The following is a 72,089-nucleotide window of genomic DNA, read 5'->3' on the forward strand; positions in this document are numbered from 1 at the left end:
GAAAAAACCTTGTATGAGTAGGTGTGTCCAAACTTTTGACTGTTACTGTATATATATATTTCAGAGAATTACGATTAAAATAGCACAACAGGGTTGTAGTGGTGGGCTTTTAAAGATTTTTTAAAAGCACATTGACTCTCAGGTCCTCTATACAAAAATGTGTTCACATGCAATTTTCAGTTCTCAAATAATCAATGTATCAAAAGGCACAGCAAATCTTAAGTAGGCACGGAAAACTTCACACACAATTCTACAGGTAGGGATGAATATCAAGTCTCATAGACTAAAGTGCTCACACAATAAATAAGGCCTTTCTTTGTACTAGGTCCAGGACTACTAGTATCACATGGCAAAAATGTAAACACAAAGCAGACCAAACTCTTTGGTCCTTTAAAAACCTGCTGTATGTAAAAAAAAGTGTGCTATAGCTTGGAAAGTAAATAAATGTGACTCTGGATGACATAATATTGTTTGTTTCTAACATTACTGCTGTTTCCTGAAGAAGTTCCATCCTCTGTGTGTTTTCCTGTATCGCAATTCTGGCATCATCCCGGCCCTACTTTATACATATATACAGTAAAACACAATAAATACTTTTTGTGACTGTCTTCAAGTCCCCCACACAACCACAAGCCAAGCTGTACTCAGAATACTCACAATGAACGCTTTCAAATGCACAGACTGAAATAGGATTGTCAAATGCAAACTAGAAATTATTTGACTATGGTTGATGCAGGGACTTTGAGACAGCAGCAGTTCTGTCTCTGTCCTTTCCCGGCTCCAGGAAATGCAGCCATTTTAAAGGTCAACTGCACTTCCTGATTTGGCCTGGTTTTTAATCAATGCTCATTTAGAAATGCTAGCGGCCATGACAGAGGGCCAACAAGAGTTGTCTTGGGGTGGATGTGGGTGTTTCTTGGGTGTATCTTTGCCATTCACAACAAACAACGGCAGTAGCTATCCAGTTCAAGTTTATTGATAGCTACAGTAGCTTATAACAAGCAACAAACATGTCATCAGGTTTGATTGATTATGTTAGCTAGCAAGGATCAAACACATCTTCAGGTGCAATGACAGCGATGTTAATGTCCCTCTCACGTTACACGTCAGGTAGAGGCTATGCATCTAGCTAGTTATCATAGCGGCATAGCCTATCAAATAATGACATATAACTAGCTAGCTATAAACAAAATGTAGCTACTTACCAACAACACACCAGTAGCAGGTTTAACGGTTGACAGCCCAAGTAGAAGCTATTCGGATGTAATCCATATTTTGAGGGGTTTACTACAAAGCGGGATCAATGAGTTAGGCAGCAAACTTTGATAAAAAACTGAACTATTGATTTTCCGGTTCATTAAGAAAGCTAAACTTATGTGTTTTTTGAGTCAATTAGCCCATTTCAAGCCAACTCATATATCCTCATTTTTTTATACCCCTCTGGCATCTGCCCAGGATTGTTGAATAACTTTATGGAAGTCCATTTTCACTAGAGTATCTATTTCATGAGCAAGGGCAAGTACTAACCACTGTCTGGGGAAGACATTCCAGTGGGTGAGTTTGTTTTGCGTGAACCTGTGCCCCGGGTGGGTGGGTTTACTAGTTTTTGACCAAAAGAGAGGTCTCTGCCTGCCCGGGGCAACGGGAAATGCAAAAAGAACTCACCCAGTCTTTTGCCAGAAAACATGGTGCCACTAGGTGTTAATAGGTATAAGTGGACAGGAATTGTTTACATTTTTTAATCCAAACCCAACCTTAATTTACTCGTTGTGACACACACTTCCAAATGCCGTTCAAGATGAGACTGACTTTATGACCAAAATAATCTTATTTACACTTTGTTTTCAATTTTGACACTAGAATTAATGTTCTTGACTAATATTGATGCGAAATAAGCTGCTTACAAAGGATTTTTTTTTAGGGACAGTCATTCTTTAAGATACCAGTTGGATGTGCTCATCACAATCACACCTGCAATCAATTAACACAAACAGACCAATAGCAAGCTTACAGTTCACAATCTCATGATTACCATAATGATGCTAATAGAGGCACCTCCCTATACATGGTCCATGTCCACGGCATTTCTATTTTTGTCACTTTTATAAAAAGCAGTGGAGACTCAAGTTTGTGCTAGGACACAAGATATTGTTAACTAACGAGAATTCAATGTGAAATAAATAAAACGTTCAGACATGTCACAGCCAGATGGGGCCGACAGAGATGGTTGCCTTGCGTCGAGTCCTCACGAAACTATGCAGTATTTTGTTTTTTATGCATTATTTCTTACATTGTTAGCCCAGAAAACTGGATATAAGAGCGATGTCAACTTACCAACATTACGACCAGGAATACGACTTTCCCGAAACGGATCCTTTGTTCGGACCACCACCCAGGACATTGGATCTAATCCCAGAGACCGAACCAAAACAACGTTGCCACAGAAGAGGTAGACCGAGCAGCCTCCTGGTCAGACTTCGAAGGCATACACACCACCCACCACTTCTGAGTATATTATTCGCCAATGTCCAGTCTAGACAACAAGGTGGACAAAATTAGGGTAAGGGTTTGCCTTCCAGAGAGACATCAGAGATTGTAACATTCTCTGTTTTACAGAAACATAGCTCTCTCTGAATGTTGTTGGAGTAGTTACAGGCACCGGGTTTCTTCATTCTTGGTGCAGACAGAAAAATAAACATCTCTCTGGGAAGAAGGGCGAGGGTGTATGCTTCATGACTAATGACTCATGGTGTAGTCATCATTGACTGTAGCACTCGCGCGGGCAATACTAAGGACCACTGCTACTCTAACTTCCGTGATGCATACAAGGCCCTCCCCCGCCCTCTCTTCGGCAAATCCGACCACGACTCCATTTTGCTCCTACGTCCTATAGACAGAAACTCAAACAGGATGACTAGAACCATTCAACACTGGTCTGACCAATCGGAATCCACGCTTCAAGATTGTTTTGATCACGCAGACTGGGAAATGTATACGCTGATTCGGTGAGTGAGTTTATAAGGAAGTGCATCGGAGATGTTGTACCCACTGTGACAATTAAAACCTACCCTAACCAGAAACACTTTCTTTACCCGCTTTGAGGACAATACAGTGCCACCGACACGGCCCGCTACCAAGGACTTCTCCATGGCCGATGTAAGACATTTAAAAAATGTAACCCTCGCAAGGCTGCTGGCCCAGATGACATCCCTAGCCGCGTCCTCAGAGCATGTGCAGACCAGCTAGCTGGCTGGTGTGTTTACGGACATATTCAATCCCAGTCTGCTGTACCCACATGCTTCAAGATGGCCACCATTATTCCTGTACCCAAGAAAGCAAAGATAACTGAACTAAATGACTACCACCCCATAGCACTCACTTCTGTCATCATGAAGTGCTTTGAGACTAGTCAAGAATCATATCACCTCCAACTTACCTGCCACCTTAGACCCACTTCAGTTTGCATATTACCCCAACAGGTCCACAGACGATGCAACCTCCAGCACACTGCACAATCCCATCTTGACAAGAGGAATATCTATGTAAGAATGCTATTCATTGACTACAACTCAGCATTCAACACCATAGTAACCTCCAATTGTGCAATTGGGTCCTGGACTTTCTGACTGGCCACTCTCAGCTGGTGAAGGTAGGAAACAACATCTCCACTTCGCTGATCCTCAACACTGGGGCCCCACAAGGGTGTGTTCTCAGCCCCGTCCTGTAGTCCCTGTTCACTCATGACTGCGTGGCAATGCACTCCTCCAACTCAATCATCAAGTTTGCAGACGACATAACAGTAGTGGGCTTGATTACCAACAACAACGAGAGCCGACAGGGATCGTGAACTTCAGGAAACAGCAGAAGGAGCACCCCCCTGTCCACATCGACGAGACAGTAGTGGAGAAGGTGGAAAGTCCTTGGCGTACACATCACAGACAAACTGAAATGGTCCACCAACACAGATAGTTTGGTGAAGAACTTCAGGAGGCTGAAGAAATTTGGCTTGTCATCTAAAACCCTCACAAACTTTACAGATGCACAATTGAGAGCATCCTGTCGGGCTCCATCACCGCCTAGTGAGACAACTGCACCAGCCTCACCCGCAAGGCCCTCCAGAGGGTAGTGCGGTCTGCACAACGCATCACCTGAGGCAAACTACCTGCCCTCCAGGACACCTACAGCACCCAATGTCATAGGAAGGCCAAAAAGATCAAGGACAACAACCACCCGAGCCACTGTCTGTTCATCCCAACCATCCAGCAGACGAGGACAGTATATGTGCATCAAAGCTGGGACCGAGAGACTGAGAAACAGCTTATATCTCAAAGACGGTTGAACAGCCATCACTAACACAGAGAAGATGCTGCCTACATACAGACTCAAATCATTAGCCACTTTGATGGATCACTGGTTATGTAATGTTTACATATCTTACAGTTTGTATATATGAGATGAGTTATGTATTTTATACCATATATTGCCTATGCCGCTCGGCCATCGTTCATCCATATTTTTATATGTACTTATTCCATTCTTTTACATTTCTGTGTATTAGGTAGTAGTTGTGAAATTGTTAGATTACTTGTTAGATATTACTGCACTGTCGGATCTAGAAGCACAAGCATTTCGCTAAACTCGCATTAACATCTGCTAACCATGTGTATGTGACCAATAATTTGATTTGATTCACAGTTGGGTTGAAACAAGGTCAAAATATTTTAACTTCAATTACTTTTTCGAAAATCGAATTAGTCTTTTGTTGAAACAATGAAATCACACTGAAAATGTTGGTTGAAATAACATGGAAACCATGTAGATTTCACCCGTCTTTGCCCAGTGACAGGCCTACACTTTCCAGTCACGACGGGCTGAAACCTTACCACCTCTGTTGCCCATGCCTGCCTGTTTCCCAGACTCTGCAGGAACCCAATCCTGTATTCATCGCTAATGCTTCATTAAAGATTCATACATTTTAGTGGTTTATTGAGGGCAGTCCAGAAACTGTACTGTCAGCGGCATGGAAAGGTCACAAGAAAAACTGATATTAATAGGTGCACTGGGATTCTTCTGCCGTCGCCATCGATTTTCTCTTAAATGTGACTAAATATCAACGGGTCTACAGGTGGGAGAGCGGCTTCTATGGAACCTGTGTGGGAAGAGAAAATAGTTCAAGTAAATTTGGAGGTTTTGGGCTTTGACTGGAATAGCAGATATTTCCTATCGGTGAAATTGTATGATCGTCATTTTGGTGTATAGACATTTATGTGTGTTTGAAAATGTCTGTTTATAGGCTACTGTGCCAAAAATGGGATATTGGTATCCATACTAGAACCAGTTTCCTGGATTAATATGACCAATTCTGGACCATGAACTGATTTTTAAAAATCTGTGTCCGGAAAAACTGGCCTACAAGATGCATTACATACAATGTCACAAAATGCTCCATCCATGAAATACTTGCTGTCTGTGTCCCAATGGCACCCTATTCCCTACATTGTGCACTTATTTTGACCAGTGCCTTATGGTCAAAAGTAGTGTACTATGTAGGCAATGGGGTGCCATTTGGGACACACACTTTCAATACTTAGTGCACTGCTAAGGGGCCTTTTAATGCCGTCTCAGATATCAATGCTCGTCTGGTATCGTCGCCATCCTCACAGAATGAAATAGAAGCCAAAAGCATCTAATGAAACTAAAACAGGTTGGCTATAGTTTACACAGATTGTAATAATAGTCCTGAGAGCGTTGCGCTAGCAATGCCAAGATTGTGGTTTCAATTCCCGCATGGATCAGACAAACTGTATTCACCCACACTGTACTTAAAGGGGAAGTTTCCTGGCACAGATTAAGCCAAGTAGTCGAAGAAAATGTCAAATCAATGGAGAATCTCCATTGAAAATACTTTTTAGTCCAGGATTAGGTTGAATCTGTGTCCAGGAAACCACCCTGAAATTGCCATAAAAGATTAATATAACAATAGCTGACTAATCATACACTTTGCTGATTGACTGGTTATCACAGACATAATTCGTTCTGAAATGGGCTCAGTTGGTAATAATGTGTTTAAGATGTAACTGAACCCATGCTTTTGTGATAATTGTTCTGGAATCTAATATAAGTCTAATATACATGGGTTTCACTCGCTGCCCGGACATCAGCCTTTCTATTGCATTAGTAAATGAATCAGACTCCAAATAATGTGTCCACCTCGAGTCTTAAGAGAACACTTTCGTGTACACCTGGGCAGACCTAGCGATATGGGGCCTGGTTTTAAAATGCCCCCCTAACCGAAATTATCCCCCGTAAATTATCTGCTATGATTATTATCTGACAATTAAAAATACCTTGTTCATATAAGTGTTTCATTTCTATGAAGCTATGAAGCTGTCACACAATGTCACACAATGTAAAATGTATGAATAAAATATATTTTACATTAAACAGTCAGTGTGGGCCCCAGTTTAATTTAAAACCTATGAAACATAGCTAAGGCAGCCTGTGTGTACATACACACACTCGCTTTCAAACTCTACAATTTTGTAGATTCACTGCCTTAAATTGCACATTCCAAAAACATTTGTGTTCAATGACCTTCTATTAAACAAAATCGGAGGTTAAATTGTGTGTATGGATTACATTTGTATGGCCAGCCAAGAACCAGCTAAATGACAGGACTCCTTGTTTGCTGTGCTGCAAATGGATGTCTTTTACCCTTAACAGCATTTCATCTTCAAATCCCCCTTTACCACTATTGAGCCACTGGCAGCTACAGATCCCATTTCCTAATAACCAACACACAAACTCACAGGCTACTCTCTCTCACACACCCACACAGTGGTAATAACAGTGCTAAGATGTAAGAATGAAAAGAAAATCAGCTCTGACGATAATGGATAAGATCAAATGAATTATCTGGATTTTAGATTTCTTGAACCGCTCGTTTTTAAAATAGAACGGATGCCAAGCTTAAAACGAGATAGGGAATAGGGCAGAAAGGTAACTGGGCTGTGTGCAGACAACTGAGCATATCGGTGGGCTAAGCATCTCTTATCCAAATTGGGAATAGTGGAGTACTACAAATTCTGCCCATGTGATGTTGGCTGCTGGCCAATGTTAGCGTTCGTTTGAAGCCACCTTTTGATCATACATAGGTTTATCTTTTATCGAAAACACTAATTAGTGGATATGAGGATGGCATCAAATACCCACCTTGCCTGTTTGTAAAAATCTCCATACACAAAAGCACATGGGCACCACACACGCAAGCACACGTAAATGCGCACACACACACTTAACAAATTATTTTTGTAATTCAGAGCAGCTGCAAGTGGGTATACTGTCGCCAATAAACAGCTATTTACATCACCATAAAACTCTGCTACAGCCATCATGGCACAGAGCCAACAGCATGCACAGTGCCAGCAAACACTAAGTAGCAAAATACCTGTTAAATGTGTGAATGTGTGTAGACTGCACACAGACACCATGCACACGTGCCGTTGAAATAGGATGTACGCACATTCATACAAGAGCTGACAACATAGGCATGTTTGTTCTGAGTTGCATATTTCTACCGAAACATTGTGCCCTGCTGAACACGGCCCAGTGTTTGTTCATGCTCCTCCCTCCATCCATCTCTCCATGAGACATGAGACATTGACCACACTACACCTCCTCTCATCCAGTTTATTACTTTATTTTTTAGCAACAAAAGGGAACAAAAGAAAACAAAGGCTACAGAATTCTCTTATCCATTTTTTCTTCAAATGTCAAACAAAAAATGCAGCACTATGCTAATGCGTAAGTAAAATAACATTCAAAAAAACAAAGAGGGTTAAATAAGGGGTTTTCTTTCAGATACACAATATTATTTTACGACAATTCAATTTCTATTACATTTTTCCTCCCCGCTCTGCTTGTAGCCCCACAGCCCCACCTATGGCCAGGCCCCAACCTCTCACTCAGTGTTCGCTCTTTGGCAAGAAGAGGTGTGTACGCGCGCGCGTGTGCACTCGTGTGCGCGTGTGCGTGTGTGTGTGTGTGTGCGAGAGAGAGAGAGAGAGAGAGAGAGAGAGAGAGAGAGAGAGAGAGAGAGAGAGAGAGAGAGAGAGAGAGAGAGAGAGAGAGAGAGAGAGAGAGAGAGAGAGAGAGAGAGAGAGAGAGAGAGAGAGAGAGAGAGAGAGAGAGCAAGCAAGTGAGAAAATCAATACTGTGGAGAAATGAGAATGAAAGAGGGAAGGATTAATGGAGAGTAAGGTGGGTGAGAGCAAGACATGCTGTCTGGAAATGGAATGGAGAGAGTGAAAGGAGAAAGACAGTGGTGTGCGACGGGCAAGGGCAGGAAGAAGAGAATCTGTGAAAGAAAGAGGGAGTTAGAATCCCACCGAGGGGTCGGGGATGGCATCGAGAGACAGAGGCGTCGCAGAAACATTTCAAACAGTGGGGGCTAATGGGAAATTAAGTCCATGGCTATGATATTATGGGTTATATCGAGCAAAACCTGAACAACCATGAGCGTCCCACTGAAGAACTTTGTCAAAAGGTTCTCCACAAATTCAGCACAGTCCAATGTGTACCACTTCATTTTTCTTAGCTGTCCTTGTGCTCTGCGCATGTGGGCTGAACTGTATGTAAGAGTGTTTGTGTATGTTTGTGCGCAGGGAGAACCAGATTCCGATAGAGGCACATATAGAGGTCTCGTGACAGCTCTTTGCTTTTGTGTCCATCTTAGAAGTTTATCCTTGGCCAGCACCCGTAGTAGCATGAACATCATGGCCAAAGGAAATCTCAAGGGGTGTGTTATCCGTCTCCATAGCGACTGAAACACACTCGGGGAGATGGATTAAATCCCTGACAGACAGACTGTTCCATTTTTAATCCAACCCCACTAACTAGGGGACGATCGGTGTCTGTTGTCTAGAAAGGAAGTTCTCTCTCCCAAGATACAGAAAATGGCTGCTGTGTCAACAGCAGCAGGCAGGTCAGGCCTCTCCCCCTGTAAACCCCTCTCATTGGATTCTCCCACAACCTGAGGTGGTGGTGATGATGATAGGGACAGTTGCAATAAGCAGCAGATGGCTTTAGTTTTTTCTGAACAGGGATGTCCCTGATCTGGAGATGGGAGGGGTTAAGGCTGAGAAGCAGTGGTGGGTGTGACACGCTCAAAAGTCATAGGTCAAAATCACAAAACAGTGGAGGGAGAGGGATTCGAGGGATGTCTTGGGGTGGTAGGTGCTCCTTAGGTACAGATCTAAGATCAGCTTAACCTCCCTTGCATCATACCCTTAATCAGTGGGTTGACCTAAACTAAAAACTGACCTTAGATCAATGTTTAGGGGGTAACTTCATCCCACTCTGTGATAGTGATGACATGAGGGGGCTCTGGTCTTTATTATGAGGTTGGTAGACAGGGAAGTGACAGATAGGTGGCTTTAGCAGTCCCTTGTCAGGGCACGAAAACTAGAAGTGCTTTGTCTGCTTATTTGAGGTAAGAGCATTGTCACAACAAAAAGTGGCAGTGGGGACAAGAGTGAGTATAAAGTGAGCATTTGTCTCCGTCCCCATTTGCCACCCTTTCCCCGAAGTCTCCACTGACACACTTTCTCACATTGATTTAACAACGCAACCAATGCTTTACACCAATCCTATACTTTTAAGAAATCCATGACGGGGTCTGTACAAGTGCACATTTCTGGATAAAGATGAATGATTTAGGACGCAGTCTCTTTCCTCTTCCTCGCTCTCATCGTCGGGGTTGGGGATGGGGGGGGTTCAGGTGCACTCCTCACCGATGCGCTGGCATGAGCGGCCCACCTTGCGATCCAGCTTGACCATCTTGAGGGCGGCTTCTTCACGCCCGCGCCCCAGGTGGTCGAAGAGGCAGTTGTGCTGCTCGGGCAGCCGGTGGAGCATGCAGAACACATAGCCTGTTGGTGAGAAGATGAGATGTTTTTTTACTTTTTACATATAGCATGAGTTGACACACCCATAAATGTTGAAGTGGTGCTGACTATGCTCTTTGCCGAACGGAACGAGTGTGATCGTATACTCCCTTAAAAGACCTTTGCTTGAAAAACTAGAAAAACGCATTATCAATAGTAATGTTTGTCCATTTTGAGAAGCTGTAGCCAGTACACACTCTCTCAAAATAGTCCGAATTAATCTAACAAGAAGTCTGTCATTCATTCTGACGGTTTGCCGAATAGATCTTAGTCGCACAATTTGACATCTAAGTAAGATGTTTGGTGAAGTATTTCTCAATGAAAAATGTGCATGAAAATGAGTCGTCTCATTAAAAGACTATTGAAGAATCCATACTGGTGACCAATCACCGATGTAGGGGCGTAGACTTCGGCTCCAAACTTCGGCTTGCCTCCAAAAAATAATGTGTGCCTGAACAGCCGTAAAAACCCCTACCAAAGTCCAAAACTAACAAAAACATCACAGAATGTTGTCATAGATGTACAAACTCTACCAAACTGTTTCAGCTGGGAAGCATACGCCTTATGGACATTTCCAAACCTAAATACATGTAATGCATTCTTCAACATAGGGGAGTTGTGGAGTGGGGAGAAAATGAGGCAGGAGAAACGTTGTTCTCCTTTTTCAATTGGTTTACAGATGTGTCGTTGCACCAATAGTTAAACTCCCTTACTTTTCTGGCCCTCCCCCAGTTTTTTTAGGCATCATTTTGTCCTCTTTGGGAGCACCCTTGTTGTTAGGCTACATATTTTGATGGTGACGGGCAGGAAAGGGGGACAAAAAAGATTAAATGAAGATGTGAATAGATAGAGAGGAGATTAAGAGAGGAGATGGAGAAGGGGAGTAAGGGTGCACTTTTTCAAATTCTTTCAAAAGTTAAATTGGGCACAGACCATGATCCCCTAGCTACAGTATAGTGGCAACATTTTCTCTAATATGTCAATACATCCAGATCCAATTCAATAGAACAGAGACAAGCAAATGCATCTCCACGTTGTAAAGCTTCAACCCCAGCTAATGCAATTGCAGCTAATGCAGCTACCAGGGCTTTGTGGAGGGCCGACACAATGGAGACTCAACGGGGAGGATCGCTGGTGGTAGTGGCTTCACTGGCAATGATACTCAGGCAGCTTAGCTCCTAAGGACTGAGAACAGAGTATAGAGAATAAAGTATTCTAATGCTATTATACTCTGTTCTCAGTTCTGTGTTCACGAGAACACGAATGAGTACATCAAACACCGAATCTCAAATCAGTCCTAAGAAGCAACAACGCCTGTCTTCAATACTCTACGCCTGAAACATGTAATCACAAACCAATTCTTAGGGGCTAGGACTGACCTCGAGTCAGTCATTAGGAGGTACAACACCCACCTTCTTCAATACACTCCAGCCTGAGTATCATTGTCCGTCAAAGATCCCTGATCTCAAATCAGCCCTTAGGAGCTAAGCTGCCTGAGTATCATTGCCAGTGAAGACACTACCACCAGCGATCCTCCCCATTGAGTCTCCATTGTGTCAGTCCTCCACAAAGCCCTGGTAGCTGAAAGGAGTCTCAATAATACAGAGAGAGAGAACGACTCGTTAGTTATATTGGGAGTCTTAATGTATTCGTTAATATGCATAATGTTCCTGACAGCAACGAACACTGATTAAAGTCTCAGAGCGACAGCGACCGAAGCGCCCTTTAATTGAAGAGTGGCAGAGGCAATTATTAAGCCATGCACAGGAATGAATAAAGAAAGATGTGGTAGTGTGTGGGGTGGTGTGGTGCTACAGCGAGGCTAGCATGGAGCCGAAGGTAATGGTGGAAGAGGGAGTGGCTGATGGACGCAAAAGGGGAGTGGGACAGGGGAGAGTGTGGCTTGGTGGGAGTATGAGGAGAAAGAGGTTTGGTGACTAAAGTAACTGGTGTGTGTCCCTGAAGTGGTGTGTGTGACTGTTGTGTACATATGGACACATGCACCGTACACACACACACACACACCCTCTGACATGTAAAATGCTAACAGATGTACCTACTTGTGTTAACAGTTAACACACAACTTCAAACAGAGCATGGTTAATATAAGATAAAGGTACAAAGCTATTGCACTGAAAAACGTTCACAGCCAAAAACAAAGCACAGCCAATAGATAAACGGATCAAGTGAGGTACTTCTACTGACAAACAGCAGGGAAAGCGCTTTCTCGAGTGATGGTTAACTTTGCTGTGAAACTGCTGCTAGCTTTAAACAGAATGCGCCATCAATTTGGCAGCGAAGCATTCAGTCACTAACAGCGAGACGTGTCATTAAGTCATCATTAGAATGACTTGTTGTCATAATAAATAGCAGTGTTAATAAAGCATGGGCATTGGCTTCAGTAATGACACATTAAGTAGCCTACAACTACTGCTTTGTGGCTGAAATGATAGGCTTACTAACAAGATATGATTGTTATCAGATACAGTATATATATATATAGCTAAGCCTTAGAGGTAGCTCATTCAAAGTGATTTAGACTATTGATTTGTACTTGCTGTTGACAACATGAAAATAGGGGTAGTCAACTATGCTAGTGCTAAATATTAGTAAAGTAACACCAAGTTAGTTTAGCTGATTATCTGTATCTGTCTAGTTGTCTCTAAGCTTAGGCCAATCAGAGTTGGGGTCACTTCCCTTTTAATTCAGTCAATTCAGGACGTGACCTGAAATTCCATTTAACCTTTTCTTAATATATATATATTTTTTAAACAGTTAAGAATATTGGAATTTCAGTTAACTTCAAGAATTCACTGCAATAAAATGGAATTTACCCCAACATTGTGGCCTATTTCTTTGAGTGAGGCCTAAATCTATGCCTCCAGGTCTGCAGTTCTAGAAGACGAGGGTAAAGCAACTTATGCGTCAGTTCTTAACTCTGATGAGTTGAGTCTATGTATGAAGTTTCATTTTTATGAAAAACAAGTTCATTAGCTCAAAGTATGTTTCTTAAAACAGTATTACAGTTTTGTGTGTCAAGTACAAAATCTCAGTCCAGTTCTAATGCTCCAGAGGAAAGTAAAGAAAGGGAATCGCTTTCTGTCCCGGAATGAAGCCTAAACAAAAGCAGAAACGTGCTGTTAGATTTGTATTACCACTGAGAAATATCAGTACAGTATTTTTGTCAAGTTTGAGTATATACAGTGCATTTGGAAATTATTCAGACTCCTTGCCTTTTTCCAAAATTTGTTACGTTACAGCCTCATACTGAAATTGATTAAATAGTTGCTTTTCCTCAATCTACACACACTCCATAATGACAAAGCAGAAACAGGTTCAGAATTTATTAAAAACAAAAACAAAGAAATATCACATTTACATAGGGGTTCTGACCATTTCCTCAATACTTTGGCAGCGATTATAGCCTTGAGTCTCCTTGGGTATGACGCTGCAAGCTAGGCACAACTGTATTTGGCGAGTTTCTCTCATTCTTCTTTGCAGATCCTCTCAAGCTCTGTCAGGTTGGATGGGGAGCGTCGCTTCACAGCTATTTTCCCATCTCTCCAGAGATGTTCGATCAGGTTCAAGTCTGGGCTCTGGCTGGGCCACTCAAGGACCTTCAGAGACTTGGCCTGAAGCCACTCTTGCGTTGCCTCGGCTGTGTGCTTAGGGTCATTGTCCTGTTGGAAGGTGAACCTTCACCCCAGTCTGAGGTCCTGAGCGCTCCAAAGCAGGTTTTCATCAATAATCTCTGTACATTGCTCTGTTCATCTTTCCCTCGATCTCCCAGTACCTGCTGCTGAAAAACATCCCCAGAGCATGATGCTGCCACCACCATGTTTCACCATAGGGATGGTGCCAGATTTCATCCAGACATGATGCTTGGCATTCAGTTCAAAGTGTTCAATCTTTGATTTATCAAACCAGAGAATCTTGTTTCTCATGGTCTGAGAGTCTTTAGGCGCCTTTTGGCAAACTCCAAGCGGGATGTCATGTGGCTTTTCCAGAGGAGTGCTGCAGAGATGGTTGTCCTTCTGGACGGTTATCCCCTCTCCACAGAGGAACTCTGGAGCACTGTCAGAGTGACCATTGGGTTCTTGGTCACCTCCCTGACCAAGGCCCTTCTACTCTGATTTCTCAGTTTGGCCGAGCAGCCAGCTCTAGGAAGAGTCTTGTTGGTTACAAACTTCTTCCATTTAAGAAAGACACCACTGTGTTCTTGGGAACCTTCAACGCTGCTGAAATGTTTTTGTGCCTCGACACAATCCTGTCTCGGAGCTCTACGGACAATTCCTTCAACCTCATGGCTTGGTTTGTGCTCCGACATGCACTGTCAACTGTGGGATCTTATATAGTGGTGTGCCTTTCCAAATCATGTCCAATCAATTGAATTTACCACAGGTGGACTCCAAGTTGCAGAAACATCTCAAGGATGATCAATGGAAACTGAATGCCCGAGCTCAAATTTGAGTTGTACAGCAAAGGGTCTGAATATTTAGGTAAATAAGTATATACTGTATATTTTTTTAAATACATTTGCAAACATTTCTAAAAACATGTTTTTGCATTGTCATTATGGGGTATTGTGTGTAGTTTGATGAGAAACATGCTTTATTTAATCAATTTTAGAATAAGGCTGTAGCCTATCAAAATGTGTAAAAAGTCAAGGGGTCTGAATACTTTCCGAATGCACAGCACTGCGTGTCAACAGAGGAATGTTAGCATACCTGCATTTGTATGAGAATGTGTGTGTGTGAGTGTAAGTATGTATAAGCCTCTGTGTTTGCTTGCATGTGTAAAAGTGTCCCATATGTTTGTGTAACCTTTATTTAACTAGGCAAGTCAAGTTAAGAACAAATTCTTATTTACAATGACGGCCTACCCCGGACGACACTGGGCCGATTGTGAGAAGCCGTATGGGACTCGCAAAATCGTCCGGATGTTATACAGCCTGGATTCTAACCAGGGACTGTAGTGACGCACTACATCTCAATGCAAGAGGCCTTAGACCGCAGAGCCACTCAGGAGACATGTAGGCCTATGTCTGTTTATGTTTTTATGAGTGTGTGTGTACTGACCACAGCGGCAGGAGCCGAGCTCTTGCTGTACCAGCTCCAGTTTGGTATGGCATTGGTGGCAGCGCCGGCTTCCCTTCTGCTTGGGACCCCCATTGGTAGATGACGACTCCTTAGAACCGGAGCCCACCCGTGCGCTCTTCTCTGGGGATGCGTCACTCTCTGACTCAGATGCTGCTCGAACACAAAAAGAAAAACACACACAAAAAGGCCACACAGATCCATTAAGAGTGTGTTTTAGTGAAGGGTCGTACGCGAACAAACGGCTCTTTTTGAACAAATCTTCATGGTGAACGTTAGGAACCTAAACACATCGATGAAAGAGATGTTCATTTGGCTCGCTGATTTGCATACTGCCACTACTGCTTATTGAGGTCAAAACAAAGTTTTGCAGCAGATAACTTACAAAATAATTATACGTCTAAGCCTTCGGTGGGTTCTAAACTGGAAATCATTTATCCGGAGTCTGCATTCATTGTTGCTGGGGATTTTAACAAGACTAATCTGAAAACAAGACTCCCTAAATTTTATCAGCATATCGATTGCGCAACCAGGGGTGGAAAAACCTTGGATCATTGTTACTCTAACTTCCGCGACGCATATAAGGCCCTGCCCCGCCCCCCTTTTGGAAAAGCTGACCACGACTCCATTTTGTTGATCCCTGCCTACAGACAGAAACTAAAACAAGAGGCTCCCACGCTGAGGTCTGTCCAACGCTGGTCCGACCAAGCTGACTCCACACTCCAAGACTGCTTCCATCACGTGAACTGGGATATGTTTCGTATTGCGTCAGTTAACAATATTGACGAATACGCTGATTCGGTGTGCGAGTTCATTAGAACGTGCGTTGAAGAGGTTGTTCCCATAGCAACGGTTATAACATTCCCTAACCAGAAACCGTGGATTGATGGCAGCATTCGCGTGAAACTGAAAGCGCAAACCACTGCTTTTAATCAGGGCAAGGTGTCTGGTAACATGATCGAATACAAACAGTGCAGCTATTCCCTCCGCAAGGCTATCAAACAAGCTAAGCGTCAGTACAGAGACAAAGTAGAATCTCAATTCAACGGCTCAGGCACAAGAGGCATGTGGCAGGGTCTACAGTCAATCACGGACTACAGGAAGAAATCCAGCCCCGTCACGGACCAGGATGTCTTGCTCCCAGGCAGACTAAATAACATTTTTGCCCGCTTCGAGGACAATACAGTGCCACTGACATGGCCTGCAACGGAAACGTGCGGTCTCTCCTTCACTGCAGCCGAGGTGAGTAGACATTTAAACGTGTTAACCCTCGCATGGCTGCAGGCCCAGAGGGCATCCCCAGCCGGGCCCTCAGAGCATGCGCAGACCAGCTGGCCGGTCTGTTTACGGACATATTCAATCAATCCCTATACCAGTCTGCTGTTCCCACATGCTTCAAGAGGGCCACCATTGTTCCTGTTCCCAAGAAAGCTAAGGTAACTGAGCTAAACGACTACCGCCCCGTAGCACTCACTTCCGTCATCATGAAGTGCTTTGAGAGACTAGTCAAGGACCATATCACCTCCACCCTACCTGACACCCTAGACCCACTCCAATTTGCTTACCGCCCAAATAGGTCCACAGACGATGCAATCTCAACCACACTGCCCTAACCCATCTGGACGAGAGGAATACCTATGTGAGAATGCTGTTCATCGACTACAGCTCGGCATTCAACACCATAGTACCCTCCAAGCTCGTCATCAAGCTCGAGACCCTGGGTCTCGACCCCGCCCTGTGCAACTGGGTACTGGACTTCCTGACGGGCCACCCCCAGGTGGTGAGGGTAGGCAACAACATCTCCTCCCCGCTGATCCTCAACACTGGGGCCCCACAAGGGTGCGTTCTGAGCCCTCTCCTGTACTCCCTGTTCACCCACGCCTCCAACTCAATCATCAAGTTTGCGGACGACACAACAGTGGGAGGCTTGATTTACCAACAACGACGAGACGGCCTACAGGGAGGAGGTGAGGACCCTTGGAGTGTGGTGTCAGGAAAATAACCTCACACTCAACGTCAACAAAACTAGGGAGATGATTGTGGACATCAGGAAACAGCAGAGGGAACACCTCCCTATCCACATCGATGGAACAGTAGTGGAGAGGGTAGCAAGTTTTAAGTTTCTCGGCATACACATCACAGACAAACTGAATTGGTCCACTCACACAGACAGCATCGTGAAGAAGGCGCAGCAGCGCCTCTTCAACCTCAGGAGGCTGAAGAAATTTGGCTTGTCACCAAAAGCACTCACAAACTTCTACAGATGCACAATCGAGAGCATCCTGGCGGGCTGTATCACCGCCTGGTACGGCAACTTCTCCGCCCTCAACCGTAAGGCTCTCCACAGGGTAGTGAGGTCTGCACAACGCATCACCGGGGCCAAACTACCTGCCCTCCAGGACACCTACACCACCCGATGTTACAGGAAGGCCATAAAGATCATCAAGGACAACAACCACCCGAGCCACTGCCTGTTCACCCCGCTATCATCCAGAAGGCGAGGTCAGTACAGGTGCATCAAAGCTGGGACCGAGAGACTGAAAAACAGCTTCTATCTCAAGGCCATCAGACTGTTAAACAGCCACCTCTAACATTGAGTGGCTGCTGCCAACACACTGACACTGACTCAACTCCAGCCACTTTAATAATGGGAATTGATGGGAAATTATGTAAATATATCACTAGCCACTTTAATCAATGCTACCTTATATAATGTTACTTACACTACATTATTCATCTCATATGCATACGTATATACTGTACTCTATATCATCGACTGCATCCTTATGTAATACATGTATCACTAGCCTCTTTAACTATGCCACTTTGTTTACATACCCATCTCATATGTATATACTGTACTCGACACCATCTACTGTATCTTGCCTATGCTGCTCTGTACCATCACTCATTCATATATCCTTATGTACATATTCTTTATCCCCTTACACTGTGTATAAGACAGTAGTTTTGGAATTGTTAGTTAGATTACTTGTTGGTTATTACTGCATTGTCGGAACTAGAAGCACAAGCATTTCGCTACACTCGCATTAACATCTGCTAACCATGTGTATGTGACAAATAAAATTAGATTTGATTTGATTTTATTTGATATGTAATTTTTTTAAGATAGCTAAATGATCTTTAAGGAATACCTAGGATAGGTTAAGTAATCCCTCTCACCCCACCCCCCTAAGTTTTAGATGCACTATTGTTAAGTGACTGTCCCACTGGATGTCATAAGGTGAATGCACCAATTTGTAAGTCGCTCTGGATAAGAGCGTCTGCTAAATGACTTAAATGTAATGTAAATGATCCATAGAATGACTATTAGCAATAAAATACTGAATTTCACCCTTTATTATAGTCCAGTGAAATGAACATGATTCCAAGCGTTATTTCATAGATTTGATGTATTCACTATTATTCTACCATACAGAAAATGAAGAAAAACCCATATATATATATATATATGGGTTTTTCTTCATTTTCTGTATGGTAGAATCATTTCTGTATGGTAGAATAATAGTGAATACATCAAATCTATAAAATAACACTTGGAATCAGTGGTTGAAAAACTAGTTTTAATGACTCCAACCTAAGTGTATGTAAACTTCCGACTTCAACTGTACATACCCCAACAAGAAGCTATGGATTACAGGCAACATTTGCACTTAGCTAAAGGGTAGAGCTGCCACTTTCAAGGAGCGGGACTCTAACCCGGATGTTTATAAGAAATCCCGCTATGCCCTCCGACAAACCATCAAACAGGCAAAGCGTCAATACAGGACTAAGATCGAAACGTACGACACCGGCCCGACGTGCGTTAGATGTGGCAGGGCTTGCCAACTATTACAGACTAAAAAAGGGAAGCACAGCTGAGAGCTGCTCAGTGGCACTAGCCTACCAGACGAGACAAATAACTTCTATGCTCGCATTGAGGCAAGTAACACAAACATGCATGAGAGCATCAGCTGTTCCGGACAACTGTGTGATCACGCCCTCCACATCCGACGTGAGTAAAACCTTTAAACTGGTCGACATTCAAAAGGCTGCAGGGCCAAACGGATTACCAGGATGTGTACTCCGAGCATGCGCTGACCACCTGGCAAGGGTCTTCACTGACATTTAACATCTCCCTGTCTGTAATGCCAACATGTTTCAAGCAGACCACCATAGTCCCTGTGCCCAAGAACACTACGTAACCTGCCTAAATGACTACCGTCCCGTAGCACTCACGTCTGTAGCCATGAAATACTTTTAAAAAGGCTGGTCATGGCTCACATCAACACCATTATCCCAGAAATCCTAGACTCACTTAAAATGGTATACCGCACCAACAGATACACAGAAGATGCAAACTCTATTGCACTCCACACTTCCCTTTTCCAACTGGACAAAATGAACACCTATGTGAGAATGCTGTTCATTGACTACAGCTCAGCATTCAACACCACAGTGCCCTCAAAGCTCATCACTAAGCTAAGGACCCTGGGACTAAACACTGGATTCTGGATTCTGTACTTCAAGACGGGCCACCCCCAGGTGGTAAGAGTAGGTAACAAGACACCCGCCACACTTATCCTCAACACGGGGGCCCCTCAGGGGTGCGTGCTCAGTCCCCTCCTGTACTTCCTGTTCGCATGACCGCATGGCCAGGCATGATTCCAACACCATCATTAAGTTTGCTGATGACAACAATGGTAGGCCTGATCACTGACAATGATGAGACAGTCTATAAGGAGGTCAGAAACCTGACCGTGTGGTGCAAGGACAACAACCTCTCCCTCAATGTGATCAAGACAAAAGGAGATGATTGTGGACTACAGGAAAAGGAGGACTGAGCACACCCCCATTCTCATCGACGGGCTGTAGTGGAGCAGGTTGAGAGGTTCAAGATCCTTGGTGTCCACATCACCAACAAACTAACATGGTCCAAGCACACCAAGACAGTCGTAAACCTATTCCCCCTCAGGAGAATGAAAATATTTGGCATAGGTACTCAGATCCTCAAAAGGTTTTACTGCTGCACCATCGACAGCATCCTGACGTGTTGCATTACTGCCTGGTATGACAACCGCTTGGCCTCCGACCACAAGGCACTAGAGCAGAGGTGGGCAAACTTTTTGACTCGCGGGCCACAATGGGTTCTAAAATTTGACAGAGGGGCCGGGCCAGGAGCATTTGGAGGGAGTGTTTGGGCCGGATATACTAAAGCATTAAATGTAGTGTGTGCAAACCTCATAGCACAGTAAGAACACTACAACCCAATTTATTAACTGTCTTTCAAATGTGAAAAATAGCCCTTATCAGTTAATAAATTTGTCTCAAGGAATATGCAAGATATGGCATTTACATACTATTTCGCAGATACTGGGAGGAGGAAATGTAAATAGATTAAAATAACATACGCACTGTTATTTATCAAGATTGCGTCTGTTTTTAATAAGTTTCAATCGAAGGTGCAACGTTAAAGAAATCAACATTTATTGAAAAATGGAATCACTTTCAACATTCAAAACATATTATTACACAACGAAATACTCAAGCTCAATAATATCTACTTGTGTTAAACTCCGCAAAACGCGCGCTCTACAAACTCGCCACGGACGCCCTCACCTTCACGCGCAAACAGTACACGTGTATCGTTGCCAAGCACACAGACATAGGCTGTATTAAATATCCTACCTGTAGCTGAAAATTTAAATTTAAATTAAGAGCGATGTGCGGCGTGTTAATTAAGCTACTGTACCGCTGCTGTGCGTAAATGCGCATTGCTCTTAATTAAAAGACGCACTTCCAAACTTTCCATATGCATTTTTTCATAACACAGCAGAAAAACTCACCATTTCAGTGGGAACAGTGTTGTTGGTCTCCCTTTTTTGCCAGTGCATCAAAGTCTGGAGTTAGTTTTGTTGTGGCAATTCTCAGGACAGATCTGAGGTGTTGGTCAGTTAACTTGGATCTGTGATGGGCTTTGTTGATTTTCATGACGCTAAACGTCTGCTCACACACGTAGGTCGAGCCTTTGCTAATTTGAATGCCAGCAAATAACTTGCCTTGGTACTTGACTCTTGAATTGCAGTTTGTCGGTGAAAAAAGTTCTGTTGACTCTGTAAATTAGCTGCCAACCTCTGAGCAGTAGCCGCCCGTTCTTGTGTTGACTGCTTGCTAGCATAGTTTGCATGCTTCGTGGCAAAGTGACGGCTGATATTGTACTCTTTGAAAACCGCAACAGCTTCTTGGCATATCAGACATACAGCCGTTGATCGGACTTCGGTGAAGAAGTATTTTGTTGTCCACTCCTTATTAAACACTCGGCATTCGCTGTCCACTTTCCTTCTCTTTGGTCCGCTCATTTTCACAGAAGGGCTTAATGGTGACGTGAAACGAAGTGAAAATTAAAGTGAAATAAAGATTAATACGCGCCACTCCAACAACGGTCAATGTGTTTTGAGTGCGCCATCTATTGGGGAAACGTGGGCATTGCAGGGAAAGGGGAAAAAAGGAGGTTTTTACTATAATTTGGACAAGTTCGGCGGGCCGGATTAAAAAGCCTAACGGGCCGTATGTGGCCCGCGGGCCGTAGTTTGCCCATGTCTGCACTAGAGGGTAGTACATACGGCCCAGTACATCACCGGGGCCAAGCTTCCTGCCATCCAGGACCACTATACCAGGCGGCGTCAGAGAAAGGCCCTACAAATTGTCAAAGACTCCAGACACCCTAGTCGTATATTGTTCTCTAGGTCTAAGAGGCTTCTAAACAGCTTCTACCCCCAAGCCATAAGACTCCTGAACAGCTAATCAAATGGCTACCCAGACTATTTGCATTGTCCCATCCTACGCTGCAGCTACTCTCTGTTACCTATGCATAGCCACTTTAATAACTCTAACCTCATGTACATAATTACCTCGACACCGGTGCCCCCCCGCACATTGACTCTGTACTGGTACCCCCTGTATATAGCCCTGCTATTGTTATTTATTGCTGCTCTTTAATTATTTGTTATTCATATCTCTTATTTTTTTAGGGATTTTCTTAAAACTGCATTGTTGGTTAAGGGCTTGTAAGTAAGCATTTCACTGTAAGGAGAAACATTTACATTTACATTTACGTCATTTAGCAGACGCTCTTATCCAGAGCGACTTACAAATTGGTGCATTCACCTTATGACATCCAGTGGAACAGTCACTTTACAATAGTGCATCTAAATGTTAAAGGGGGGGGGGGGGAGAGGGAATACTTATCCTATCCTAGGTATTCCTTAAAGAGGTGGGGTTTCAGGTGTCTCCGGAAGGTGGTGATTGACTCCGCTGTCCTGGCGTCGTGAGGGAGTTTGTTCCACCATTGGGGGGGCCAGAGCAGCGAACAGTTTTGACTGGGCTGAGCGGGCGCTGTACTTCCTCAGTGGTAGGGAGGCGAGCAGGCCAGAGGTTGATGAACGCAGTGCCCTTGTTTGGGTGTAGGGCCTGATCAGAGCCTGGAGGTACTGAGGTGCCGTTCCCCTCACAGCTCCGTAGGCAAGCACCATGGTCTTGTAGCGGATGCGAGCTTCAACTGGAAGCCAGTGGAGAGAACGGAGGAGCGGGGTGACGTGAGAGAACTTGGGAAGGTTGAACACCAGACGGGCTGCGGCGTTCTGGATGAGTTGAAGGGGTTTAATGGCACAGGCAGGGAGCCCAGCCAACAGCGAGTTGCAGTAATCCAGACGGGAGATGACAAGTGCCTGGATTAGGACCTGCGCCGCTTCCTGTGTGAGGCAGGGTCGTACTCTGCGGATGTTGTAGAGCACGAACCTACAGGAACGGGCCACCGCCTTGATGTTGGTTGAGAACGACAGGGTGTTGTCCAGGATCACACCAAGGTTCTTAGCGCTCTGGGAGGAGGACACAATGGAGTTGTCAACCGTGATGGCGAGATCATGGAGAAACACCTACTCATGTTGTATTCGATGCGTGTGATAGATAAAATTTGATTTGAGACGTGTTTGTGCCGTCATGTGCATTAGTAGCACAATTTCGAACCTTTTGACATTCGTTTTTACCTATGTTGACTTACCCATATTGACGTTTTAAGTTTCGGGCAAACTTTTCTTTGCGGATATACAATCTTCGCAAATTGAATTATGGGGTGTTTCAGGCCCCAAAGTGAACATCACTGTACACTTGCAAACTCGATCAAAAACAAGGGCTGAGGAGCTTACGTTAAGAACTTCCCTTGTTTTGCTAATCATTTGGATCAACTTCCAAGACAGTGACGGGGATTCCCCCAAGGGCATAAGACGAGGGTAAGTGGAAGAGGGTGTCTTTTATGAGTTTGAAATGCAGCCAGGTGCTTGATGATAAGTTGAATCAGGTGTACTACCTCTGTAACACATCAAATGCAAGGAACGGCTGAGGGTCCCCAAGGAGATGTTTGAGAAATGCTGCATTGGGCTAATTAAAGCAAGTCCCCCATCACATTCTACAACAAAATAACAGACAACAATGATACCCATATACAGTACTTTAGTTAAAATGGTTGCCATTGACAAAATTAGTCAAGCATCTGCCCAGAAGTCAGTTTTAAGTCAGGATTTTTCTCCTCCATCCCAGAGACGTTTCTTTCCTCACTGGTTCGGCTGTGGGACAAAGATCTTTGTTCGATACATTTCTGAGAACTAGGCCAAGTTGACCGGCGAATCTTTGGCATTCCCGATCGATTCCTTCGCACCCATTATCCTATGGAATCTCTCTGGGTTCACCATGTAAGGAATAGGGTGCAATTTGGAATGTAGAAGTCCCTTTGGTATCTCCAGTCTTTCTGCCTTTTTAATGGGACTTCTTTTTAGCGACGAGGGCCCTCAATGGAGGGTAGAAACATGTGATCTCCAGCAGAGGAAGAGGAGTTCCTTAGTCGTTTAAGTCTCGCTGACAAATGTGTGTGTGCGTGCATGTGTGTCTACTCCTTAATGTCAACCTTAATAAGATAGAAAGGCCATATATTGCAGCCATATTACATAATACTGGAGCGCCTAAACTATGGTCACTTCACTTACTTGCTCACTGAAATGCGGGTGCAGTTTCAATTGCATGGGGAATATACTTAATGAAAACTACCTAACAAATGTGAGGTAGTCTACTTTCCCCATATCTCCCCTTATTGCTTTCAATTTACAGTCTACCTATCGGGTCAATTAACTCTGCCATTTTGGATCAATTAACAGTGGTTGATTCAAATTCCCTCCGACACCAGTCTCGCTCCATTCCGGCTCCGTTAAGTCGAGTCGACAGGCCCGTAGTGGGAACACGGCGCCTGACACGGAAACCTAGTGTTAGGTCCGTCGAGGCGTAGCTACCTGAGTTGCAGGGCCGTTTTGTGGGAGTGGATACCAGTATGCCGTGGGCTGTGTCTGTGCTGGAGACTTCTGGAAGAGAAAGGGGAAAAAAGAAAGAAAAGAGAGACTTGTGGTTGGTGCAATCCATCAACTACAAAGAGCAGACAGACAGACATGGAGGGTCAAGGTATGATGCAATCTAGTTATTTTCTGACTGTGTGTGTACACACACACACACACACACACACACACACACACACACACACACACACACACACACACACACACACACACACACACACACACACACACTGGGGAGAACAATTATTTGATAACCTGCAAAATCGGCAGTGTTTCCTACTTACAAAGCATGTATGATTTGTATCATAGGTACACTTCAACTGTGAGAGGCGGAATCTAAAACAAAAATCCAGAAAATCACATTGTATGATTTTCAAGTAATTAATTTGCATTTTATTGCATGACATAAGTATTTAATCACCTACCAACCAGTAAGAATTCCAGCTCTCACAGACCTGTTAGTTTTTCTTTAAGAGGCCCTCCTGTTCTCCACTCATTACCTGTACTAACTGAACCTGGACTTGAACCAGGATCTCTAGTTTATTAGACCACTGCGCCACTCGGGAGGCCCTAGCTACCTATGATATCTAATCTGTGTCTGACATGTCTTGGTCTTACAGAGGTCGAATTGAGGTTGAAAAACCAAGAGTCGATATGTGACTGACAAGTCTATTACACTAAATCGCTAAATCGCTACAGAAATGCATTTTCCCGTTTATTTAAATGGGTCCCAGTCATGACAGATCGCTAACGTAAAGTGGACTGTAACCACCTCTTTGTATACATAACCTGGGCAGCTCTTCCAGATAGTGGAAGATCTGCCCAGTACTCCAACTGCCTTCCTTTCTCCCACCTCTCTCTCCTATGTATGCCAGGACAGATATAGCCTGGTCTGGGCAGCTCCACCGTTGTTGCAGAAAATAGCAGATGTGTCCTTGGCAATAGCAGGCTCCTGGACTAAAGGAGTAAGTGTGTGTGTTTATTAAAGAAAGCAGACTGTGTCCGTCTCATGGAAACACACAAAAAGACACGAAAAATCTGTATTAACTGGTGGTCTAGGTACCACAACGTCTCTGACTTTATTGTGCATTCCCAGTTTTGTTTTTTAAATGTACTATGTATTTGACTTGTTTCAGGAAACTAAGTGTAAAACGCACTTCACTACTTCACAGTAGCGGCATTTGAACATAAACATTTATATTTTATCTAAATGCGTTTTTTTGGACTGAAATGCCCTCTGGAACGTTAACTCTCATGTGCTTTAATAACAAACTTGTATTCCATCCATAAATACGAATACAATTGGTCAATTACCAGCCTAGTTGGTTTAGCCACAGAAAAAGTCAGGAACCTTCCCGCTAGCCATGATTGGCTGAGATAATGGGTGGGCTGGACATGCTGGGAGATGAGTTTGGATTGGTCTGCCATGTAGCATGCTTCTGTCTATAACGTAAGCTGTTCAGCACGTCTTGACAGTCCTTTCTATCGCACTGTTTTTGAAAGATATAACATTATCCATCAAGAACTACACGAGTTTTGCTACTTTTCTAAACCAAATTGATGCCCTGAATTCAGCAGGTGCTATCGACAGATCAGTTGGAAAAAGTGCTGGGCTAATTTCTGCACACGCCACGGTCAGTGTGAACCGGAGTGACTTGACACAACGCTGGTCAAACAGCTACAAACAAAAATGGAGTTAAATGGTTCCAATCTGCCACAAAAGCGTTCATCCATGTATACGGGTAGGAATCTAACTACATTTGCAGATAAGTTTCTAATTTTGTAATTTAAAGCATACTGTTAGATAACTAGCAAACGTTGCTGGCTCGCTAGCTAACGTTAAGCGTATGATCTGTGAAGTAATACGAATCAGGCTATAACTAACCATGTAAATTGATTCCTAAGGTTTGCTAGCTAACATTGAATGCTAGTTTGTTAGCTTTAGCTACCTGCATATTCATACTACAGCTATGACAATGTTTTTATTGGTAGTAGTACGAGTTGGGTTCATTGTTTAGCTAGCTAGATGTCTAAACAAGACTCCACTTCGGCCGGATTATTACATGACGCATCAAATTAGCCAAGTGTGTCTGGGTGATTACGGCCATTTCATGAACATGTGTACACGTCTTTACAATAGTGACCCATCCACTTATCTAGATTTGGCTGGGGGTTGGTTACAGCATTTCCTTCACATTACCCATCAACTTAGACAAGTGTGTCGAGTAAATATTTTTATCTGGACACTCTGTTTTTGATATTGCTACTATGCAAGTAACCACTTCACTGTAACGTTTACACCTTCTGTATCCTGTGCATGTAACAAATAATCTTCAATTCTATTTGATATAGGGTGTGTTTGCCACATAGCCTCACATGTGACTCCTTAAAGATATGGATGGGGCTAAAGCTTAAGAGTACGGAATGCCATTTGGGTCTTTGCATGTAAAAAAAGATAAGTGTGACGTGTCAAATGAGCTTGTTGACCAATCAGGACCTGAATATGACTGCATGTCATGTAATAATTTGACGCGGTGATACATTTTCTACGTAGTTATTACTCATTGATTACACTTTCACTCATATGTCACGACGATTTATCGATATGTATGCTATTATGCTGGTAAACGCGCACCTACAGTGCTGGTCATTTTTTTTAAAGCTAGCTAGCTCATGATGCATACAATGTTCTTCCCCAAAAACATAGCAAAACGACAATCTGTTTCAGTAGCTATAGTTACCTAGGTGTCATCTAAAATAACCCTAATTTGATAGAGATCTGCAGAAATCACACTGGATGTATTAGACTTTAAAATTGCATTAGGGGCATACTTATTTCACTGTACAGCCTTATCTATGGATTGTGGATCAATGACATGGGGTATCAGTCTACTCATTGACACCCAGAGAACATTAGCGTTGTAGCTCTTATTGTAGGACTCTGAAAGAACTATGAATTGAGACACATTTACTGTCAACCTATGTGGATTGAACACTATTCCAAAGAAAAAACAACACCGCGGATGTTTTTGATTATGATAACTGAGGAGGACGTTGGGAAAAAATATATTGGGTAGACTGATACCCCATTTCATTGGTCCCCAATGCTTGGTCCGCCATCATTAGGTAAAGCGTACAGTGCAATATGAATGTCAATACACACAATAGACTGACTGAGGGAATTTCATTCACAGTCCTGCGATAAGAGCTACAAAGCTAATATTTGCGTAAGCTCTTCACAGTTGTGTTCTGTGGGTGTCACCGAGTAGACTGATACCCCATTTCATTGCGTGACATTCCAACCTTGTTTAACATTATCTAGTCTAAATATGGCATGATTCCACCAATTGTAACCTTTTGCATCACTTTTAAATAGGTACTTTTATTTTGAAAGCAAACACCAAATTCCAAAATTGTGACAAATCCTTATTGTGGCTAGCTTCACAACACATAACCTGATCCAGCTATTTCTTTTCATGACCAGAAGTTCAATTTCAATAGGCTAACAACAAGTAGCTACCTAGCTAATACCATAAGTTGCAGCCTAACACAACATTCTACAATGAAACTGTTATTTTACATGCCAAATTAAAAGCTTATTTAACACGCCAACGTGTTTTTTGACACGCAAAGACCCAAAAGCCGTTCCATATAAGAGGGTGTGAATGATGCTGAATGGGTATACAAAGAAACCTCCAGTAGGTGTACCAAAACATTCAAGAGTAATTTTCTCAAAAGTTTATCAATTTCCAAATCAGAATTACTTCCCCATTGTTCCTCAACTGCAGTGTATGATATACCATTTTCTAGCTTGGAGTCTCTACTTTTATCCAATGTAAAAAATAAAAATTAAATTAAAAAATGCACATAAGACCGAATCGAGGCGGTCGATCACACATGTATAAAAAAAAAAATCAACATTCCAAACTGCAGGACATAGGCTCCTGTCCTTACCATCTTGTTCAGGTAGAGGCGTGGCTTTTGTGTCTCTGGGCAACGGGTCCTCTGAGCTGACAGGCGCTGACGAAAGGGATTGGCTACTGCTGCTGCTTGATTCGCTATAAAAGATGACTGACTGGCTGATGCTTGAGCTGCATGAGCTGGGGGCAGGCTCTGGGGCACAGTCCTCGCCTGGCTGCTTCTTCTCAATGTCTGCGGTTATACAAGAGAGTGACTAGCGTGGGTGTGTGTTTGTATGTGTGAGAGATGCTGGATTCCAAAATAACTCCTACCCTCTAGACATTTCATTGTGAAGGGGGAGATTGAAGTGTGTGTGCGTGTATGTGAGAGAGTATGTGTGTGCGTACTGTATATGCTTACTTAAGCGTGTGTGTATATACATACAGTGCATTCAGGAAAGTATTCAGACCCCCTTTAACCCCCCCCAAAAAAAAAAAACTGTTACAGCCTTATTCTAAAATTATTTTAATTATTTCCTCCCCATCAATCTACATGCAATACACCCACAAGGCAAAAACACTTTTTTTATGTTTGCATATTAATACATTTAAACATTGTAATATCACATTTATATAGGTATTCAGACCCTTTACTCTGTAATTTGTTGAAGCATCTTTGGCAGTGACTACAGCCTAGAGTCTTCTTGGGTATGACACGACACAAGCTTGACGCAACTGTATTTGGGGAGTTTATCCCCATTCCTTTCTGCAGATCCTCTCAAGCTCTGTCAGGTTGGACGGGGAGCGTCGCTGTACAGCCATTTGTTGCTTAGTTAATTGTCCCGTTGGAATGTGAATCTTCGCCCCAGTCTGAGGTCCTGAGTGCTCAGGAGCAGGTTTTCATCAAGGATCTCTCTGTACTTTGCTCTGTTCATCTTTGCCTCGATCCTGACTAGTCTCCCAGTCCCTGAAGCTGAAAAACATCCCCACTGCATGATGCTGCCACCACCATGCTTCCTCTAAACGTGACACTTGGCATTCAGGCCAAAGAGTTCAATCTTGTTTTCGTCAGACCAGAGAACCTTGTTTGTCATGGTCTGAGAGGTAGTTGTCCTATTGGAAGGTTCTTCCATCTCCACAGAGGAACTCTGGAGCTCTGTCAGGTGACCATCGGGTTTCTTGACCAAGGCCTGACCAAGGCCCTTCTACCCCGATTGCTCAGTTTGGCCGGACGGCCAGCTCTAGGAAGAGTCTTGGTGGTTCAAACTTCTTCCATTTAGGAATGATGGAGGCCACTGTGTTCTTAGGGACCTTCAACGCTGCAGAATTTATTTGGTACCATTCCCTAGATATTTGCCTCTACACAATCCTATCTCGGAGCGCTCACGGACAATTCCTTCGACCTCATGGCTTGGTTTTAGCTCTGACATGCACTGTCAACTGTGGGACCTTATATAGACAAGTGTGTGCCTTTCCAAATCATGTCCAATCAATTGAATTTACGATAGGCGGACTCCAATCAAGTTGTATTAACATCAGGATCCACCTGAACACAATTTCGAGTCTCATAGCAAAGTGTTTGTATTTCAGGTTTGTAAACATTTCTAAAGACCTGTATTCACTTTGACATTATGGAGTATTGTGTGTAGATAAGGATGTTTTATTTGATCCATTTTAGTATAAGGCTGTAACGTAACAAAACGTGGAAAAAGCCAAGGGGTCTGAATACTTTTCCAGAATGCAATGTATGCCTATGTGCATCTCCCCACGTGTGTGTGTGTGCGTCTGCTTGTTGTGCATGTGTTTGAGAGAGTAGTCGAGAAGTCACGCTTAGCCACACACTGCAGGACAGTATGGATCCAATATCCAGCAGTAGGTCTGTGGAGCGTAATAGTGGAGGAGAGAGGGTTTCTCGTCCCTCTCCCTACCTCATTTTCACACAATCCCCCTGTTTACACAGCGTCACTAAAGCCACTCCATTCCGGCCACAGCAGCAGAGCGGGACACCAGCTTGTGACAACACAGCAGCAGGGACGTGAACAAACAGATATACGTTCAGTCATGATGACACAGGCACGCATACACGCACAGTCACTCAGGCACTATACCCTCTTACATGCACTCAGACGCCCATGCTCACACACACACTACACATTTGCATACTCACCTATGCTAACACACACACTGCAATTCACACAGTCTCTCCCACGCACGCACACCCTCTCCCCAACACACACAAATCTTTGGTATTGCTGCATGACTCAAAGCCGTCCACTTTAAACTCCCTTAAAGCGAGGGGAAAGGGTGTGTGAAGGGAGTTGAGTGGACCTACCCGTAAAACATTTGGAACAAAGGTTCATGGTTTTGCTGGACCTAAAGAGAAGAAACAATGACAGGTTAGAAAAGGAGGCCAGCCCATCACATTATTATTCATAGGACAGGTGTACTTCGGCAAGCCTGATCGCTGCGTTCAATATTTTATTTTACTTCATCAGTCTGGCATTCCTCCTTATAGAAACAGTTTGATACGATGTCTAGAACAAAGAGAATTCTTTAAAACTAACTTGTCTGGGATTGGGTGGCCTTGAACCAACCAGATAATGGCCTAATTCAAAGCACAGTGTTTAGCCGCATAGGATTTTGCCCTAAACCCACCTGAAAGGATGCTGATTGGACCGGTATTGGACTTATACGTGAAGTGAAACAGAATGGTGAACGCAGCAATCAGGCTGCTTAACCAGGCTGTAATTTTGCATCAATATTGCCTACAATGAAAATGTCCACAAGAGCGACAGCTTGTGGGCCAGTTTTAACATTGGGCAGTGCGGTTTCCTTTATCTGCAGTTTAAAAATGTAAATGTCTTCAGTTCTAATCAATTTATTTGTCCACATGTAACACGACCACCTAACCAATGCCAAAACAATTGGCTAGATAAGACGAAATAAATCGTGCCACATTTGGTATATAAAAATGGACACCCTAAAACAACATGTGACAAATAGCCTAAAAAGTATAGGTAAATTCCTTCATTGTATCCAATCCATCATCCTTCACAGTGGACCTGTTTGTCCGTTACCTCTGCCAACTTCCTAACTTTAATCTACGACACTTCGCCAGCTAAAGAGGGAGGCTAGCTCGGCTGGTGCTAGCACATGTATAGATTAAATACACCGCTGGAATGCAGATTAAAGCATTTATATACCCTAAACTTGAATGATTGCTCAGAAAACCAGGTGTTTTAATCAGCATTTGCTTACTTCAAATTTGACCTCACGCCGATTAAGATAAGCAGAGTAAGGAGTTTACATCACTATTGCATAATTTGCCTACTGCCATAATGAGTTTAAAATCAAATTATTACTGTGGATGTAAACGTACTCAATGGTGCAGCTGTAGAACTTTGAAGATCTGAGGGCCCATGCCACATCTTTTCAGCCTTCTTTCTCAGACGTGCTGTCGTACCCTCACAATTGTTTGGGTTTGTGTGGACCATGTTAAATTCTTAGTGATGTGGACACTTGGTCTTGATATGCTCCATTACATCCCTATCGATGTGGTTTCCTGTAGTCCATGATCAGCTCCTTTATCTTGCTGGCATTGTGGGAGAGGTTGTTATCTTGGCACCACACTGCCAGGTCTCTGACCACCTCCCTATAAGCTACCTCATCGTCTTTGGTGATCAGTCTTATCATTGTCGTGTCGTCAGCCATGCAGTCAGTTGTGGGCAAACAGGGAATACAGGAGGGGACTAAGCACACACTCCTGAGGGGCCCGCATGTTGATGGTCAGCATGGCAGATGTGTTGCCGCCTACCTTCACCACCTAGGGGTGGCCCGTCGGAATTCCAGAATCCGGTTGCAAAGGGATGGCTTCCGTCCCAGAGTCCTGAGCTTGGAAGGGACAATGGGTGTTGAGTGCTGAGCTGTCGTCTATGAACATAATTCTTACATAGGTATTCCTTTCATCCAGGTGGGTGACGGCAGTGTGGATTGCAATAGAGATTGCGTCACCTGTGGGGCGGTATGTGAATTGGAGTGGGTCTAGGATAAAAAAAAATGTTTTTATTTAACTAGGCAAGTCAGTTAAGAACAAATTCTTATTTTCAATAACGGCCTAGGAATAGTGGGTTAACTGCCTGTTCAGGGGCAGAACGACAGATTTGTACCGTGTCAGCTTGGGGATTTGAACTTGCAACCTTCCGGTTACTAGTCCAACACTCTAACGGTTAGAGTTAGAGTCAATTTACAGAGTCAACAGAACTTTTTTCACCGACAAACTGCAATTCAAGAGTCAAGTACCAAGGCAAGTTATTTGCTGACATTCAAATTAGCAAAGGCTAGCAAGCCTTTCTCCGAAGGCGAGTTTTTGAAAGAGTGCATGGTAGAGACAGCAGGTCTCTTGTGTCCGGAGAGCAAAGCCAAGGATATTTAATACAGCCTATGTCTGTGTGCTTGGCAACGATACACGTGTACTGTTTGCGCGTGAAGGCGAGGGCGTCCGTGGCGAGTTTGTAGAGCGCGCGGTCAGGACAATCCATCCATGATTTTGCGGAGTTTAACACAAGTAGATATTGAGCTTGAGTATTTCGTTGTGTAATAATATGTTTTGAATGTTGAAAGTGATTCCATTTTTCAATAAATGTTGATTTCTTTAACTTTGCACCTTCGATTGAAACTTATTAAAAACAGACGCAATCTTGATAAATCACAGTGCGTATTTTATTTTAATCTATTTACATTTCCTCCTCCCAGTATCTGCGAAATAGTATGTAAATGCCATATCTTGCATATTCCTTGAGACAAATTTATTAACTGATAAGGGCTATTTTTCACATTTGAAAGACAGTTAATAAATTGGGTTGTAGTGTTCTTACTGTGCTATGAGGTTTGCACACACTACATTTAATGCTTTAGGATATCCGGCCCAAACACTCCCTCCAAATGCTCCTGGTCCGGCCCCTCTGTCAAATTTTAGAACCCATTGTGGCCCGCGAGTCAAAAAGTTTGCCCACCTCTGCTCTAACCACTATGCTACCCTGCCGCCCCGTGGTGTTGATGTGAGCCATGACCAGCCATTAAAAGTATTTCATGATGTGAGACAATAATCACTTAGGCAGGTTACCTTGGCATTCTTGGGCACAGGGACTATGGCAGTCTGCTTGAAACAAGTTGGTATTACAGATGGGGTCAGGGATAGGTTGAAGACACTTGCCAGCTGGTCAGTGCATTCTCTGAGTATATGTCCTGCTATTCGGTCTGGCCCTGTAGTCTTGCGAATGTTAAGCTGTTTAATAGGTCTTACTCATGGGCCTCCCGAGTGGAGCAGCTGAGGTGCCACTAAAGCCTGGGGTTCGATCCCGGGATGTGTCACTGCCAGCAGTGACCGGGTGCCCCGTAGGGCGGTGCACAATTGGCCCAGCGCCGTCTGGGATAAGGGAGGGTTTGATCGGAGCGCTTTCTTTGGCTCATCGTGCTCTAGCGACTCTTTGTGATGGGCCGGGCACCTAAAAATTGACTTAGGTTGTCAGCTGAATGGTGTTTCCTCCGACACATTGGTGCGGCTGGCTTCCGGGTTAAGAAGCAGTAGTTTGCCTGTCTGAAAAGTAGTTGCATCTTGTGTTTATATTGTTGGTCAGTGTAGAATAGTTTGGATTACTTCCTGACCAATATTGATGCAACTTTTACCCCATTCTGGAACGAGGGTTTATCACAGAGATCTTATTTAATTACTAGAGGGACTATGGTTTAACCTACATTGAATCGGGTCCCATAGCTTATTTATTGTCCAACTGCAACAGCGCAAATGATAAACAGCCCAATTGACCATAGTTTTTACATGCAGAGCAAAGTATTCTCTCTGCTCACCTTGGCCATTGACCTGTTGGCGATTGAGCGCAATGTTTCTCTTCCATGAGCAATTTACTAAAATGCACCTTACCTAGGCTAAGGTTCTTGAACATGGTACCCAAGGCATTGTTGCTCTGTGTTGGCTCATGAAAAGCCTGCTGAGGTGAGGAAGACCTTGCTTGACTGGCAGGCCTATACATTGGACCAGATGCCACATTGAGGGAAATGAATCAACATTGACCGCTAAGCTAGAAAGGTAGGGATTGTTGAGAGGGTGTGACAGCGGCTGTGTGTTTTGTTTTATGGAACTGATGTATCCTAGCTTTAGAGGCTGATACTGTACCTTAGTCTACCATCAACTATCCAGCTAGATAAAAAAGTGCAGACGTTTATAAAAGGAAAGCAAACCCAATAAAACATGCTAGGGCTGAATCTTAAACCGAACACTTTGACCACTCGATTATGCGATATGCGTGTTCACGAGTCAATCTCAATGGCTAATTGTCGAGTGATCGAGGGCTTCATTGAGCCCTTCAGGCAGCCTCTCTACCGAGTGGGCATCCTGTGTCAACTCGCAGCCCTTAGCAGCAAGTGCTACCCATGAATCTTCATAGTGAATTATGCTACAAAATAGGTTGTGGTAGACTATGCTTGAGAATGGGTTTAGAATATTGGAATATTGACAAAGTGGCAGTTAGGATGGAAGTGCGCATCGTCTCAATTCTCTTTTGGCCTGAAATGGTAGCAGACTCGAGTGATCACTATAAATACAGATCAGAAAGTGGCCACTCAATAAAGGGCTCATCGGCCAAGTGTTCAGTTTGAGATTCAGCATAGTAGTCTGCAACTCCAGGCTCCAAAACAACTCAAATCAATTTAAGCACCTCAGTTTATTTAGTGTGTTTTCCCGACAGTACATTTCACCCCTTAGTGGGGCATACACAGGCCACCGAAGCACCATTCAGGGCTGCAAAACAAAAACCACCAAAGAATGAAATTGAATTGAAACCAAGAGGTCAAATGTTTTTACACCTGGGGGAAACAGAGTGGGGTGACCAGAGTAACGGTAGGTAGTGGAAAAACTACCTGTTGGAGTTGCCATTGGAGACTATACTCAGCACCAATAGGCTACTTTGGCATGCACACACACACACTTTATTCTTCCACCACCCATCTTTGATTTGCCTGAAGAAGGTTAACTAACGTGGGCCGCCCGGCTGGTGGAATCTTGATTGGCGCTCTTTGCCGACGCCAGCCCTCATAAGCCTTAATTGCGGATGACATTTAACAGGAGATGTCAAATGAATCCCAGTCTCCTGCCTTGTTATACCCCCGGAGTGCTGCCGGCTTGATTGGCATTGAGTGATGGGTTAAAATGAGGGTGGAAGTAAGAAAGACAGGGGGAAGGGAGCAAGAGCATTCTTTTCTTCCTTCTCTCTATTTTCTCTCAAATTCAAAGTCCGGCTCAGAGGTGTTGCTGTGGTCAGGAAATGTTTTTAACCACAAACCATTCCTGGATTAAAATAGGCACAATCTATCAAATACGTTCAAATACTTAAGCTGTGCTTGATTGGGCTAGCAATAGAGTCAAGGCAATAGCTCAGTCCTAATAAAAAGCTAAACCTGCACTCCAGGCAGGCTCAATCAAATGCCCAAACTCCGGTCTGGTCCAAAACATTTGTTGACTAGCCTAGGCTAAGGCTATTTGACCCTAGCTTAAGGATCTTCCTTTGCCATGGGTGAGCCTAACACTCTTTTCAGGGAATCCATGCATGGGCATGCTTAGTTAAATATGCACTCCGGGATCTTAAGCACAACATATTGCACAAAATAGATTGGTAACATATTACACACATTTCAAAAATCGAATATCATACCAATTTCAAAATATATCACACAATGAAAAATATGTATGATATCATACACTGCAAAATGTGTAATGTATCACACAAAATGGATTACGTAGTAGGCCTACACATTGGCTAACTTCTTATATAAAAAAGGGGACCACTTTTGGCTTGTGAGAGTTACTTTCAGAACTACTGACTAAAAAGTACACGAGTGTCTCTTTAACTAAGAAACTATCAATGGCTGTAAAAGGCATCACACACATTCAACCTGATGTTGTGGCATTGAAAACATGAGTTCAGTCTGTGCACTCGATAGCCCTTTGAGAGGATTGCTAATGATGTTCTCATCAAATAATATTTTCATAGACCTACAGGTGTGGGTTGAATGCATCACTGGCATCCCATGCTTGTTTGTGTTAGGTTAGTAAATTAGTGTGTGTGTGTGTTAGATTAATGAGAGTGTGTGCAGGTGGTTATCTGTGTTAGATTAGTGCATGTGTTTGTGTGTGTTAGATTAGTGAAAGAGAGAGAGAGAATGTGTATGTTTGATATATGTGTGGGTCATTAAGCTTCCTCAGTAACCACGTTTCCATCCAACCATTTCATGAAGATTAATTACCTGATGCAGGAAAAAAGACATGACCGGGATGATGGAAACATGAAATGTCGGACCAGGTTATAAAAAGCTGACAGACAATTTGTTTGTTCGACATGGATGTATCTTTTAGAGTCTGTAAAATTGATTATGTGGTGGAAAAGCCACAAATATTGATATAATAACCATCATATTGAAGTAAAACTTGGAGTCACGCGATGATATGTTGTTTGGTCCACCCACTACGACTTGGGAAAGCATGCAGTTTATTAGGTGACAGATGAAATAAGTTACGACGAACTTCACAGGGTGGTGAATTTGTAAGGTGATGAGCTTGATGCTCCTTTTCAATAAACAGAGGGTCTTATTCTGGTGACATGATGATCGATGCTTGGCTGCAGTTTGACAAAAACAAATAATATCACTTTAATTCATAATAATCTCATGTAGGTAGCCTACCTACACTGTATCTACGAGCCGTTGGCTAGAGCACATGCGCCATGACCAATTGCTGTATAACAGTTTTTGTGACAAAACCAGTTGAAAATGCGATGGAAACCCATTTATCTTAAATTTTTCATTTAGTACATGGGAAGTTAACAGTAAATAGTTATGTGCATTACGTCATCACGCACAGCCGTTTGTCCACAAAAAGTCAGATAGAAACATATCTGGTGTGAAAATATGCAGATTGTTGAATATTGGCATGGAAATATGTTACAAACTGGATGGAAACCGAGCCAGTGTAGCTGGTGCTATCTGGCAAATGCCTATAGCTCCTACTCATGTCTTTTAAGGCTTTGCAAATGATAAATGAAAAAAAAAAACATTGTAACAGCCATTTCCTTACTATTTTCCTAGAACCAACTACATCAAAATGGTGTCAGCAGTTCCTGGTCAGCAATACCCCACTATCAACAATGAGCTTGTTTGACATTGTAGCAACTGACATATCTAAGAATCACCTTGAATCGTAAATAACTACAATATTATTTGTAGATCAGTCAGTCACAATTTACCCACATTGAATCACAGATTTGATTCTCTTGAACACGGTCAATATCTCTAAGAACTAGGGCTATCCCTGACAAAAAAAAATAATAAGTTGTGTTTTTCCCATATTATATAGATATGAATAAAATCAACTACACGTAGGTTACTGAGCTTGTCTAATGCTTTAAGCACTGTGATTAAAAATGGACACACAAAAATAATAACGAGAAAGCCAGAGATCAATATAACCTAACCAGAAGAAGAAAAAACTGTAGCCAACCCTCCTCCCGCTGCTGCTGGCCTTAGCTCCTGAAGTTCCCGATCGACAACCTTTTCCATTTGGAAGCCAAGTTATCCTACCATTTCTACTGCTCCACATGACAGTATGATTTTCATATGCACATTTTTGTGGAACAGTTTCATTTATAATAAAGTCTGCATATCTCAAAATCAATTTCACATGATTAATAAAAATTATACAAATCTAAAAGTAATTTCTATTGCCATTGCCAATATGTAAAAATAGCAAACATAATGCCAACAAATAAAAAATTGCAGCCCACAAGGAAGAAAATACTCGGATAAAAATAAATATGCTAGACATCGCATGGCCTGTCTGCAAGAAACTTGAAACTGTGTATCAACTATTTAACTTGGTCCTGCCTGAAGCGGTGCTAACAAACTTGCAACATTGTATAAAATATTCTGGGCCCTCAGTTTCCCATGCCAGTGAGTTCCAGACAGACAGACAGACACAGCTGTAGTCTATTTGCGCAAAGGATAATCAGGTAAGCCTTTTTTATGACGCTTCCACCTGATTAGAGCATTTTTTTCCACCTTTCATGCTGAGTGGTTATTAAAAGGGAGAGAGCTAGAAATATTTTTCAAATAGGCTACATTGAGGAACTACTGTCATTTTCAATGGATGCAAAAACTGACAGTTTATTTGCTCTTTGACGCAAAGAAAAAAAATCACAGAAGCTCCACAGTGCTCGTGAGTTAAGACAATCAGAAATAGAATCAGATCCCCAAATGGGCACATTTGTAAGCCTGTATTTCCATGCAGGCCAGGTAGCACAAAAGACAAATAATAAATAGAATTAAATTTACCCAAACTTTCTCACAAGTGTAGTCTTGGTTGTGCGCTCTGTAATAATAACAATAATAAATTGAATGCATTTACAGATATTACCGTAACCAAACAAACATTACAGATTAGAAATGATGGTATTTAACAGTAAATGTAATACTGATGTGCCATCCCTGCGGCCTCTGCAATGGATTAGGCCACTCAAGACAGGTGTGAATCAGACAGGTGTCTCGTGTGCCAAAACATTTTCTTTATACCTTTGCCACTGCTGGACCAACAGCCTATCGACCAAACAAGCAGTCAACTACATGGGGTCAGCCCTACTGCGAACAATGCCTAAGTCTGTCACCATCTCTCAAAAAAGCTTCCTCTTTGCTCACCACTTCGTCCTCTTTATACATCTCCACCTCTCATCCTCCTCCGTTTTGCATCCCTCCTTCACCACCACCACCACCCTTTGCTCTCTCCCATGTCACTCAAGTCTCACACCCATAGCGACAGAGCCTGGCCTGCCAGTCTAACCCAATCAGAGAGCTCTGTCTCTCGTTCACCAGGCTTGCCATTAGCCCTCGCTGCCTACTTAAAACCCTCAGGGTGTCCTCTCTTCCTGTTTCCCTAATGTCTTAATAAGCATTATTCCTTAACCCCCTTCTACACACGCATGCACGGACACACATCCGTCCTTCCTGATTAGCCTATGATTATGACGATTACCCGTCAACTCAGTGATTGTTGTTACCTGTGCGCCCCTTCCAAAACAGCACCTATATCGGTTCACTCAGTTGGTTATGGACCCCCTCATTTAGAAAATGGGGACACGGTCGCAGAGGCACCCAAAATAATTAGGGTGAGAGTCTGATATGAGTCTGTCGATCATCACACCTAGCTAGTATGCCTGGAGTGGAGAGCGCTTGACGGTGACGAGCGGAGAACGGTTATCCCAGCAAATTGTCACCCAACCCAGTGACGTAGCCTATTTGTTTCTCCCCCCTCCGAATTCTAAAGTATGACACAAGGTCAACTCTACCAGGTGAGGACTAGTAGAACAAACAAAAAGGAGTATCTTAGATTTAGGTAGTGTCGGGTAGGCTACACAATCCAAAAGCAAAGCATGAGAGCAAAAAACTCAATGATGAAAAGTAGGTGGGCTGTGTGGTTCAGCCCACTCAAAGGCTTAAAGGGAAACCCAGCCGCAAGCTGCCAAGCAACGCGAGCCTACCAGACAAGCTAAATGGAGTGGGTGAAAAGCTTCAAGGACCGTCTGTGTGCAAATCAATGACAACTTGAAATGGTCCATCCACACAGACATCGGGGTGAAGAACACAACAGCGCCTCTTCAACATCAGGAGGCTGAAGAAATTTGGCTTGTCACCAAAAACACTCAAACTTTTACAGATGCACAATCAAAAGCATCCTTTCAGAATCCTATCACCGCCTGGTACGGCAACTGCTCCGCCCATAACCGCAAGGCTCTCCAGGACACCTACACACCACCCGATGTCACAGGAAGGCCAAAAAGATCACCAAGGACAACAACCACCTGAGCCACTGCCTGTTCACCCCGCTATCATCCAGAAGGAAAGGTCAGTACAGGTGCATCAAAGCTGGGACCGAGAAACTGAAAAACAGCTTCTATCTCAAGTCCATCAGACTGTTAAACAGCCATCACTAACATGGAGTGGCTGCTGCCAACATACAGACTCAATCTCTAGCCACTTTAATAATTGGATTTAATAAATGTGTCACTAGTCACTTTAAACAATGCCACTTTATATGTTTACATAACCTACATTGCCTCTGCTGTTCGGCCATCGCTTATCCATATATTTATATGTACATATTCTTAATCATTCCTTTACACTTTTGAATATAAGGTAGTTGTGAATTTGTTAGATATACTGCACGGTCGGAACTAGAAGCACAAGCACTTCGCTACACTCGCATTAACATCTGCTAACCATGTCTATGTGACCAATAAAATTTGATTTGAGCGCATCCTGTCGTCTATATCACCACCTGGTATGGCAATTTCACCATCCACAACCGCAGGGCTCTCTAGAGGGTGGTGCAGTCAGCCCAACACATCACCAGGGGCACAGTGCCTGCCCTCCAGGACATCTACAGCACCCATTGTCACAGGAAGGCCAAAAAGATCATCAAGGACCTCTGCCACCCAAGCCACGGCCTGTTCACCCCACTACCATCTAGAAGGCTGAGACAGTACACATGTCAAAGCTGCGACCGAGAGAATGGAAAACATCTTCCATCTCCAGGCCTCCGCCCAGTACCCTGTCCTGAACTTAGTCACTGTTACTAACTAGCTGGCTACCACCCGGTACTCTACCGTGTACCTTAGACTGCCCTATGTACAAAGCCATATTCTATTCCTATACTGTCCATAGTATAGGAATAGAATATGCTTCATGAGGTAGTCACCTGGAATGCATTTCAATTAACAGGTGTGCCTTGTTAAAAGTTAATTTGTGGAATTTCTTAATGCGTTTGAGCCAATCAGTTGTGTTGTGACAAGGTAGGGGTGGTATACAGAAGATAGCCCTATTTGGTAAAATATCAAGTCCATATTATGGCAAGAACATATCAAATAAGCGAAGAGAAACGACTGTCCATTACTTTAAGACATGAAGGTCAGTCAATCCGGAACATTTCAAGAACTTTAAAGTTTCAAGTGCCACTGCAAAAACAATCAAGCGCTATGATGAAACTGGTTCTCATGAGGACTGCCAAAGGAAAGGAAGCCCAGAGTTACCTCTGCTGCAGAGGATACGTTCATTAGAGTTACCAGCCTCAGAAATTGCAGCCCAAATAAATGCTTCAGAGTTCAAGTAAAAGACATTAACATCAACGGTTGCTGCAAAGAAACCACTACTAAAGGACACCAATAATAAGAAGAGACTTGCTTGGGCCAAGAAAAACAAAAATGCACATTACACCGGCGTAAATCTGTCCTTTGGTCTGATGAATCCAAATTTGAGATTTTTGGTTCCAACTGACGAGTAGGTGAATGGGTGAGCTCCGCAGGTGTGGTCCCCACCGTGAAGCTTGAAGGTGGTGTGATGGTGCTTTGCTGGTGACACTCAGTGATTTATTTAGAATTCAAGGCACACTTAACCAGTAGGGATATCACAGCATTCTGCAGCGATACGCCATCCTTCTGGTTTGGGCTTAGTGTGATTATCATTTGTTTTTCAACAGGACAATGACCCAACACACCTCCTGGCTGTGTAAGGGCTATTTGACCAAGAAGGAGAGCTGCATCAGATGACCTGGCCTCCACAATCACCCAATCTCAACCCATTTGAGATGGCTTGGGATGAGTTGGACTGCAGAGTGAAAGAAAAGCAGCCAACAAGTGCTCAGCATTTGTGAGAACTCCAAGTCTGTTGGAAAAACATTCCAGGTTAAGCAAGTTGAAAGAATACCAAGAGTGTGCAAAGCAGTCAAAGGCAATGGGTGGCTACTTTGAAGAATCTAAAAATATATTTGTTTAGTACTTGTTTGGTTACTACATGAATCCATGTGTTTTTTCATAGTTTTGATATGTTATTCGACAATGTAGAAAATGGTCCAAATAAAGAAGAAATCCATGAATGAGTAGGTGTCAAACCTTTGACTGATACTGTATATATAGTCAATAATTCAGGTTGGACACTGTTGCCTATGCCACGAATTCAGCTAGACGGCTAATACTCCAGAACTGGAAAGTGGCAAAATCTGTGTGCATAAAGGAAATGGCTCAAATAGAAGCCTGTCTCTTAGCACCCGTTGTGTAGAGTGATTTAAACAAATAAATGTCTGGGCTATTAATTGCATTTTTACGGTAGGTCTTGGGCACCGCAGGGGCAAGCCAGTTGAAACAAGCCCATAAGATAACCACAAGCCACACTCTCCCAGAATCAATGGCACATCACCAAGTTCAAAGTCAGCCACAAAAATACAGATTTTATTTTTAAAATAAGAATGCTATCTGCGTGTGGACTGTTAAAAGTAAGACCGGTATGCAGCCCAAGTCTCAAAACACTTTAGAGTTCCCACGTGTACGGAATACATTTTTTTTCTAATTTCAGAGAACACCACATCTCACACCTAATATAAGTTAATTGTTTAATTCCAGAATTTCCTCACTAGAGAGCGATTGGCCTATTTCTAAGGGTCTGTACTCAAAGTTGTTGACAGCTCCTCTGGCACCCAGGATGGCACCTCTCAAAACCTGTGTGTGTGTATCTTTTGGAGGGGTTGGGCTAAAAGCAGAAGTCAAATTTCAGTTGGACCTTGTGTGCAATTGACCAATAAAGTGACCTGATCTTAATGTGGTTGCCAGTTAGCTAGCAGCTCACAGCTGTTAGCAGCCAATGGTTAGCAGTTTCTTACTGGAGATTAAAACAGACAATTGGCATTTTTTCAAGTCATTAGTTAATTATTTAATGTAACAAATCAAACATTAAAACTCGTAAACAATTCCTTTAGACCCGGCATTTATTTGGAAAAAGGCGTTTACTGAAATGTGTGCAGTCGTGGGTGTTGCAACAGAGGAGACTATTTTTACACGCTACAGCACTCGGCGGTCCCCTTCTGTAGCCTACTACTTCACTGCTGCGCCGTTGTTGCTCCTAGACGGTTCCACTTCACAATAACAGCACTTACAATTGACTGGGGCAGCTCTAGCAGGGCTGCCAAATTGAAAGTCACTGAGTTCTTCAGTAAGGACATTCTACTGCCAATATTTCTCTATGGCGATTGCATGGCTGTGACCTCGATTTGATAACCCTGTCAGCAACAGGTATGGCTGAAATAGCCAAAATACACTCATTTGAAGGGGTGTCCACATACACTTTTGTGTGTGTAATATATATATATATATATATATATAGTGTCTTTTCAAGTTAATAGTTCACATGTGCTCAAGCTCTGGAAGTGGATCAAGTGTGAGGAAAACAAATCATGGTGAAAGTAAAGAGGTTGTGGCTCAACAAATCAATTAGCAGGAGTCGAGCAGCAACAGAATAGTCATTGATTGGTTAAAGTACAAAAAGTTGTGTTTTTATTTACATTGTCATCGCCCGCTTTCTCAAACACCAACATCACTACACACAACTATAATCTCATCCCATGACAGGAAAGGTGGAAGAGTTAGTATTGCACATAGCTTCTCAACAAGAACTTGCTTGACAGAATCTGTTGTGATGGCTGGGAAGAAACTTTACCGGAGTATATATCTCCAGGAAGGTTGGTGACAACTCCCTCTACAAAAAGTCATACATTCGATCACAGATGTCAATGGGTTGGTGCTATCTGTGATCGAATGTATGACTTTGTGTAGGGGGAGTCGTCACCAACCTTCCTGGAGATATATTCTCCGGTAAATGTTCTTGGTTCATCCACTACACTGAAAAAGTAATATCACTTTTTGTCCCCATAGCAGAACTATCTTGGGTGTATAAAAAAAATGATTATTTTTCAGTACATGTAATGGCTAAACAATGCGTCTGACACTTAGTGGGAATTGTCAATGGACAGGGTCTATTTGTGATTGGCTGTATGACCAATAGAAGACATGGTATTAATTACAGGTATCTGGCCTATAGGAGCTGTGTAAGTTGGTGCTAGGTCCAGCTGTGCCATAGGAACAGAGTAGTGCTGCAGCCTGCGTAGTCCTTTACATCCACCAGGAGTTCCAGGATGCCAAGAGAACCATGCTGGATGGCTTTGGGAGCTTGTCTGCAGAAAGAAATGGACAGAAACAAACCATGAGCTGTAATACATCTCAAACACTTTCATAGCCATACTTTACTCACACCTTACCTTTTTTTTATGTCACCACATAACACTTAGCAATAACTATTGATTTAACACAATCAACAGCCAAAGTATACTTTAGTCGGGCTATGACTTACTATCATTACATATCAGTCAAATAACATTTTATTAGTCACAGGCGCCGAATACAACAGTGAAATGCTTACTTACGACCCCCTAACCAACAGTACAGTTTCCAAAAATACGGATAAGAATAAGTGATAAAAGTAACAAGTAATAACAATATATACAGGGGGGGTGACAGTACAGAGTAAATGTGTGGGGGCACCGGTTAGTTGAGGTAGTCTGTACATGTAGGTAGAGTTAATTAAAGTGACTGTGCACAGATGACAACAGAGAGTGGCAGTGGTGTGGAGAGGGAAGGGGGGGGGGGTAGCCATTTGACTAGCTGTTCAGGAGTCTTATGGCTTGGGGTTAGAAGCTGTCTAGAAGCCGCTTGGTCCTAGACCTGGCGCTCTGGCACCACTTGCCGTGCAGTAGCAGAGAGAACAGTCTATAACTAGGGTGGCTGGGGTCTTTGACAATTTTTAGGGCCTTCCTCTGACACCGCCTGGTATAGAGGTCCTGGATGACAGGAAGCTTGGCCCCAGTGACGTACTGGGCCGTTCGCGCTACCCTCTGTAGAGCCTTGTGGTCAGAGGCCGAGCAGTTGCCATACCAGGCAGTGATGCAACCAGTCAGGATGCTCTCAATGGTGCAGCTGTAGAACCTTTTGAGGATCTGTGGACTCATGGTAAATCTTTTCAGTCTCCTGAGGGGGAATTAGGTTCTGTCGTGCCTGCTTCACAAGTCATGGTGAGCTTGTATTTCAATCTTAAGGAAGTATGGTTTGAAGTGAAATGATTCATAAAAAGGTATTGGGAAGTGATAAGATCACCAGGCAACATGCGTCCTACATAGGGGGAATCGTCCTACATAGGGGGAAAACGTCTAGCTGGCTATGGGTAGAACATTGTGGGAGGAAACGTCTGCCCAGGCCAGCATTGCCCCTTTATGATTCTGACGTTACTTTTGTAGTAACATTAGCTAGCTACGGAACTAGCTATGGAACTATAATAATCAGCTCAGTAGCCAACGCTAGCTAGCTAGCTATGCTGGTTGCGGTCGAGGTTTGTAGTTAGCTAGCAGCAGCAGCACCACATCATCATGACCTTTACAGGGCTCGACGTTAACACTTGTCCTGGATAAATAAATACATGTCGGAAAATAGATTAATTTCCCTGTTTTGTTATAATTGTCTAAAAACGCACAAAATGAAACAATTACTCCGATCAAAATCAGAGGCCAACATTGGAATAATTTAAATATTTTTCCATATACATGCATTTTTTTTTAAAGAGACTAAAGTGTAGGTGATATGAATATTGGCTACATCTTTATGCCCAAGCCGAAGATGACACGAGGGAGGTACCTGATAACGTAGCCAAAAACGTATTTACATAAATATAGGCTAAACACCAGTCATGTTTGACAAGTACAATGACGGATAATTAACATTAACCTCTAAAGGCTTGATTCTGTCTACACACTGGAGGCACAGTTGGTTCAGACCAAATTGTAACAAGACCATACATAGAGTGAAGGTCAGTGGCTGTTGGGCACTGCACATCAACCTTGAAACTGAGCGGAGGTGGTCAGCATTTTGAAAATATAAAAGTAAATGTTGAAAACATGGGCATTTCATGATGCATGTCTTATCTGGTTTGAAATTTTTTATTTTACCTTTATTTAACCAGGCAAGTCAGTTAAGAACAGATTCTTATTTTCAATGACGGCCTAGGGACAGTGGGTTAACTGCCTGTTCAGGGGCAGAACGACAGATGTGTCAGCTCGGGGGTTTGAACTTGCAACCTTCCGGTTACTAGTCCAACTAGGCTACCCTGCCGCCCCAGAAGCATAGACAAAATACAACCATAGAAATGTTGAGGGAATTATTTTATTAACACTTAAATATGCAATTGAAACCAGCATTTTCTCATGTTCTACTGGTATTCAAATCAACGGTCTTTATTGACCAGCAGCCAAAGGCATAATCCTAGTCATATTAGTAACACATGCTAGTTGATGCATCTTTAGATCTCCCCTCTTTCTAACTTCTAAAAGGATATTTATCTCGGTCACATGAAACCTGAGTTTCTGAGAACGGTGTTTCCCCGCTAAATGCATTTTGGGACATTCTCGAATAGCCGACAGGCACTTTCACACGTTTGAGCTTACAATATCAAACTTCAACATTTTAAGCTAAAACGGTCTGATCTGTTGCATCAGCCTTATAGCTTTTTAAAAGAAAATTATGCAGTGGTTGTATGAATTTTGGATCTTTCGCCCTAGACTCTTACGCACAAAACATATACAAAAGTATTTGGTTGTAATTATAATATTTTAAGGGTAGCCAACCATTCCCCAGAAAAGCCTTAACCCTATCAGTACCAAGATCTCAGAAAGATCTACATGTCCAGAACTTAAATTTAGCATTAAAGTATTTCTTTTCAGGACAACCAGTATGTACACAACCTCCAAAAAAATTAGGTCCACCATAGCAAAATCCTGAGATGTATATACACACACACACACACACACTGCTCAAAAAAACAAAGGGAACAGTTGAAAAACACAATGAATCTCCAATCACACTTCTGTGAAATCAAACTGGTCACTTAGGAAGCAACACTGATTGACAATAAATTTCACATGCTGTTGTGCAAATGAAATTGACAACAGGTGGAAATTATAGGCAATTAGCAAGGCACCCCCAATAAAGGAGTGGTTCTGCAGGTGATAACCACAGATCACTTCTCAGTTACTATGCTTCCTGGCTGATGTTTTGGTCACTTTTGAATGATGGCGGTGCTTTCACTCTAGTGGTAGCATGAGACAGAGTCTATACAACCCACACAAGTGGCTCAGGTAGTGGAGCTCATCCAGGATGGCACATCAATGCGAGCTGTGGCAAGAAGGTTTGCTGTGTCTGTCAGCGTAGTGTCCAGAACATGGAGGCGCTACCAGGAGACAGGCCAGTACATCAGGAGACGTGGAGGAGGCCGTAGGAGGGCAATAACCCAGCAGCAGGACCGCTACCTCCGTCTTTGTGCAAGGGGGAGCACTGCCAGAGCCCTGCAAAATGACCTCCAGCAGGCCACAAATGTGCATGTGTCTGCTCAAACGGTCAGAAACAGACACCATGAGGGTGATCCATTGATGTTCCATCCTGGATGAGCTGCACTACCTGAGCCACTTGTGTGGGTTGTAGACTCAGTCCCATGCTACCACTAGAGTGAAAGCACCACCAGCATTATAAATTGACCAAAACATCAGCCAGGAAGCATAGGAACAGAAGTGGTCTGTGGTCACCACCTGCAGAACCACTCCTTTATTGGGGGTGTCTTGCTAATTGCCTATAATTTCCACCTGTTGTCTATTCCATTTGCACAACAGCATGTGAAATTTATTGTCAATCAATGTTGCTTCCTAAGAGGACAGTTTGATTTGACAGAAGTGTGATTGACTTGGGAGTGACATTGTGTTGTTTAAGTGTTCCCTTTATTTTTTTTGAGCAGTGTATAATGCTCTAACTCCAAAAAGTTCTAGGACACTGAAGTCCATGAAGAACAAGAGCACCTCCTCCCAGCTGCCCACTGCACTGAGGCTAGGTAACACGGTCACCACCGATAAATCCATGATAATCGAAAACTTCAACAAGCATTTCTCAACGGCTGGTCATGCGTTCCTCCTGGCTACTCCAACCTCGGTCAACAGCTCCTCCCCCCCCCCCCCACACAGCTACTCGTCCAAGCCTCCCCAGCTTCTCCTTTACCCAAATCCAGGTAGCAGATGTTCTGAAAGTGCTGCAAAACCTGGACCCGTACAAATCAGCTGGTCTTGACAATCTGGACCCTCTATTTCTGAAATTCTCCGCCGCCATTGTCGCAACCCCTATTACCAGCCTGTTCAACCTCATATCGTCTGAGCTCCCAAGGATTGGAAAGCTGCCGCAGTCATCCCCCCCCTTTGACACCCTGGACCCAAACTGTTACAGACCTATATCCATCCTGCCCTGCCTATCTAAGGTCTTCGAAATCCAAGTCAACAAACAGATTACTGACCATCTACGCTGTGCAATCTGGTTTCCGAGCCTGTCATGGGTGCACCTCAGCCACGCTCAAGGTAATTAACGATATCATAACCGCAATCGATAAAAGACCGTGCAGCAGTCTTCATCGACCTGGCCAAGGCTTTCGACTCTGTCAATCACCACATTATTTTTCGGCAGACTCAATAGCCTTGGTTTTTCTAATGACTGCCTGGCCTGGTTCACCAACTACTTTGCAGACAGAGTTCAGTGTGTCAAATCGGAGGGCACGTTGTCCGGTCCTCTGGCAGTCTCTATGGGGGTGCCACAGGGTTCAATTCTCGGGCCGACTCTTTTCTCTGTATATATCAATGATGTTGCTCTTGCTGCGGGCGAGTCCCTGATCCACCTCTACACAGACGACACCATTCTGTATACTTCTGGCCCTTCCTTGGACACTGTGCTATCTGACCTCCAAAAGAGCTTCAATGCCATACAACACTCCTTCCGTTGCCTCCAACTGCTCTTAAATGCTAGTAAAACCAAATGCATGCTTTTCAACCGTTCGCTGCCTGCACCCGCACGCCCGACTAGCATCACCACCCTGGATGGTTCCGACCTAGAATATGTGGACATCTATAAGTACCTAGGTGTCTGGCTAGACTAAACTCTCCTTCCAGACTCACATCAAATATCTCCAATCTAAAATCAAACCTAGAGTCGGCTTTCTATTCTGCAACAAAGCCTCCTTTACTCACGCCGCCAAACTTACCCTAGTAAAACTGACAACCCTACCGATCCTCGACTTCGGTGATGTCATCTACAAAATAGCTTCCAAAACTGTACTCAGCAAACTGGATGCAGTTTATCACAGTGCCATCCGTTTTGTTACTAAAGTACCTTATTCCACCCTCCACTGCGACCTGTATGCTCTAGTCGGCTGGCCCTCGCTACATTTCGTCGCCAGACCCACTGGCTCCAGGTCATCATTTAAATGACTTAAATGTAAATGTAAATGAAAGTCCATGCTAGGTAAAGCTCCACTTATCTCAGTTCACTCACTGGTCACGATGGCAACACCCACCCGTAGCACGCGCTCCAGCAGGTGTATCTCACTGATCATCCCTAAAGAAAACACCTCATTTGGCCGCCTTTCCTTCCAGTTCTCTGCTGCCTGTGACTGGAACGAATTGCAAAAAAATTAAATAATAATAATAGCTGAAGTTGGAGACTTTTATCTCCCTCGCAAACATCTGCTATCTAAGAAGCTAACCGATCGCTGCAGCTGTACATAGTCCATTGGTAAATAGCCCACCCAATTTACCTACCTTATCACCATACTGTTTTTATTTATTTACTTTTCTGCTCTTTTGCACTGCAGTATCTCTACCTGCACATGACCATCTGATCATGTATCACTCCAGTGTCAATCTGCTAAATTGTAATTATTCGCCTACCTCCTCATGCCTTTTGCACACAATGTACATAGACTTTTTTTCTACTGTGTTATTGACTTGTTGTCTGTTCACACTGCTATGTTTTATCTTGGCCAGGTCGCAGTTGTAAATGAGAACTTGTTCTCAACAAGCCTACCTGGTTAAATAAAAGGTGAAATAAAATATTTGTAAAAATAGATGGTTTATAGCTCAAATCAGACTCTACAGACGTTTTGAGGGGGGAAAAAACAGGCCTATTGTCTCACAAACACTGCTGTACCTCAGCCCCTGTTAATCACTGACGAATGAATGTTTGGTATCTACAGATGCAGAAGAAATAAACTAATCCAATGGTATAGCACAGGAGTCTGTAGCTCTAACACACATTAGAAGTCCAAAACACGCCGGTGATATGGTGGGACTCATTGGGTTAAAGGGGCAGTGCTTTATTTTGAGACAGGCTTGAATATGTAGCCTACATTTTTGTCTAACTACATTAACAGATAGTAATGCCAATTATTTTGTAAAGTGGTTCCTTGTGTCATACAATGCTGTAAAAATGGTGTTAGACCATTTTTTACTTATGGACAACTAAAAAAAACATGATCCCTACTTGTCCAAAGAAAATTAAGTCATGCCCTGCTTAACTTTTAATAAATGATATCTAGCTAGAAGAATAACTATTTAGACTTACTTCTTGAAAAGGTTGCTGCTGGCTGCCACCTGCCGCTGCCGGATGCAAGATGTATGGGAAAGAGCCTTGGAGGGGGATGAAAGCAGCAAATCCACTGGCTAGTGTAAGTGTAGCTAGCTTCCTACCTTGAAGTGTGCTGTGCCAAACATGTTTAACTGCACTGTGCCTTTAACTTACAAATTGAATTGTCTGTGTGTGAATTGTGTGTAAAACAGGATAAACAGTTTGCAAAGTCACTTTCTGACTACTTCTTCCAGGTGCAAACATGTATGGATTTACCCAATATCACTTCGCTTCACATGCTTGTGTTGGGGAATTCTGAGCCATCTGCTTTTGAAATCAATGACAGTCTGCGTGACAAACAAAGTCTAAGCCTTGCTGAAACAGGTTCTCAACTCAAAATGCAAGGGTTTCTTGACCTTCATAAGGCAAAAAGGATAGCCAATGTAAGGCTGTTCCTTGGTCTGCACAACAGCAACACAGATGTCAAACTGCTTGAAATGTAAAATATTTATTGTTTCGACACTGCAATTGTCAATCGCGTTCATGCAGAGAAAAAGAGAAAGGAATGTATCAATACTTTTTTTTTACGGAGTAGGCCTAGCCTATACAACCCACTTAACCAATAAAAATGACTGATGTTCCAGACTAGGCTAAATTTAGCTGAAAAAAGGCCTTGTGGTTGGCAAGTGTAACCGATGTGAAATGGCTAGCTAGTCAGCAGTGGTGCGCGCTAATAGCGTTTCGATCGACGACGTCACTCGCTCTGAGGCCTTGAAGTAGGTGTTCCCCTTACTTTGCAAGGGCCATGGATTTTGTGGCGCGATGGGTAACGATGCTTCGTGGGTGTCAGTTGTCTGTGTGTGCGCAGAGGGTGCGCAGAGGGTCCCTGGTTCGAGCCCGGGACGGGGAGAGGGGACGGACGAAAGCTCTACTCTTACACAAGCTCATGTCAATATTTACAAACAGTATCCTAATGAGTAGGCTAGCCTAATGTTCATCTATTTTTCACACACTAGAGTCTCCACAGATTTGGGAAAATCTGCATTTAGAATTTTTGCCCCCAATTTGTGGAACAATATACAGAGTTCACTGCAGTTACATGTGCTGGTGCCACTCAGGCAGTTAAAAATATGATTACGGACCTCTATGTAGTTGAATGTGATTGCTTTTATTTAATGTGTTTTTGTTATCGTGTGCTGAATTATATTGTTTTATACACATGTATATGTTTTATTATGTTTTTATTGTAATATATACAGGGCTCAAGTAAAATAATTGGAATCTCAATGTGACCCCGTTTAAATAAAGGTTAAATAAAATGTCAAATCTGAACAAGCTATTCTGCAACACCTCGCCTCTTGCAGTCACCCAGCGAGAGACCATTGAGAACGTAACAAAGTAACCTACTGCAGTATTAATAAGATGGTAACAACCCCATTCAGTGATTTAAGGGTTTTTCACAGTGAAAACGGCAACAACAAAAAAGGTTACTTCGATTTACATGTAGGCCTGATGAACAATTACATAGTAACTTGCATTAAAAAGTAGCAATTCAATAAATGTCATTTAGCCTGCCCATCTGTTACAGCATGTCAACAGTGCCTCACTGTTCAAGAGGTTTGCAAGTGATTTCCATTTTTCTTATTGTTGTCAATTCCTTTGGGTCTTCTTTTTCACCATGCTCATCTCACTCGGCTGTCCTGTGCAACCATTTGCAATGCTTCAGTGCACCAATTTTATCAGAACTGGACAAAAGTGTTCAAAACACCACTCAACTTTCGTCAGTTAAATTTGGCCTACTAGGCTATTAAGCCTAGTATTTAAAAAAAAAATCTAAATAAAATGTCCTATATCAGTGGTTCTTAACCGGGGTTCGATCGAACCCCAGGGGTTCGGTGAGTCAGTCTCAGGGGTTCGGCGGAGGTCAAGACACACATCCGATTCATATGATTCGTGATGACAAGCTCTGCTTGGCCATCATTGGCTGCAGGTGATCACGCTACATCGCTTGGCCTATCTGTGCTGCAGGGAATTTGGCGCGCTCAGTTTGTGACAATGGTGATGGTACGTCTTGTGATTTCTTTCTTAATATTTTAATTCCTTCATACTTACTATGTCGAACAAAAAAAAGAAAGTGGTCGGACGAATATGTACAATATGGATTTACATGTATAACCGAACGTGATGGGAGTCAGTGTCCTAACTGCATGATTTGCAATGCCAAGTTGAGCAATTCTAGTCTAGCACCGGCAAAGCTAAGAGAACACTTCCTTAAGCTGCATGGAGATGGAAAATACAGGAACACAACGCTCGCTGAATTCAAGGTGAAGAGAGCCAGATTCGATGAAAAGGCTACTCTGCCTGTTCTCGGCTTTGTACCCATCAACAAACCGATCCTCACAGCATCGTACGAAGTTGCTTACCTGATCGCAAAGCAGGGCAAACCACACACCATTGGTGAAAGACTCATAAAACCAGCTGTGTTGAAGATGGCGAATATCATGCTGGGAAAAGAGGCCGAAGTTAAGTTATCCCAAATTCCTCTTTCAAATGACACCATCAGCGACAGAAGAGGACATGAGCAAAGACATCTTGGCTCAAGTAGTTGCAGATATGATTTCAAGCCCGGCAAAATTCAGCCTTCAACTCAACGAGACCACAGACATTTCCAATCTAAGCCAGCTTGCTGTATTCGTGCGCTATGTGAAAGACGACGTGATAAAGGAAGAATTTTTATTTTGTAAGCCTCTTACAACAACAACTAAGGCAGCCAATGTGAAGAAACTTGTGGATGACTTCTTCAAAGACAACAATCTTTCGTGGGATATGGTTTCTGCAGTTTGTTCGGATGGAGCTCCAGTCATGCTGGGAAGAAAGTCTGGTTTTGGTGCGCCAGTGAAAGCCGATGCACCACACATTGTTACGCATTGTATTCTGCACAGGCATGCGTTGGCAACAAAAACCTTGCCTCCAAAACTGGCAGAAGTATTAAAAATTGTAGTGGAATGCGTGAACTATGTGCGAACTAGTGCTCTGCGGCATCGCATCTTCAGTGAGCTGTGTAAAGAAATGGGCTCTGAATTCGAGGTACTTCTGTACCATTCTAACATTAGGTGGTTATCCCGGGGACAGGTGCTGAATCGTATTTTTGCCGTGCATGTGGAATTAGCCCTGTTTTTGCAAGAGCACCAACATTGTCATGCAGATTGCTTCAAAAATTCTGAGTTCATTCTCATTTTAGCGTACATGGCTGATATCTTCGCAGCTCTCAATCATCTCAATCAAAAGATGTAGGGCGGTGGAGTCAACATCATCGAAGCGGAGGAAAACCTGAAGGCTTTTCAAAAAAAGCTACCGTTATGGAAACGACAAACAGAGAACAATAACTTCGCAAACTTTCCCCTGCTGGACGACTGTAAGTAAGATCGAAAATGTATCTGGAATCGGAGACATTTCTGTACCCGCTGAACTGAAGCAAGCAATTGCCACGCACTTAGATGAGCTTGCAAAGTCTCTCGATGGATACTTCCCTACAAGAGAGTCATATCCAGCATGGGTGAGACAGCCGTTCACGTTTAGTGTTGAGACAACAGATGTCAATGATGAATACCTCGATGAAATCATTGAAATTCAGCAGAGCCAGGTTCAACAGCAACTCTTCAGAACAACAACGCTTTCAACGTTTTGGCGTCAACAAATGGTAACGTACCCTGTTATTGCTAAGAAAGCTCTGGAGATTTTCATACCGTTTGTTACAACATATCTTTGCGAGCAATCCTTTTCGAGGATGCTGGACATAAAAACGAAGAAAAGGAACAGACTTTGTTGCGAAAATGACATGAGAGTGGCACTTGCCAAGGTGAAGCCGCGCATTTCTGAACTTGTCTCTGAAAGGCAACAGCAGAAGTCACACTGATTTGCAGTAAATATTCATTATTATGTTTTTGTTTTTGTGTGAAAATGATAATCTGTGTGAAAATGTTTTGATGATTTTGTTCTTTGAACACAGTGATGTTGATGCACGGTTCATTTTGTGCACCAGTCAAATATATACCTATGTTTTGAATTTGATTTTTTTCAATTAAGAAGGGTTCGGTGAATGCGCATATGAAACTGTTGGGGTTCAGTACCTCCAACAAGGTTAAGAACCACTGTCCTATATCTTCTGCAGCCTATAGCTTTTCCTGGGATATCACGAGTAGAGGAATGGTCTATTGCTGAGAGGCTTGTGTATAGCCTATTGCGCACGAGAACAGCTTATTTTTATATATATATATAAAATAAAATGTGTTTTTTTTATAGTCACATGTACAATGTCCATAGGGGGAGCAGTTAATCTAACTAGTGGTAGCTATTCAACAGCCTGATGGTCTGGGGGTAGAATGATGCTTTCCAATGATGCTTCTATACTGCCTGCGTCCAGCTGATGGAAAAGGGGAGAATAGGCCATGGCTCAAGTGACTGGGGTCCCTGTTTATATTTTCGGCCTTCTGCAACACCTAGTGTTGTAGGTATCCTGGGGGGAAGGCAGTGTGCACCCAATGGTGCATTTGGCTGAGCGTACCACCCTCTGTAGCGCATTTTGGTCAGAGGCGGTGTTGTTGCCGTACCAGGACGCGATGCAAGCCAACAGTATGCTTTCGATGGTGCGCCTGTAGAACACTGGGAGGGCCCTCACATCCTGTGGTTGAAGAGTAGCTGTCGTGCCTTCTTCACAATGGTGTCCGTGTGGTTTGACCATTTCATCTCCTCAGAGTGGTCCTTCTGTAGCTCAGTTGGTAGAGCATGGCGCTTGTAACGCCAGGGTAGTGGGTTCGATCCCCGGGACCACCCATACGTAGAATGTATGCACACATGACTGTAAGTCGCTTTGGATAAAAGCGTCTGCTAAATGGCATATATATATATATATATATATATATATATATATATATATATATATATATAGATGTGTACGCCATCAGAATGCCTACCTCCTCCCTGTAGGCCGTCTCATCATTGTTGGTTATCTGGCCTACTACAGTTGTGTCATCAGCAAACTTGGAACTGTGTGAGGCAACAGTCATGGAAGTACAGGAGGGGAATGAGGATGCACCCTTGAGGTGCCCCAATGTTGAGAATCAGAGGTAATGTCTAAATTCACCACCTGGGGGGCAGCTCGTCAGGAAGTCCAGGACCAAGTTGCATAGAGAGAAGTTCAGTCCCAGGGCAGGATGCCTTCTGGGCCGCAGCCTTCAAAGGGCTAACATATTTGAATGACTTACCTCTGGAGACCAGAAGCACATAGCCCTCGTTGTACTCAAGGGCTCTCCTCGACCTCTCAAAGTCGTCGTTGTGCTTGAAGCGTAAGAGAAGGTGTTCAGCTCCTCCGATAGGGCTGCATTGGTGTCAGCGACGTGGCTAGCTTTCCTTTTGTAATCTGTGATCGTTAGGAGCCCCTGCCAAATATGCCTTGTGTCTGACCTGCAGAATTGCTAATCCACTTTCTGCCTATATATGCATTTCGCCATCTTGAGCGATCTGCATAGGTCGCATTTGTACTATTTAACCATAACATTGTCCCCAGTCACTTTAGCGTGTTAATAAGCAGCATATTTCTCCTTCAGTTTCCCTACAGGCTGCCATCAAGACACATTTTTTTTGAGTCAGATAAGTTTTGAAAGACTCAGAATCACATCTATGCATGGTTTTATGAATCCAGGGACTGAGTCTGCATATATTCATTGATTTTATCCCCAGAGGCTACCCGGAACATATTCCCGTTCAAGTGATCAAAACATTCTTTGAGCATGGATTCTGATTGGTTGGACCAAGGCTGTACAGAGTTGACCACTGGAACTTCCCTGAGTCTGTTAGTAGGAGGGAGAAGCAAAATGGAGGTGTGGTCAGATTTACCGAAAGGAAGATGGGAGAGGGCCTTATACCTGTGTCGAAAGAGTGTCTAGCAGTGATCAAGCTCGAAAAGCTACCCTATTGATTCTGTTTTTTAGGGACAACAAATTTATCCTGTCTAGGCCACAACACAACGTAATGAATAATCTTATTGTTTTCAAGTGGGTACAAAACTATAGCCTAGGCTGTAAACTGCAGTGAATAGCCATTGTCATTTCAATAATTGCCTGGCGTTTTGAATGCTTAATTTTCTAGCATGCCTGATTAGGCAACCATTTGGATCAGTTATGAGTCTTTTCTCTGTAGTTTAGCCCTACAGGGTCCAGGCACATTAGCAGGCCATTAATATGGTGCATTTTGTCAGGATGTATAGGCTAACATAAAGATGTTAATGCAGGGATTTATAGTGGTGTGGAGGAAGTTGCATCCATAGGTTTTCCAGTTTGGCTTCTGTTTCAAAAGCTTTTGAAAATGAGGTAGATACAATGGTCACCAACAGTTATACATCCGAGTTAATAAAAACATTGTCTTATACTAACTATAGGTCTACTCTGGTCGACATTTTGGATAAAGACTGAGCTCTCAAGGTTAATAAAACAATAACCCTCAAGAGAATTCGGTAGTAGAACACGAACAGTTAGCATATACATCAGTCCCCCTATCGAGGTGTATTGTGAATATTTGGTGTGACCTCGGAAATATGACCCATACATATATAAATTAGGTCTACTAGCTAACTTAACTTCATATTAAACAAGCTTACAACATAACGCTGACATTCTCTCGAAACGTAGCTATTAGAATCTGGCATGTAATTATACATAATTTCACATTGGCTTAGCTGTCAAAGTAGCGTCACTGCAGCAGCACCAAAGCAGATATTGATATGTTTGTTAGATCGCTCCAGTTAGCTTTTACATTAGCTGTCAAGCTGATGCTAACATTAGCTAAACAGTCGGTTAGCTAGCTTAATAGCATTACATTGAGTTAGTAGTTACTAATGTACGGCATACATTAATATTGAAAAACAAAATGACAATTTCCATGAAATTAGCCAGTTATCAAATTTAGCAGCTAGTTAGATGTTAACTTTAGCTAGTTGAAACACATCCCCCACATTCTGCTTCTGTCCCTCTGTACCTAGCTAACGTTAGCTAGCGACAGGCATCAAGCTATGAAAGACCGGGGGCTATTGTACATTTCATTAGCTGTACCAAGTTAGAGTTAACTACATAGCTATATTTATTATTCATAACGAGCTAGTTAACGCTTACCCCCAAAATCCACAGGAACAGCGTGGTGGCGGCTTGCTTCGTTCACTGCCTGTGTCCCCCATGGTTGTCAGTCGATGACTAGTTAACGTTAAATGCACGTAGGTGACACCGGGGATTGGGTTGCGGCCTAGTTATGGTACCGTAGAGAGATTCCAAGACACGAACTAAAGAAATAACATCCACAGTAAAAAATAAAATAAAAAATATCCGGATGAAAATGTCAACGAACATGGAGTGCTTTCCCGACACGAGCGGCCGCTGTCAACCATACAGTTTTTAATGTATCAATTATAATTAACGGCCGCGGAAAGTCCGACGTGCCACACTGGGTGATCGAGGCCGGTCAGCTGGAGTGAAGGCGGACCCAAAGCAGAAAATAGTGCCGGTGAATATCGAAACCTTGGTGATATACACGCGCGTCTAAATACCGAGGTAAAGTGTTGGTTTTATATTCACACATTCGGACATTCAACAGACATTCGCCAAACGCCATTTAAAAATGTAAAAATCAATAACTAATTCACCGTTTGTCAAAGAATCATCGAACTAGGTATGATTTATTCTATAAATGTCTAGCATACTTTTACAACCTTTGTTTTGAGTAGAAATTCCAGTTTTAGCTTGATGGAAATACATAAAATCTATAACATGCCATTTAAAGCGGTATAAATCAATAACTAATTCAGTGATTGTCACAGAAACATCAAACTAGGTATGATTTATTCTATAAATGTCTAGCATACTTTTACAACCTTTGTTTTGAGGAACATTTCAGTTTTGATTTGATAGAGGGCATGTAGTCCGTTTAGAGGGCACAACTTTTTTATCAGGGTTATCCTTGTATTATTGCACTAATGTTCTATTTCCATGACTCTATTTTATTATTCTACTATGAGAGATACTAGATACATACGATGACAGCAATTCACTGTAATAGGTACACACGTTGTATCTGTCACAAGTGACGAGTAAACTGATTTGGATCACAAAGACTGCTATTATTGTAATGTTTGATATTACAACATTGATGCGTGATACCTTTTTTATCAACGCATACGTTTTTTGCAAATGTATGCCTTTATTACAATATGATTTTTTTAATGCCTGAATACTCAACGATGATTAACACCTCAGTTATGTGTGCTTCTGTCAGGGTTGTGGTCAAATGCATGTAATTTAAAGTCAATATAGCAATTGAACAAAAATCCAATTCAATTTCAAAATGTTTGTAATTGCAAAAGCATGTAACATAATTTGGGCTTTCCAGAATTGTAATTTACAATTTATAACCCTGTTTTATGTTTTTAATACTGCAGATCGAATGTCTGGGAATGACAAAGAAGGATTTCAACAAAGCCTAAATAGAAAATTATTGGAATGGGCCTCTTGGCTGAGAGAGACATATAAATAAATGACTGTTGTGCCTTGTAACTACTTTAAAATGTGGAACTGTTGCACTAAAAATGCAAACATTGATTTGGCATACAATTTAAGATTGTAAACATTATCTAACTTCATATAGAACAAATTGCTCTTCAAATGAAAAGTTATTTAAAGCTAAAGCTATTGCAAAGCTATTGCAAGTAACTGCAATCACTGAATTAGTTATTGTTTTCTTCATCTCTAAATGCAATATTTGAGATTTTATGTATTTCCATCAAATCAAAACTGTATTTGATTTGGTTGTAAAAGTATGCTAGACATTTATAGAATAAATCATACATAGTTTGATGTGTCTGTGACAAATGGTGAATTAGCTATTGATTTATATATTGATTTATACCACTAAATGGCATTTAATAGATTTTGTGTATTTCTATAAAATCAAAACTGGAATTTTTCCTCAAAACAAAGGTTGTAAAACCATGCTACAAAGTTTTAGAATAAATCATACCTAGTTTTACGTTTATGTGACAAGCGGTGAATTAGTTATTGATTTACACAGTTTTAAATGACATTTCATAGATTTTATATATTTATATCCAGTCAAAACTGGATTTTTTTATTCAAAACAAAGTTGTAAAAGTATACAAGACATTTATAGAATCAATCATATCTAGTTTGATGATTCTGTGACAAATGGTGAATTAGTCATTGATTTACACAGCTTTATTTTTTTTTCCATCAAATCAAAACTGGATTTTTTAAATCAAAACAAAGGTTGTAAAACTATGCTAGACATTTATAGAATAAACCATATCTATTTTTATGTGTCTTTGACAATCAATTAATTAGTTATTGATTTTTACCATTTTAAATGGATTTTGGCGAATGTCTGAATATGTGAATATAAAACCAACTTTTCTTGGTCGTCTAAATTAGCTGTTTCACAGGAATTAATAACAAAAAGTTAAATATGAATTTATATTGTTTGACGTTCTTGACACCACCTCAAGTCAAATAGTTGTTCTCCGATGATGAAAATGGAGTCAGCCATTCAATATTGCCAATGTCTTCTATATTTTAACTGTGTGTTATTAATATTTTACTATCTTCTTTAGGTCGTATAAGTAGTACACTGATATTATCTCGCTTATTTGATAGCATATGCACAACCATTGGCAATTTGTCCAAACTCAAATCATAGCAGAGTGACAAAACATCTAGAATGCTATTCAGGTAAAGAAGACAAAATAATATTCTCTTGCCACAATAATGTGACTGATAACTGGGTAAAATAGAAGGGAACTCAGTTGGACATAACCACATCAAACAAGAAAGCCCTTTTTACATTAGCAGATGTCACAAAGTGTTTATACGGAAACCTAGCCTAAAACCCCAAACAGCAAGCAATGCACATGTACAAGCACGGTCATTAGGAATAACTCCCTAGAAAGGCAGGAACATAAGAAGAAACAGCCAGGAGTCATCAGGCCAGGTAGTCCTAAGGCACGGTCTTAGGGCTCAGGTCCTCTGGGAGGAGAGAGAGAGAGAGAGAGAGAGGGAAGGGAGAATTAGAGAGAACATACTTACGTTAAAACAAGACACTAGATAAGACAGGATAATTACACCAGATAGGACAGACTGACCCTAGCCTCCCGGCACATACACTATTGCAGCAAAGATACTGGAGGCTGTGACGGGGGGTTCAGGGGACACGACGATACCCCCGGACAGATGTGAAGGGGAGACAGATAGGTAGAAGAATACAGATTTAAAGCTGAACGCAGGCAGGGTTTGAACCCATGCCACAAGGGGTATGCTAATGAGTTTAACCTATTTAACTTGGCAAGTCAGTTAAGAAAAAATCTTATTTACAATGAGGGCCCACACTGGCAAAACCCGAACAACGCTGGGCCAATTGTGCACCGCCCTTTGAGACTCCCATTTACAGCCGGTTGTGATACAGACTGTATTCAAACTAGGGTGTCTGTAGTGACGCCTCCAACACTGAGATGTAGTGCCTTAGACCGCTGTGCCACTCGGGAGCCCCAATGCAATGCACATTCTGTCATGTCTGCTCCTTCCATTGGAAATTCCACGAAAAAAGGTGTGTAGGTGGCCTGTCTGGTCTAGCGGTATTGCATTAACCTCCAGCACACACTTCGACAGTGTCAGCATAGATTTAAATCCGGCTTACTGCCCTTTGAGACAAACTATCTTTCTCACTGTGGGATATCAACAGACACTGTCATCCTCTCTCTGTCTGTCCAACAAAGTCAGAAAAGACCTGACATATTTGAAAGAAATTATGTGTAGGTCTAACACTCACTTTAGAATATACACTACATTCCCTCCATCAGTTATTTCTCATTCTTTATTTCAATAGTTTTTTTTTTCTATGAGATTTCCGGTCGGATATGCTCTCTGCAAGGTTTTGTATGTTTTGTAGTGAGATACGCTATGGGTTGGACGAATCTCTTCTGTAACAGATATCGTCCTCTTCGTCTGAGGAGGAGTAAGGATCGGACCAAAGCGCAGAGTGGTAAGTGTTCATGATGATTTTAATTAAAGAAAGCACTGAACACTGAATCAAAACAATAAACGAATACGTGAATTTACAAAACCGAGACAGTACCGTGTGGCCCAAACACAAACACGGAAACAAACACCCACAAACCAAAAGTGAAACCCAGGCTACCTAAGTATGATTCTCAATCAGAGACAATAATTGACAGCTGCCTCTATGAACCATACTAGGCCGAACTCAAAAACCAACATAGAAAAACAAAGGTGCGGACTCTGGCCGCAAAACCTGAATCTATAGGGGAGGGTCTCTTTGAGTTTTAAAAAGGCTTCTAAAGTTAGTAATTTCTACTTTGAAATTTCAAACTTGATTTCTCCCACCGAAAAAATTTATAAACTCCTAAAACAAATGTCCATGAATTAAAATGCACATAAGAATTCATGTTTAATGTTATTTTCCTGCTATAGCAAACTGGCTCAAATTAGGATCTTACATCTTCAATTGAAAACATGTTACCTTTCAACATTCCTCTTTAGAAAAAGCTTGTTCAGTTCCACAATATTCTTGGTATGTCTGGTGTGAACCACTCTCAAGATCATGCCACAGCATCTCAATTGGGTTGAGGTCAGGACTGACTGGGCCACTCCAGAAGGCATATTTTCTTCTGTTCAAGTCCTGTTCAAGCCATTCTGTTGTTGATTTCCTTCTGTCTTTTGAGTTGGACAGCAGTGGCTTCTTCCATGGTGTCCTCCCATGAACACCATTCTTGTTTAGTGTTTTACGTATTGTAGACTCATCAACAGAGATGTTAGCATCTTCCAGAGACTTCTGTAAGTCTTTAGCTGACACTTTAGGATTATTCTTAACCTCATTGAGCATTCTGTGCTGTGCTCTGTAATATTTGTGTTGTGGAGAAATGAGCAGGCAGGAGACGGGAGTACAGTTAATTTTCGCTTAGTCAAAAAACCCTCGTGCTCTACAGTTCATGGCAGTGCGCATGTGCATTTCCTATTAGGTGTAGTAACGTAACACTGCCGTAATACATTACTGCTTAGTAACAGCATAGTAACTAATATAAACAGATGTAGATCCCAGATACTACACTCCTCCCCCATAGTGTTTAACTCCCAGAGAACAAGGTAAATATGTTAGGTAACTACTAATGCAATAGCTGAACAATGCATTCTTAAACATTTTTCAACTACTGGGTTGAAGCAGACTTTTCAGAGCCCAGCACAAATCCAGGGGATTATTCTGCCCCAAAGATGGATTTTGTGTCCTAATAAGTAACCCAGGTAATGTCCTTTTTCTTTCCTTTTATCTAGGACATATTAAAGTGTTTGTTTGTTTTACTGTCTGTTACCTCCTTAAACCAGCTCAACTCACAGGTCAAGCTTTTGTGGTGCCCTTCGCTGTCGAATAGGATATCTCCTCTCCTCCTGGGCTTCCGGTGGTGGGCCAGGTTCAGGTGGAAGGCCAGGCTCTGTCTCTCCCGTACGTCCACAGTCAGGAGAATAGTCCTGTGGGTCGTTATTGTTCTTGTTCTCTCTGCATGTCTCTGCTGGGGCGTTGGACCGTAGCAGATGATCCACATGAACGTTGACCTGGCGATGACCAATTTGGACTTGGTAAGGCAAAGGTCCTCTGCGTTGCAAGATCACACCTGAGTTCCACAGGTGCTTGGGGTGTCTGAAATCACGTACCATCACCCTCTCTCCCTCTTTGAATTCTCTGAAAGTCTTTGAGTGTCTGTCATGAGCCCTCTTCTGCTGTAGCTGGTGCTTTGCCACAGTGCTTGACAAGTCTGGTTTCAACAATCTCAGGCGGGTACGTGGTTGGCGTTTCAGAAACAGTTCAGCTGGTGTACATTCCATTACTGTGTGTGGTGTGTTACGGTATGTAAACAGGAACCAGGGAAGCCTTTGGTGGGTGGACACAGACTGAACCTCGAGTCTAGTCCAGGCCTTCTTAAAGGTTTGCATGGCTCTCTCCGCTGCTCCGTTTGATGCCGGATGGTAAGGTGGTGACAGGATGTGCCTTTCTCTGTTGTTCTTGAGAAACATTTCAAAATCGTTTGACGTGAAAGGAGGGCCATTGTCCGATACGAGCTCCTTGGCTAGTCCAAAGGATGCAAACAGGTGTCTGAGAAGATTGATGGTCTTCTCAGCTGTGGTCAGTTGAGTAGGGAACACGTCCATCCACTTGGAATGGACATCGACGACAACAAGGAAATGTTGGTTGTCAATCTCGGCGTAATCCACATGGATGCGTTCCCACGGTGTAGCAGCCCAGGACCATTGAAAGAGGTGCAGCAGCGGGCTTGTTGCGAACAGCTACACAAGGTGAGCAGTGGCCTACATGCTGTTGAATGTCCTGATCCAGTCCAGACCACCACAATTAATTAATGGGAAGTGCTTTCATTCGAGTGATCCCTGGATGTCCCCCATGCAGGTCAGATAGCAGTCTACTCTGGAATTTGTCAGGTACCACCGCCCTTGATCCCCACAGAACACATCCTTGATCAGTGGACAACTGGTCTTTCTTGTTGATGAATGGACGAAGGTTATCGTCATTTACGAAGGTTGACCAACCGCCTAATGTTAAGTCCAAGACATTGGAAAGCACTGGGTCTTTCCTTGTTTCCTCTGCTATGTCTGAAGCAGATATGGGCAGTTCGTCAATGAGAGAGATCTGGAAAACTGCTCTATCATCTTCAATGTCGGAGTCACTATTGTATGTAGTCTTGATAGTGCATTGGCATTTGTGTGATTACTGGATCGTCTGTACTCAATCTCATAGTCGTAGGCTAACAATATCAGAGCCCAACGTTGCATTCGAAGTGCAGCAAGGGTTGGTATAGCTGATTTTGGTCCAAGAATGGCCAACAGAGAATTGTGATCTGTCAGCAGTTGGAACATCCTTCCGTAAGAGGTATTTGTGAAACGTCTTCACTCCAAATATTATGCTCAGGGCTTCCTTCTCAATTTAAGCATAATTTTCCTCACTTGGTGACAGAGTCCGTGATGCAAATGCAATAGGGTGTTCTTCACCTGATGGTAGAGCATGTGAGATGACGGCTCCTTCTCCGTATGGAGATGCATCACACGCGAGTCTCAGCTTCATCTCTGTGTTGTAGTGGGCAAGCCACTTGCTCTTTAGCAGACGCTGTTTGCAAGTCTTGAATGCTTCTTCACATTATGGGGACCAATTCCACTTTGTATCGGCCTGCAGCAGTTGGTGAAGCGGATGCAACAATGTGGACAAGTTTGCCACAAAATTTCCATAATAGTTCAGGAGCCCCAAAAATGACCTCAGCTCTGAGATATTTGTGGGTGCTGGTGCATTTACGATTGCTTCCACCATGCTGTTGGTTGGGTGAAGGCCTTGTGCATCAATCTTGTATCCAAGATACTCCACTGAGTCCTGGAGGAACTCACACTTGCAGCGTTTCATTCTCACTCCGTATTTCTCCAGTCTTGACATCACTTTGTCCAGCACTACAAGGTGCTCCCCAATGGTTGGTGCTGACACGAGGATGTCGTCCATGAGACACACAACATTGTCTATACCGTCCAAGATCTGATCCATTGTGTGTTGGAATATCGCTGGAGCTGTCGAGATTCCATAGGCCAAGCGATTGAATCTCAATAGCCCCTTGTGTGTATTGATGGTCAGATACTGTTCTGACTCCGGATCCAGCTTCAGTTGCTGATAAGCGAATGCCAGGTCCAGCTTACTGAAAACCTTCCCACCAGCTAGAGTGGCAAACATATCTTCAGCATTTGTTAGTGGATATTCCTCTGGTAGTATGCAGCGATTTACTGTGACCTTGTAGTCACCGCATATTCTGACGGTCTTGTCTTTCTTTGGGACTACAACAATCGGAGCGGCCTAGTCGCTCCTCGCTACTTTCATGATTATGTTATTCTTCTGTAGGCGGTCCAGTTCCTTCTCTACTGCTTCCTTAAGAGCATAGGGAACTGGACGTGGTTTGTGAAAGATAGGCTTGGTTCCTTCTTGCACTCTGACTTTTGCTGTGAAGTCTTGTATTTCACCGTAGCCATCTTTGAAAAGTTATTTGTGCGTCTCCAGCATGTTAGTGAGTGTAGCCTGACTCACTGGTTTGTCATTTCTCAGACTGAAGATTTCTCCCCAGTTCAACTTGATCTTTTGTAGCCAGTTTCTGCCTAGCAAGGCTGATTTTTCTCCTTTAACAATGACAAGCGGTGGCGTCCACTCCTTCCCCTCATACCGGACTGGTACCTGGATCTGCCCTAACACAGGAATAGTGTCACCAGTGTATGAAGAAAGGCGGATGGATGCGGCCTGAAGAGGGCACTCTTTCAGTTTTTCACTGTACAATCTCTCTGGAACCAGAGATACAGACGCTCCGGTGTCCAGCTGCATTTTTACTGGTTTTCCCACTAACTCCATGTTGAGATAGATTCCATATTTTAGTTGTTGAGCTGTGTACACTGTGAACAGTTCCACTACTCTTTCAGTTGTACCTTCCTCTCTTCCTCTTCTTATGCTGCATCTGACACTTTGTACGCTCTTGCTGTGCGTTTCGAGACGTTACACACTCTCTGTAAATGTCCAACCTAACCACAATTGTGGCACTTTTCATTTTGGAATCGACATTCACTGTGCTGATGATTATCTCCCCCACATCTGTAGCAACTTGGCTTAGACCTTTGAGATGTGGGCTGCTTTGTACTTGTTTAACCTTGAGGACGGTTCTGAGAAAAGTGTGACTTTTGTGAGCCTTTTTCACCACGTGCATCACTGACCTTATGAACACCTTTCTGACGTTCTGCATGTCCCGATAGCTCAATAGTATCCCTGTGGGCAAGCTCGAGTCCAAGTGCTATATCACAGGCTTTTTTAAAGGTCAGGTCCTTCTCTGACAGAAGCCTTCTGTGATATGCTTCACCTGTGAGACCACATACAAACTTGTCTCGGAGAGCATCATCAAGAAATTGTGCAAACTCACATGTACTTGCCAGCCTTTTTAAAGCAAGGATGTAGTCAGCCACTGTTTCCCCTTGACCCTGGTGACGTTGGTAATATCTGAAACGTTCTGCAATGAGAATTGGCTTAGGCTTGAAATACCCTGAAAGAGTTTCAGTCAGTTCTGCATAGTTCAACTCCACTGCTTTTATTGGTTCAATGAGACCAACAATCCATACTCAGTTGGACCCAAAACACTGAGAAATAACGTCTGCTTTCTTTTTATCTTTGATTTCATTTGCAGCCAGCCAACGCTCAAAACACTCCAAATAGGAATCAAAATCCTCTTTTGTAGCCTCCAACTCTGGTACTCGACCAATGGTTGCCATTTTCACATTTAATTGTTCAGTTTCCTTATTCCTTGTATTTTTCTTTTTTTCTGAATTTTCATCTAAGTCTTCACTTCAGAAGTTTCTGCAATTACTTCATTCACTGCACTCATTTGTAATAATGTACACACCGTGTTACGTTCCTTCTTCCTTTTTTTCTTGACAATATTTCTCCACTGAGATCGCCTAATTTCAATGGGTTCAATGACAGTTTTTTTTATTTAACCAGCAAAGGGCAGTGTCTCTATTCTGGCTACCAATAGTCTTGCTACTTGGCAGCTCCTGAATACTGTACCTACTAGCAGTGCTAGCAGTGCTTAGCCTTCTCTACTGGCGAAAGAAAATGAAAAATAACTGACGAATTACATAATTATTTTGAGTTTCATTACTCACGCAACATTCTTCCCTTCAAGCAATGTCCGTTTATGTAGTTTAATCACCTGGTCGCCACTGTAATATTTGTGTTGTGGAGAAATGACCAGGCAGGAGACGGGAGTACAGTTAGTTTTCGTTTAGTCAAAAAACCCTCGTGCTCTACAGTTCGCGGCACCCCAGTGTGCATGTGCATTTCCTATTAGGTGTAGTAACGTAACACTGCCGTAATACATTACTGCTTAGTAACCGCATAGTAACTAATATAAACAGATGTAGATCCCAGATACTACATGCTCTTGCAGTCATCTTTGCAGGATGGCCACTCCTAGGGAGAGTAGCAACAGTGCTGAAATTTCCATTTATAGATAATTTTTCTTACCGTGAACTTTCTTTTAGGGATACTTTTGTAACTCTTTCCAGCTTTATGCAAGGCAACATTTCTTAATCTTAGGTCTTCTGAGATCTCTTTTGTTCGAGGCATGGTTCAGATCAGGCAATGCTTCTTGTGAATAGCAAACTCAAATTTTCTGAGTGAATTCCCAGCACAAGGTGCACCTTCTGTTTAATCAGCATATTGATATGCCACACCTGTTAGGTGGATGGATTATCTTGGAAAAGAATAAATGCTTATTAACAGGGATGTAAATACGCTTTTTGTGCATATTGAGCATTTCTGGGATCTTTTATTTCAGTTTATAAAACACTTTACATGTTGTGTTTATATTTCTGTTCCGTATATAATAATCTTGGTCCGGTTTCTCAGAACCAGAAAAATAATCAATTGAGCATGCTTTTTTGTCCAGAAGGAGTAGGAGTAATCAGGTTCCGGGTTGTGGTTGTACTCAAAATATGAACATATTTAACTGGACATGCCGACTAGGACTATATCCCACAAAATGCATGTTTTTCAGGTAAACATATTGGAATTAAAAAAATATACATGTCTTCATTTCACCTTTATTTAACCAGGTAGGCTAGTTGAGAACAAGTTCTCATTTGCAACTGCGACCTGGTCAAGATAAAGCATAGCAATTTGACACATACAACAACACAGAGTTACACATGGAATAAACAAAACATACAGTCAATAATACAGTAGAAAAATAAGTCTATATACGTACAATGTGAGCAAATGAGGTGAGATAAGGGAGGTAAAGGCAAAAAAAAGGTCATGGTGGCAAAGTAAATACAATATAGCAAGTAAAACACTGGAATGGTAGATTTGCAGTGGAAGAATGTGCAAAGTAGAAATAGAAATAATAGGGTGCAAAGGAGCAAAATAAATACAGTAGGGGAAGCAGTAGTTGTTTGGGCTAAATTATAGATGGGCTATGTACAGGTGCAGTAATCTGTGAGCTGCTCTGACAGCTGGTGCTTAAAGCTAGTGAGGGAGATAAGTGTTTTCAGCTTCAGAGATTTTTGCAGTTCGTTCCAGTCATTGGCAGCAGAGAACTGGAAGGAAAGACGTCCAAAGGAGCGCGTGCTACGAGTGGGTGCTGCTATGGTGATCAGTGAGCTGAGATAAGGCGGGGCTTTACCTAGCAGGAGACTTGTAGATAATATAATAATATATGCCATTTAGCAGACGCTTTTATCCAAAGCGACTTACAGTCATGCGTGCATACATTCTACGTATGGGTGGTCCCGGGAATCGAACCCACTACCCTGGCGTTACAAGCACCATGCTCTACCAACTGAGCTATAGATGACCTGTAGCCAGTAGGTTTGGTGACGAGTATGAAGCGAGGGCCAACCAACGAGAGTGTACAGGTCGCAATGGTGGGTAGTGTATGGGGCTTTGGTGACAAAACAGATGGCACTGTGATAGACTGCAGTTTGTTGAGTAGAGTGTTGGAGGCTATTTTATAGATGACATCACCGAAGTCGAGGATCAGTAGGTTGGTCAGTTTTACGAGGGTATGTTTGGCAGCATGAGTGAAGGATGCTTTGTTGCAATATAGGAAGCCGATTCTAGATTTAATTTTGGATGTGCACTAAGCTAATATTTCTTTAATAATATCAAGGCAAATATAAGGAATCATGATAATACTACAATTTAACAGCCTCTATACTTACCATTGTCAGATTTCAAGTAGATGTATGGTTAGCTATGTTGTTAACAGTTATTTCATAGTCTTCTTTAATCTGGTATTACAGACTTTACACTGACAATTGGTGAATATTTTGTTCTTAACTGATAATCACTCTAGCATAATTACTTTGGGGTTTCTTTGGGATGTATTTAAACTTTTTGTAGTAGTTGTGTTGCAGATTGTGTTGAATTAATAACAATGTCTCATGAAATACCAGCTGAAACAGAACAGTGAGTGAAATAAAAAATGATACCCCAAAATATATTGTCTTTACAGCACACACTTGTAAGATACCACCAATACACATACTGTAACTAATGACGTCAACCAACAGAGTTAACTACAGATACTGCAGCAGGGGATGGGAGAAGTGGGTAGGAGGATGGATGGATGGTTAGTTGGTGGTGGTGGTAGTGGTTGGGAGAAGAGAGAGGAATGTTGCCGAGGGTTTATTCTCTTCAAAAGCGCCATCATCCAGCCCAAGGCCTGAGGGTCTCTAGAGACTGCACAGCATAAACTTCAAAGCCTGATTTCCCCCATCACTACCACCTTCACACATACGCTCTGCACAATAAATACAAGCACTTAAGGAATTAATTAGACACCGGATCAAAAGATGGATTTTGATCCACTTGCAATGAATGCTCACCTAGATAAACTACAGAGAATGAGAACACCAATGGCTGAAAGACATGTACAGATAACTGGCAAAATAAAGGAAACACCAACATAAAGTGCCTTAATAGAACGTTGGGCCACCATGAGCCACCAGAACTGCTTCAGTGTGAATTGGCATAGTGTCTGGAAATCTATTGGAGGGAATGACACCATTCTTCCACGATAAATCCCATAAGTGTTCAATTCGGTTAAGAACAGTTGATTGAAATGGCCATGGCATATGGTTTACATCGATTTCATGCTCATCAAACCATTCAGTGACGACTCGTGCCCTGTGAAGGGGGGCGTTGTCATCCTGGAAGAGACCACTCCCATCAGAATTGAAATGATTCACTATAGGTTGAAGGTGATCACTCAGAATGGCTGTGTATTTATTGCCATTTACCTTGCCCTCAAAGAGGCCGAGTGGATCTAAACCATGCCGGGAAAAAGCACCCCACACCATAACAGAGCCTCTAGAACCCTCATTTACTCAAGTGTTTCCTTTATTTTGTTAGTTGCCTGTACATACATCATACTAAGAGTCACATTCAGTCATACTTTGGAAAGAGCCAAAAGAGTCACAACTGCTGTGTGACTTCTTGTTGTTTTCTGCCCTGAGGATGACTATGGGAAACAGGCAACACACTCTCAGAGGAGTTTTGATGAATTTAATAGGAATATATTAGGTGGTGAGGTTAGTTCAGGGAACTACTAGTATGTGTAATGCAGGTGGTTCCATGAACCATGCTAGCTTGATTAATATAACCCTTCCTGAGACCTGAAGACTAGCGTTAGATCCCCGAAGTAATGCTTAGGCTTTAGCTCAGCAGGTTAACACAGTATTGTGATGCAAGTGACACACTTCTAACCCAGGCTGTCACACACTGTAAGCAACACTTTGATGTGCAAAGGAGTCAGTGAGAACATGATGTCGCTGTGATGGCCCAATGAAATAATTCGACACAGGTTAATGAATGCTCACTCATGTGACACAAAGTTTATGACTATAGGGGAAATGCTTCATGCAAGGGCAAGGCTGTCATGCAAGGGCAAGGCTACATTCTTCTTTTCATGTATCCATCATCACACTGAAGAGCTTGAGAGGCAGTCTGTTATTTCCATTCAGATTGCTTTGCCTGTAGACCCTATGCCTACCATATACACAAAAGTATGTGGACACTTCTTCAAATTAGTGGATTTGGCCATTTCAACTGTATCAAATTGAGCACTCCTTGGAAGAAGTCAGTGACTTTCAACGTGGCACTGTCATAGGATGCCACCTTTCCAAGAAGTCAGCTTGTCAAATTTCTGCCCTGCTAGAGCTGCCCCCGTCAACTGTGCTGCTATTGTGAAATAAATATGTCTAGGAGCAACAAGACACACAAGCACATAGAACGGAACTGCCGAGTGCTGAAGCGCATCATCGGTTGCAACTCTCACTACCGAGTTCACAAGAACTGCTCATGAAATGGGTTTCCATGGATGAGCAGCCTCATACAAGCGTAAGATCACCATGAACAATGCCAAGCGTCGGCTGAAGTGATGGTAAAGCTCGCCACCATTGAAATCTGGAGGAGTGGAAACGTGTTCTCTGGGGTGATGAATCACTCTTCACCATCTAGCAGTCCGACGGACAAATCTGGGTTTGTCGGATGCCAGGAGAACGCTACCTGCCCCAATGCATAGTGCCAACTGTAAAGTTTGGTGGATGAGGAATAATGGTCTGGGGCTATTTGTAATGGTTGGGGCTAGGCCCCTTAGTTCCAGTGGAGGGAAATCGTAACGCTACAGCATACAATA

General features: G+C 42.7%; 1 protein-coding gene across 2 annotated transcripts; it reads right to left on the reverse strand.

The window, feature by feature from the left end:
• Positions 1–7,675: 7,675 nt before the first annotated feature.
• LOC124035946 (AN1-type zinc finger protein 3-like) lies at positions 7,676–58,328 on the reverse strand. Of its 2 annotated transcripts, none has more exons than XM_046349922.1 (6): positions 57,916–58,328; positions 30,670–30,710; positions 28,393–28,590; positions 24,379–24,447; positions 15,023–15,193; positions 7,676–9,929 (listed from the first exon to the last, which is right to left on the reverse strand). In XM_046349922.1, exons 1-6 carry the CDS (start codon positions 57,975–57,977, stop codon positions 9,775–9,777), a joined length of 696 nt encoding a protein of 231 aa, XP_046205878.1. In that variant the 5' UTR covers positions 57,978–58,328; the 3' UTR covers positions 7,676–9,774. The 2 variants fall into 2 exon arrangements, with proteins under 2 accessions (XP_046205878.1, XP_046205879.1); XM_046349923.1 differs by lacking the exon at positions 57,916–58,328 and adding an exon at positions 31,717–32,352.
• Between the last annotated feature and the right edge of the window lie 13,761 nt (positions 58,329–72,089).

The sequence above is a fragment of the Oncorhynchus gorbuscha genome, linkage group LG05 (assembly GCF_021184085.1).
Source record: "Oncorhynchus gorbuscha isolate QuinsamMale2020 ecotype Even-year linkage group LG05, OgorEven_v1.0, whole genome shotgun sequence".
In the NCBI taxonomy this organism is placed as follows: Eukaryota; Metazoa; Chordata; class Actinopteri; order Salmoniformes; family Salmonidae; genus Oncorhynchus; species Oncorhynchus gorbuscha.

Bases quoted from the DNA above. Each gene is read 5' to 3' on its own strand.
- LOC124035946 (XM_046349922.1), bottom strand. From the start codon at position 57,977: ATGGGGGACACAGGCAGTGAACGAAGCAAGCCGCCACCACGCTGTTCC. The intron at 30,711-57,915 runs GTAAGCGTTAAC...TCTTCTCTTTAG, and splicing joins TGTTCCTGTGGATTTTGGGG to GTCCAGCAAAACCATGAACC. The intron at 9,930-15,022 runs GTCAGTACACAC...TCTCACCAACAG, and splicing joins GCTCGGCTCCTGCCGCTGTG to GCTATGTGTTCTGCATGCTC.